The sequence below is a fragment of the Triturus cristatus genome, chromosome 4_1 (assembly GCF_964204655.1).
Source record: "Triturus cristatus chromosome 4_1, aTriCri1.1, whole genome shotgun sequence".
NCBI lineage: Eukaryota > Metazoa > Chordata > Amphibia > Caudata > Salamandridae > Triturus > Triturus cristatus.
In genome coordinates this window covers 1,178,589,732-1,178,661,820 of record NC_140585.1, presented here as the reverse complement: position 1 = coordinate 1,178,661,820, position 72,089 = coordinate 1,178,589,732, and positions in this window count along the sequence as shown.

Here is a 72,089-nt window from a genome sequence, read left to right as displayed (position 1 = left end):
AGTCTGCAAAGGTAGTTCACAAGCGGATGCCACAGTTTGGTGAATTTAGTGTCCTGTAGCTGCAATTACGCCATGAGTAGCTCCATGGCAATCGTGTGCCACAGGCGGATGAACCAAACGTTAATCGGGGGTGTTTCAGCTTTTTTCCAGTAAAGACCAATGATTTGCTTGGCAGCCCCAAGCTTGTGAAGGCTGAGATGCCAATCATGGCAGGTCATGGAACGCAAGTTCACCGGCCGGAGACCCAGGACAATCGCAAACGGGTTTTCAGGCAATGGGTAGCCTATTACCAGTCTATGACTGAGAACTTCCTTCCAGTAGATGGTCAAGAGTGTGCATGTCCACCAAATATGCAGAAAATACCCCGGTGCGGTAGTGCAGCACCAGCATAAAGGTGAGGAAGTGGGAAACATTTTATGTAACCTCTGAGGGGTATAGTACCATTGTGTCATAACCTTAGATGCTGATTCCCGCTGGGAAATGCTACAGAGGGCCTTCGGGATATCTCGCCACAAGTGTTCCCATTGGGTGGGAGTGACATCAGTGTCTGAGGCCGATTGCCACCGCAGTTGGTAGAAATAAGGAGTGGATCGCTGTGAGTTTTGGAGAACTTGGTATATGCGAGAAATTAGGCCTCTGGAGTTATCGAAGGAGCGCACCAGGCGCTTGAACGCGGTGAAGGGTCGAGCGGCCGCCCGTGTCAAAGAAGACGCCTGAACCCAATGTCGAAGTTGAATGTATTGAAATCTAACCCCCTCTGATAGCTGGAAATCCTGTTTACATTGCTCAAAAGTTTTGAAGGTGTCTCCCATGAAGAGGTTCCCGAATTGTCCTGCACCCCCCTCTGTCCAGTCTGCGAAGTAAAGTGAGTGAAGAGCAGGCGGGAAGTGAGAGTTGCGAGCGATGGGAGTATGGGGGGACGGGAATGGTGTGAGGCCTCCACATACTGCTAATTTGTCCCAAATCTCGAGTACTGTCTTAGTAGGAACCGCGATGTAGACACTGCGCAAGAGAGCTTCCCGTGAGAGCCAGGCAAGGTCCCATATGGGGTGACAAGTCACTGCCCTGTCCATATGAAACCAGACTTTTTTACTCTCCCATGCCATCCACTCCGAGATGAAGCAGAGGTGTGATGCCCAATAATATTCCAACAAGTTGGGGCAGGCCAGCCCTCCCTATCACGTGGAAGCATGAGTATTTTATTTGAAAAACACGGTCTACTCCCTCCACATATAAACGTGGTGAGCTTGCACTGAAGGCCCTGTATCTGATGTTCCAGGATGGGCGTGGGTAGGGTCTGGAAAAGGTAAAGTATCTGTGGGAGGATAGATATTTTGACCGTGTTCAAGCGCCCCAGTCAGGATAGTGGAAGGGATTTCCACATTCTCAGGTCTGCTATGACAGAGTTTTTACACTCCTGCCAGTTTGCTTGGGACCATGTGGCAAGGTTGGGAGTCAAATTGAGTCCCAGATACCGAATGAAGTGTGACGCCCATTGATAAGGGACAAGAGATTGGAGTGTGGCGTTCTCCTCCGTAGGAATTGTGAGGTTGAGAGCCCATGATTTCTCATGATTGATTTTAAGCCCCGAGACCTGCTTGAACGATTGAAGTAACTTATGTAGGGCAGGTAGGAACGTTCATGGGCGTGATAAAGTGAGAAGTAGGTCATGTGCAAACAAGGCTATTTTGTGGTCTAACCCCCCAAGTGTGATGCCATGTATGTCGGAAGACTGGCGGATCATGATGGCCAGCGGCTCCACTACAAGAGCAAATTAGAGGGGGGATTGGGGACACCCCTGTCGGGTGCCCCTGTGGATAGAGATGGGTTGTGTGAGCTGGCCATTTACCCGCACCCTACCCAGAGGGGAAAGATAGGGAGCCATAATTCTCGCAATCATCTGCGGGCTAAACCCTATTTTCTGTGGGACAGCTCGAAGGAAGACCCAATCTACTCGATCAAATGCTTTCTCAGCATCGAGCGATAGCAAGCAGGCGGGTATCTTCCAATGGCGCACCTTCCCGATTAGATGGGCAACTCGCCGCACATTGTCTGCCCCCTGTCGTTGATGGATAAAGCCCGCCTGCTCCGGTTCTATGAGTCCAGGGAGGTGCAAGGTAAGACGCTTAGCCAGTATTTTAGTATAGAGTTTGAGATCCGTGTTTAAGAGCGCGATGGGACGGAAGGTGGAGCAGAGTGTAAGGTCTTTCCCCGGTTTAGGGATTAAAGCAATTTCAGCCATGGCCATATCCGTGGAGGGCCCTATTGGGTCTGTATAAGAATTGAAGAGACGGAGCATATGTGATTTGAGTTGCGGGAAGAATGCGCAATAGAACGAGACTGGCAGACCGTCTGGCCCCGGGGTTTTTCCAAGAGGAAGATCCTTCAGAGAGCCCGCGAGGTCCTCCGGAGTGATAGGTTCTTCCAAATGTTGAGTGGTAGCTGCTAATTGGGGACCACTCGCAAGCTTCCATGGCAGTGAGAACCTGGTCTAAATCGGGCGACTCCCCGGCATAGAGGGATGAGTAGTAATTCTAGAATGCTTGTATCTTGGCGGCTTCGGTGGTGGCCCAGGTACCATCTCCCAATTTGAGTTTAGCGATGTGCGCTTTGTTGGCCCGCATTCAAAGGCGGCGTGCCATAACCGTGCCCACCTTGTCACCCCCCATCGTAGTATCGTTGGCGCAGAGCCAAAAGAGCGTGTTCCGCCTTGTTGGTCCTGTGCGCCCGGAGCTGGCCCCGGAGCATAGCGAGGCATCTCTTGTGCAGCGCCAAAGGGCGCTCCTGGTCCAGCCGCTCAAGTGCCTTTTTGTCCCGGGAGAGTTTGTCTTCAAACAAACGAGCTTCCCGAGGTATAGCAATGGATGTGATGTTGCCACAAATCGTGGCCTTAAACGCATCCCAAACTACTGGAAGTGGAAGCTCTGGGAGGTCGTTGGTCTCTAAGTAAGACGTGATAGCTTCCCGGATCCCCGCCGCATCTAGGGGATCCCTGAGGGTATGAAGGGGAAAGCGCCACCGAGAGGGACGGTTGGGATGAGAAAAGTGGTCCTGAATGAGAAGTTCCGCATGAGCATCGACAGAAACAGAGATGTCAGACATGGACGCCAAGAGGGTGTCTTTGACAAGGGAGTGTGAGATGAAGAGGTAGTCTATGTGCGAGTAGGAGCGATGTACATGAGAGTAATAGGAGTAGTCTCGGACGTCTGGGGAGTAGTATCATCAAATATCTATGAGACCAAGGGTGGTTAGCTGCTTCTTTAAAGGCCGAGGACATAGCCCCGATCCCATGGAAAAAGCTTTCGATACGGTCGAGTCCCGCATCATATACCAGATTAAAGTCTCCCCCCAGGATGAAACCTGGATCATCGTGTGTTATGTATTCCCGCAACATACCCCGCAAAAAGGAGTCTTGAGCTTGGTTCGGTGTGTAAGTGTTGCATAAAATAAGGGTACGATGCCCATTCTTGATCACCACCTTGAGGAATCTGCCATCCTTACTACGTACTACCCTGGAGTCCCCCTGGTGGATGCCTGCTCGACAGAGAATTGCCACCCCAGCTGATTTAGTGAGTGCAGATGCCCAACGTTGAAGAGGGTATCATGGATGAGCCATGCAAGAGACATCCTCTCTCAGAAGATGGGTTTCCTGCAAAAAAATGATGTCCGGATTTTGCAGCAGGAGGTATCGCCAGATCAGGCGGCGCTTGTTGGGGGAGTTAAGTCCCTTCAACTTAAGGGAGAGGAGTTTCAGACAGGGTACAGAAGTCATGATTTCAGTGCACCATGCTCGAGCGCCATCCTGGGCAGGGGCATAGGGGCAGGACTCAGGGTATCTCCACCCCCCTATGCCTCGCTGATGAAGACAAAGCAGACAAAGGCCATGGTGATCACTGTAGGGCCTAGCGCAGTGTGTGGAGGGAAAGGGACGACCTGCACAGAGGGAACTCCCACCACGATCAGTACCGCCCCGCCGCCCGAGATAGGGATAGGAAGAGGGAAAAGAGAGAAGCAAGAGAGAAGAGAAATAGTACTCAAAAAAATAACAACGGCCAACGTAGCCAACAGTGTCTATTCCAGTCCGGGGAGAAGCCAGTTGCAGAGACACAAGCCATCCCAGAGATGTCACTCTCCAAGGAATAGGAGTGAAGGCGGGTCATAGGAGATTAGCATCACCCTCTAGGAGTACAGTCCAGTACCGCCGTCGGGTTGCAGTTCAGGCACGGGGCAGTCATGTCAGCAAGAAGGCGGCAAAGGAGTGGGGCGTCGGCCACACCCCCTCAAGGGGTCAGAACAGGAGGCGAGGAAAAGGCAGGTATTTGGCAGGTGTACTTTATTACTATTTTGCAGAGGACTGAGAGCCTGAGGGCGAGTGTCCACCTTCCAAGGAACGGATATGCTGTATAATGTCCTGTTTCTCCTAGGATGAAGTGCAGATTCCCCGGGGGGAAGGGTGCCCTGAGTGGTGTACCTTGGTCCATTTGTGTTTTGCAGGCTTTCGGTGCAGAGGGGGCATGCACAGGGGGCTAGCGGGTGGCGTGTCTGGGATCTGTAGCAGTTGGGCTCCCTCTCGGAAGGACCGCAGTACTCGGCGCTTTGACTCCAACTGGAAGATAAGTGCGAACTGGTGCCCCCATTGATAGCGGACTCCGAGCTCCCGTAGTTTATCTGTTATGGGTTGAAAGTCTCTGTGGTGGGGGAGCGTTGTGGGCTCAAGGTCCTGGAACAGTTGTATGGGGGTACCCTTGTACGTGAGTTCTGCTTTGTCTCGTGCTGTCTTGAGGATGGCCTCCTTGTCTGTGAAAAAATTGACCCGGGCCAAGATGTCAGGGACGAGGCCAGGGCATCCTGTTGGAGCAGACACTCGGTGGGTGCGGTCTAGGGCCGGTGGGGATGCGTCGTCATCTCCCCTGATGTCTTGAAACAGGTCCGCTACGAAAGTCATAATGTCTGAATCATCTGCCCCAACCGGAATCCCCCATAGGTGCAGGTTGGTGCGGCGCCCCCTGTTTTCCAAGTCCTCCTGCTTGATCTGCAACTCGATGTGTTGCTCCTCCAGGGTAGTCAAGCGCTGCCATAGGTGTTCCTGGTCTTTCGAGCGGGCATCGACTGTCTTTTCAAAGTCGTCCTCTCTCCCCCGAGCTCCACCACGTCCCTCCGGAGTTCCTTAACACAGGCCTGAATCTCCGTTCGAAGAGAGCCGATTTCAGAATTGAGCTCATGCATGAAGTTGGTCATGAAGGACTGTGTGACAGGTTCAGAAGGCCCCCCGGCTGATGATGCCATGTCCACTGCAGAAGTTGGTCCCGATTTATTCCACAGGGATGCTACCGGGTTGTCCTTAGGGGGTGCAGTGGGATCTCTCCCAGTCCGTGATCGAGTCATGGCCCCTCAGAGTATTATGTCGCAAGCAGGGGGCCCAGGTGAAGGGGCCCAGCACAATGTCAGACTGCTGCCCGGTCCAGTTGAAGAGGGTAGGCCAGCCAGCAGGATCCGGAGGTCGTCGAGAAGAAGGCCAACAAGGGCGGCGTGGCGTGAGGGCAGCCAAAGGACAATTCCACAGGGCCCCCGGTAGTTCCACTGGTCGAATGGGAGTGTGTGGGCCACGGGCAGTTGGGACCATTGAGGCAATAAGGTCCAGGCCAGGTAGGTGTGTAATATCACCACCCCTCCACCAGGGCGTCCAGGGGAGGGCCGCCCACGTATGCCAGGCGGCAGATGCATGGGGCGAGGTGGCACTCTGTGGTATTACCCCTTTCTAGGGCTCTCTAGGAGGGGCCGGCAGGGTCTACATAGGTACTCACAGTGTTAGGCAGTGGGGCATCCTCTTCCCCCGGGAGACAGCAGGCAGCAGCACGCAGCGTGGACCTACCGGGGTGCTCCAAAGAAGTTGCTGCCAGAGAAGCTACAAGTGAAGGCCTCAGGCCCTCGGGTCATCACTCCAGGCCTCTAACGTGGGGGCTCGGGCCCCAGTGCAGTGATAGAGAAGCATAGGGAGCTCAGATTAGCCAGGCGTCCCCCAGAGTCCAGGTATGCCCAGGATGGTTGGCGCCCCACCCCCGGCCGGGGCTTGATGCGATGGTGCTCAGCTCTCCACCACGCGCTGCCCGGTGCCTCCCGTCACATCAGGAGGATGTCCCCGGAGCCCAGCCGTGGCTAGAAAGATCCCACCAGGGTGGCAAAGATATATAGCAGGCCCTGTGCATCCGGGAGGGCCAAAGACGGCCTGCACCCCGCCTCCGGCCGAGGCACGATCAAATGGCCCCAAACTTTGCGCCACGCGGGGCCCAGTGGCCCAAGTAGTGACAACAGAGGGCCCCTGCAGCACAGCTAGGAACACCGAGACCCCGCCGGGGCGGTGGAGGTACAGGGCTGGCACCACGCGGTTCCAAGGCAGCGGGGCAGCAGGAGTAAAAAACGGCTGGCAGGTCAAACACCGAGAAGGAGCGCCTTTTATGGGGACTCCTTAGAGGGCAGTGCAGCACCTCTGGTGGCGTCAGCAAGGAGGTCTGGGGGCCCTGCCAGGTGCGAGGTGTTTCCGCTGGTCTGCAGATATCGCCAGTCGGACCCCGCGTGGGACTGACACAGCGTAGTCTCAAAATGGCAGCCGGGCGGGATGTCGGCAGAGAGGACCCAGGGATCCACTGCAGGTCTCGTTTTGGGCTGCCATCAGTCCCCGGGCAGAATGTGTGGGTCGATGTTGGTGTCTGCTCACCCCAGGGTATAGGGGACTGAGGACTCTAAAATGGTGGCTGTATCCTCGTAGGCCGGGTCGCTCTCCCACCAGTTCTGCTCTCGCCGCTGCCAGCTGGTTCCAAGGGAGGCTGGGCCTCCAGACTGTCGCCCAGGTGCTTCCGCTGTGCAGGTATCCTAGATTCAGGCACCCCTGCTACTGCTGTGCCGTTTAAAATGCTTATGATGCCGGCAGCGGCCCGGAGCTCCTATGGCGTGCGTCTCACTCCATCAGTAGCGAGACCACGCCCCCCGGTATTGCTGTTTTTGAGTACCAGCACCCTCACCTGCCATCATTAACTTTAGACCCCAGAGTGCAGTTATGCATTTGAGAGCAATATGGCATGCCTGGGCTACACTAATCTACATGTTTTTTTACATCTGACTTGGCAGCGCAGATTCAGTCTGATCCTATTGTACTGGGGAATAATTCCAAGTAGACTTTCTACAAAGTTGCGGAGATTTATTTAGATTTATAGAAATAACGGACCCGCAGGAGAGAGGCTGTTACTCCCTAGAAAGACAGGCAGGAAAGAAGAATAGTGGAAGCGTTCTAGAACATAGAGAGGGAGAAATAGTAAAGGAAAGAGAAAGAGGGCAAGGAAGAGAATAGGACAAAGAAGAGAACGTTACACATCTTCCCCTTAATGGAGAAACAAAAACTGGCAGAAATTTCCAAACTTAAAAACAAAGATTCAATAGAACATTCCACTTTAAACACTTAACGCATTTTCAAGGTAAATATGTCTTCAGATGTACATTAACAAAATAAAAATTAAGAGATAACAAAATCTATAAGGAGAAGTAAAAGAAGATTCTCCGTTTTTTGACACAAAAAGGATTTTTTTAAGGACCCATGAATCAGGAATAAAATCTTTAGTTGAGCATGTTTGCGAACTTCAAAAAGAAAAAGCAACAGATTGACGTAGGATATCATCTCTTTTTGAATTATTGAGATTGTATGAAATGGAGGAATGTTTCTCTAACCAGGAAGGCAAAAGTAAAGTGCAACATTTTCTGCCTCTCAGTAATTCAAAGGGAGTGAAACCAGTTGTTGAGTGAGTTGAAATGTGATAAGCATTGACTTTGTCTTTAAGAAAAAGGTTAAAATCTAAACCAGAATAAAGAGCAGTTTGAACTCCTTCTTTAAGAAAACGATTAGCTCTTTCAATGAGGCCATTTGCAGCAGGACTATATAAAGCTACTTGAATGTGTTTAACATCCATACATTTAAAAAAATCTTTCATGGCATTCAATACAAAATGAGTCCCATTATCCGTGACTAATTCTTTAGGAGGACCTTCAAGGGAAAAAAACGTTCTTGAGAAATTGCAAAACTGAATGAGTGGAGGCTGACTCAACAAAAGAAAAATAAATCCATTTGGAAAAATAGTCAATGAGTACTAACAAAAATATTGAAGAACTTGGCAATAGATTGAAGGGGCCAGCAAAATTCAAAGCAATTTTCGTCCAGGGACTGTCTGGAAGAGAAAATGGACGAAGGGGATTCTGAGTAGTCTCCCAATGTTTATCTGAGACTACACATTGGGGACAAACATCTACAAAAGAGGACACTTGAGCATTCAATGAGGGCCACCAATAATTTTCTCTGAGTTTTTTACAAGTGGCGGTAACTCCAAGGTGACCTGCATGTGCAATTGAAATGAGTTTATTTCTGAGAGAGGAAGGAGAAATAAAGCAACCATTTCTGGTACAAATGTCATTTTCTAAACATAATTCTGAAGCAACCTGAGCATAAGGTTTTAAGTCATGAGAAATGTTACGAATGGGAGGCCAAACTTTAATGATAAAATGTGAATTTTTTTTTAGAGCCTGATCAGTGGAAGAGGCTTCAATCCAATCCTTCTCTGATATGGCAACATTAAAGAGAGAAGAAGCATCAATGGATGCCACCACACAGTCAAATTCATCTATAGTGTCATCAACTAATGGCAAAGGGAGACGAGAAAGGCAATCGGCCCTGAAATTTTTATTGCCTTGTATGTATTTAATGGTGAAGTTGTACTCTTGTAATTTTGAAAGAATACGTACAAGACGAGCAGAAGCTTTGCCTAGTCCGTCCCCTTGTAAAAGATAAACAAGAGGTTTGTGATCGGTATATATTGTAAATGGACTGCCCCAAAGATAGGTTTTAAACTTGGAAACAGTCCAAACACAGGGTAATGCTTCCCTCTCTAATGTACTATATTTTGACTCTGCACTAGACAAAGATCTAGATGCAAAGGCAACTGTATGGTCTTTACCAGAACTTTGCTAACCAGAAACAGCACCAAGACCATTTATACTGGCATCAACTGTGACAGTACAATGATGACCATGAACAAATGGACTAAGAGCAGGAGCATTAACGACTAGATTTTTGATGTTAATAAAGGCTGTGTTAACATCATTGGACCAAACAAAAGCAGTACCTTTGTGAGAAGAGATCTCAAAAAGGTTGAACAAAAGAGGCGTGATCTGGTACAAAGCAAGCGTAATATTTGCAGAGACCTAAGAAGGATCTGAGAGCATCTTTGTCAGATGGAGGCGGAGCCTTAAGAATGGCTTCTACGTTACAACATTTTGGTTTGATACCTTCGGGTGTGATGGTGTGACCTAAATAGTCGATTTGTTCAGCTAAAAATTTGCATTTATCAGGTTGAACAATAATACCACTTGCATTTAAAATGGAAAAGACTTTATGTAGGGTATCCAAGTGTGTTTCTTTGCTCTCTGTAAAAACAAGAATATCATCCTGAAATGCTTGAACATTTTCAACATCTTTAAAGAGAACATCCATGACTTTTTTAAATACTGAGGCTGCTGAGGCTAAACCGAAAGGCAGCCTCAAATAATTGTATGCATCGAAAGAAGTGACAAAGGTGGTAAGTTCCTGAGAATCAGCATGCAAGGGTATTTGGTGATATGCCAAATGTAAATCAATTGTTGAAAAATATTTAGAGTGACCAATGTTTGAGAGCATTTGTTGGCTATGAGGGAGAGGATGGCAGTCAACAATAATGTTGTGAATTAAGGACCTGAGGTCTACACAGAGACGAAGATCCCCATTTGTTTTCTTAGCGAGAACAATGGGAGATACCCACTCGGAGGAATTAGTAGTCGTAATAATACCCTCTGCAGTGAGTTTCTCCAATTGTTTTTTAAGATCATTTCTGACACTGATTGGAACAGGTCTGACTTTGTGGGTAACCGGTGTGACATCCTTTGATGTTACCAATGTTATCACTAAACACCGAAGGAAATTCTTTTTTGAGTGTATCAATAGGACAAGATTTTTCAAAACAACTGTCAATGGCAAGAATAGGAAGATCTCCTAAAACAATAGGATTTTTATGACCAGGTTTAAGAATAATACCTAACTTGGCTAAATCTTTCCAACCCACCAAATTTCTGCCTCTGACTGCAACGTATATTTTAGTGTCAGTAAATCTGCCAAGAATTTGCAAGGAACCAATAAAGAAACCAAGCAGATCAATATCCTTTTCAGCAAAAGCTTTGGGAGAAATGTCTGGAGCTTGAAGGGTAATGGAATGACCCCAAATATTTAAGAAAGTGGTATCAGCTAACACAATGATAGGTGCTCCAGAATCAGCCATAACTTGTAAGGATTTGCCATTAATGTAAGCTTGGCAGAGGGGACGTTCATAATCTTTAGAATCAGAAGGTTCATCTATGGATAAAAGGAGATTAGAGAAGGTATTGGTGCAGTCAGAGACAGAAGAAACAGAGGATGAAGTGGAAGGATTTTGTATTTCAACATTGTGGATTTTAACAACTGGAAAGGAACGACGAGATTTATAAAATTCCTGAAAATGGCCTGTTTTCTTACATTTACCACATTTCCTTCCCAAGGCAGAACAAGAGGGAAAATTTGCAATATGGTTTTTGTTACCACAGCGAAAGCAAAAGGTGCGTTTAACTTCCTTGTTAATTTTGATGGCAGAAACAGTAGAAAATTCAGAAGTATCTGAAACATAAGAAATGGGAGAATGACCCTTTTGACCTGACAAAGCTTGAGAAGAAATAATGGAACGCTCAATACTTTTCCCTATGTCAATGACTTCTGACAGAGAAGGATTACGACAAGTTAAAAGGAGCTCTTGCATTTTAAAAAAAAAACAATTAAAAACAAATTGGTCTCTAATGGAAACATCTGTATAATTATCAAATTCACATGTAGAGGCGAGGACCCGAAGAGCAGCCACATATTCTTCGACAGATTCATCACTGGCTTGTTTTCTTTTAAAGAAACTATGTCTTTCCACGAGGACATTTGGTTCATCCGAAAATAGTTTTTTAAGTTTTCCTTTGGATTCAATGTAAATGTTCCAGGTACCATCACCAGAGGGTCTAGGAAAAGGAGGTAAATTATCGAAAAAAAATTGTGCAGCAACACACAAGTGATTATAAAGAAGAGCGTGTTTCCTTTCTGGAGTATATTCTGTTCCGTCAATGGCAACAAGATAATTTTCAAAAATATGGATCCATTGTCTCCATACAATTTCAGGTTTGCCTGGTTTTTGTAAAAATGGTGGAGGGTGTAAAGCGTTGTCCGAAGAAGATATAGTTCAAATAATACTTGAAGAATACCTCCTTGGTTTGAATAAAAGGACTGTCACAAACTGCAGTAGAACAATAGACAGTGGTGCCGATTACGATCCTGTAAAAAACTTCCCCGTACGACTCGTATCCGGTTTTTTTACCGTACGAATCGTACAAGTGCCGTACAAACTGCCAAGTACGATTCGCATGGGAAAAACTCCATACGAATCGCATTGGGAATTATTCCCCACACGTCCTCGGGTCAGAAAATGTGTCCGACACATCCTCGGACGATTTACCGTACAAATGTGAAAAGTGAAGTCCGACCGCGCAAGTACGATCCATCCCGTGCGTCCGATGTTACAACCGGATGGAAAAAACACCGTCCGCACCGAACTCCCATAGCAACCATGGAGACATGTGCCCGCATACGCGCCCAACACTCCCCCCAGCCCTCCTATGTACGAGTCGAATCCCCACCCGTGTATGTACACCCGTGTACGTACGAGTCGAACCCCCATCCGTGTATGTACACCCGTGTATGTACGAGACGTACCCCCACCCGTGAATGTACACCTGTGTATGTATGGAGCGTACCCCCACTCCAACAGTGTATGTACGGCCCGTACACCCACCCCAACCGTGCATGTCCGGCCCGTGCCCCCACCCCAAATGCATTGAGCGTACCCCCACCCCAACCGTGTATGCACGACCCGTACCCTCACCCGCAAATGTATGGAGCGTACCCCCACCCCAACAGTGTATGTACGGACCGAACCCTCACCCGCGTATGGATGGAGCGTACCCCCACCCCAACCGTGTATGTACGGACCGTACACCCACCCCTGTATGCATGGAGCGCACCCCCATCCCAACAGTGTATGTACGGACCATACCCCCACCCCCGTATGCATGGAGCGTACCCCCCATCCCAACGGTGTACGTACGGACCGTACCCCCACCCCCGTATGCATGGAGCGCACCCCCATCCCAACAATGTACGTACGGACCGTACCCCCACCCCCGTATGCATGGAGCGTACCCCCATCCCAACGGTGTACGTACGGACCGTACCCCCACCCCCGTATGCATGGAGCGTACCCCCCATCCCAACTGTGTACATACGGACCGTACCCCCACCCCCGTATGCATGGAGCGTACCCCCCATGCCAACAGTGTACGTACGAACTGTGCCCCCACCCCGTATGCATGGAGTGTACCCCCACCCCAACCGTGTATGTACGACCCGTACCCTCACCCGCGTATGTATGGAGCGTGCCCCCACCGTGTATGTACGACCCGTACCCCCACCCGCGTATGTATGGAGCGTACCCCCACCCCAACAGTGTATGTACGGCCCGTACCCCCACCCCAACCGTGCATGTCCAGCCCGTACCCACACCCGCGTATGTATGGAGCGTACCCCCACCCCAACAGTGTATGTACGGCCCGTACCCTCACCCGCGTATGTATGGAGCGTACCCCCACCCCCACCGTGTATGTACGGCCCGTACCCTCACCCGCGTATGTATGGAGCGTACCCCCACCCCAACAGTGTATGTACGGCCCGTACCCCCACCCCAACCGTGCATGTCCGGCCCGTACCCACACCCGCGTATGTACGGAGCGAAAACACACCCCACCAGTCTAAGTACGGAGCGCACCCCAGGCCCCAACACCAGCACCTTCACCCAACATCGCGCATGCACGAGTCGTACCAAGCCAGAGACAAGGACAGCACTGTACAACAAAATGGCCCATGTACACACCGTACACACGCTAAAAACACACGTACACAACCAGGACAAAGCAAAACAACACAAGAATACTCTATTCGAATCGCACAAAGCCACAAAACATGTCCAACAAGCACAAATACAACACATTCACTGACCTGCAACTGCCAAACTCCCAAACAGAGGCCCACAACACAACCACTCCTTATAACACACCCACCCAAAGTTCAAACACAGCCACACCCACCAATGGACCAATAAAAAGGGCCCACAGACACAAACCATGAGCCTTTGCAACAGACTCACTGCTGCCAGACCCCACAGACAACCCACAGCACCATACTTGAACCTTTACTACACCTTACACTTGCACACCTTCACACACCCACCTTCACAAACACCCCCTCATCACATTCACACACACACCTGCACAACCACACCCACACACCCACAACCATCCACACCCACACCCCCCACAACCATCCACACCCACACCCCTCACCATGCCCACTAACAAGAATCCAAAGTTCACTAGCCAAGAGTTGGAGGTCCTTGTCGACGAAATCCTCAGAGTCGAGCCACACCTCTTTGGAACATTGGTCAGACAGACCAGCATTTCCGAAAAAACAGCCATGTGGCAGACGATTGTCGATGCTGTGAATGCTGTTGCGTCCACCAGAAGGACCAGGCATGAATGCCAAGCCAGGTGGTACGATCTGCGGAGGAGGGTCCGAGCCAAAATGACCGACGACCACAACCAGGCCAACGTCACTGGAGGAGGGCTGCCCCGCAGACGCGTACAATACCATCCCTGGGAGGAGAGGGTGATGGCCATACTGCCGGTGGTGGCAGTGGACAGAGTAGAAGGACTCCGAGAGCCGGGTGAGTACACAAACAACTCACCTCACATGGGGGGAACGTCATCCACAACCAAACTCACAATCATGCACGCAACCACCCCAAGCTATCGCATGACTCAACCACACTCCATGAACACGCACATGCCACTAGCGCCACCATGCCCCATGCACCCAGCTGGACAATGCCAAGTCACAGGCCACAGAAAACACCAACACAAGACACGGTAAGCCGGATGGCGGGAGTGTGGGCCCCAAAAATCACATAGTGCAACTCAGAAGCAGACAACAATGCCCTCTGCCCATATGGCCTAGGTCACAGCCAGACAAACAGTGTGTCCCCACACAGGAAAGACTTGCCAGCAAATGGCGGACGCCTTGCATTAAGACATGGGGGTGAAGGCACTTTTTGCACATGACAGCAGCTAATGAACAGCCAACACTGTGAAAGAGTGGCAGCACACACCACCACAGCAGCAGCGCACACACAGACACTACACCCAATGGCTGCCTGGAGATCAGAAACAAATTCACATGAACAAGCCAAGGGCCATTCAAAGATCTGCAAAAAGTGTGTGCCTAGGAAGCTGGGCTAAGGTGACAGAGGGTGACACACAGAGGGAGAGAGAGGGGGAGAGAGAGGGAGGGAGACACAGGGAGACGGACAGAGGGAGGAGGCTGACACAGGGAGGGAGGGAGAGGGGGACAGAGAGGGAGTGAGAAAGGGAGACACAGGGAGACCAATTCAGCCTTGGGTGGTGTGGGAATGTCTGCTCGTCAGCAGGTGGACTGCGTGCATGTAGACAAGGGTGGCCAGTGCCTGAATCCCCCTCTCTTCTCCATGGCAAAACACTGGGCCATGTCTCAACCTGTGCACCAGCACAACGCCAGCTACCTGCATTATATAAGTGTGTGGAACAACTCCATGTGCCCACGTACAGTGCAACACGGAAGGCGCCAATGCATGGCTCGCCACACCTGCTCACTCCACTGCTGACTGCAGTCACAATTGACGCAGAAAGTAAGACTGTGTCACACATAGGTAAAGTCTCAAAAGCTGTGGCCAAGGGACATACCCATGCACAAGTGCACTGTGAGTGGAATGCAAGACATATCCAAATACCCAGAGGAAATTTGCCAACTTTGAAACGAATGAAACATGGATGTTGCATGGAACATAAATAACATTGTCTTCCCCCCCAACACTGGGGGGGAAGACTCACAGGACCCGGCTCTGTGGGATGACGATCCCACCGGCAGCGACGACTCTCACCACTCTGTGGACGACCCCGACCAACCTGGCCCCTCTGGTGTCCAACCACCTGCAGCACCTGCGTCAGGTACAACTGGGCCAACCACCACCTCCACTCCTGCCACATCCCAGGAGACACCCAGGATCCCTGCCCCACCACCACAATGCAGCCAGGCTCACCAGGAGGGACACGGTGTACCGGGCACCCAGGAGGAGGCAGGCGACAACGCTAATGCCACCCCTCAGGGGTCCCGGAGACCCGATGTGCCCACAAGGGCGGGCCAGGTGCAAGTGGGCAGGGGTGGTGGGAGTGGAGGACGGCGGAGGCGCGAGCCTGACCAGTCAGCTGCGGAACCGGTATATTCCCATGTCAGAAACATCCTGGACACATACCGGCAGGACACCACGGGCATGGGCCAGGTTGTGTCCACCCTCAACGAGATGAAGGGGACCCTCGAGGAGATCAAGACCCAGCAGGCCCAGCAACATGCGGAGCAACATGCCTGTCTACTGCGACACCAAGGGCGGATGGAGGACAGACAGGCTGAGCTTGTGACGGTGTTCACGGGAATTCACCGTACACTCCGTCGGATGGCCGACAACATGGGCAACTCTCCCTGTGCCACCAGGCCAAGAACATCACCACCCACAGGGAGGGATCAGGAGGAGGAGGAGACATCCGACGGAGCATCCCAAACATCGTCACGGCCTGCTTCTGAGGGTTCCCGCAGGAGGGCGGGTCGTCCACGGAAAAGACAGTGAGGGTCGGCGCAACAGCACCATCTCCCAGGACACCTGGCCTGGCACCTGGCCCACTGGACCAACAGCAGCACATCAGCAAAAGACATTCTCTGCCACATGGACTTGCTGGTCACTGTCTGACCAATGTTGACAAAGACTGTGGCATGGACTCTGATGATTTCCAATGGCAAGGACACCAACTCCCCCAGTGAACTTTGGATTCCACACACCCGGAAAGCCCCTCTTGTCATACCCCCCCCCACGTACCCCAACACAAATAAAAAGTTACACGATAAAGAGATGATGCCTACATTTTGCATTATTACCTTACATGTGTCTTGTAAAGTCTTACCATGCCTGAGTTCTCATATGACCTCAACCATCCATACCCTGGGGCCTGAGTCTGGCACAGAACACACATGGGTCACAATGTATTAGGCAAGACAGACATGGAGCACCAAACACACCCGTGATGGGCCCAACCAGCTGAGGGGGTGGCCGCACAACCGTGCCGACAGACATATTGAGTACAGCGACAGTCATGCGCAGAGGTCAGGGATCATGTGGAGTGTCCTGGGGGCACCCAGGTATGTGTAGACAGGTGGCAGAACCATGTCCTGCAAGCTTGAGTCAGGTGGATGCAGAGAATGGTGGCCTGGCCAATGTTGGATGCATGGGGATGGCACATGTCACAATACCCACACAGTCATGGACATCATGCACAATACAGAGTCTAATCCCAGACAAACAGCTTGCATCTTGCTACTTTACACATAGACACATAGGGCCCGATTCACAGAACTAACTTAAGACAAAATCCTAAACTTACTACCATTTTGGTATTCACAGAAGGCACTTACTCATTTCGGTATTCACAGAAGTTAGGAGTCCTAAGTTTAGGACTCCTAAATGCCTTCTGTGAATACCGAAAGTCTTAAAATTAGGATTTTTCTCAGTTTAGTAGTAGTTTAGTTAGGACTCCTAACTTTAGGACTCCTAAATGCCTTCTGTGAATACCGAAAGTCTTAAAATTAGGATTTTTCTCAATTTAGTAGTCCTAAGTTTAGGACTCCTAACTTTAGGACTCCTAAATGCCTTCTGTGAATACCAAAAGTCTTAAAATTAGGATTTTTCTCAGTTTAGTAGTAGTATAGTTAGGACTCCTAACTTTAGGACTCCTAAATGCCTTCTGTGAATACCGAAAGTCTTAAAATTAGGATTTTTCTCAATTTAGTAGTCCTAAATTTAGACTTAGGACTACTAAATTGAGGAAAATCCTAATTTTAAGACTTTCGGTATTCACAGAAGGCATTTAGGAGTCCTAAAGTTAGGACTCCTAACTTCTGTGAATACCGAAATGAGTAAGTGCCTTCTGTGAATACCAAAATGAGTAAGTGCCTTCTGTGAATACCAAAATGGTAGTAAGTTTAGGATTTTGCCTAAGTTAGTTCTGTGAATCGGGCCCATAGCCACTATAACGGAAAACCATGCCAGACATGCCGTATGCCCCGTGGCAACACACCAGCATTGACTGAGAAGAGGCACCTTGGAGGCATAGGGACACCTTTATTAGTCATGTATTCGGGAATGCAGAGGCAACTCGAAGTACACATACACAGGTCATGTGGAGTAACATGTGAATCCAACACTGGAACCCCCCCTTCTGCAGCACAAATGCGTGATAGCCATGGAACTGGCACACAAGTGTCGGGTAACAGCTAAACACCCCCTGCTGCTCACGGAGAGGCTGCCATACACCATTGATCCTCTGATGTGGAAGTCCCACACCATGTCAAGCCAATGCAAACCGTATGTGTCCGAGGGCAGTGTTACACACATTGATGCCATCATCACAATCCACTATCCCATCACAGATGACTGTCAACAAGTCTGACCATCTATTCAGGTGTACCCAGCTACATGTAATGTGTCCCATGGTGATGCGACATGTCTGCAGAGGAACCAAACATCGACAGGGGCAGTGAGCGCACATCGTAAACAACTGCCACACCCAATACACCCCTGATGCATCCCTTACCCTAAGGAGACTTCCAAACTTGTCCGTGCGTGTAACGCTGAGTCAGCACACGATGACGTGTCCATGAGGAATAGCAGTGCCACAACAATGCAACCAGCAGACGGCATGCGCAAGTACCTGGGGATGAGAGACACACAAGAAGTCAGCCACAAAAAGAACAGCCACTTGCATGTGTATGTACTCGACACATGTAAGGATGACAACATTCTAGGTCACAATTATGACTGGGGAAATACACTCATCACTGGCACCATCACTCGAGTGACACATCCACACACACCTCTGACTCACGTGGCATACATGCAGATGGACACACACATCGCAACACATGCCACACGGGGACCAATGCGTGCACACTCAGACACTGGTACTCACCACTAAGCAAAGAAGTCGCGTATGAGCCGACTCCGAATGTCCTCTTGTGGAACCACATCCTCCACATCACTAGCCCCATTGCCAAGCCCTTCGTCCTCCACGGGTGGATGGTCCTGATCATCTTGATCCAGGATGAGTGGCACAGCTTTCTCAACTGCCATGTTGTGCAGCATGCAGCAGACCATGAAGATTTTGCAGACCTTCGCCGGGGCATATGGGAGGGCGCCGCCGGTCTTGTGGAGGCATCTGAATCGGCTCTTCAGGAGGCCAAATGTCCTCTCTATCACTCGCCTTGTCCGGCCATGGGCGGTGTTGTAGCAGAGCTGGGCCGGCGTGCTGGGGTTGCGGAGAGGTGTGATCAGCCATGGCATGTTGGGATAGCCAGCGTCCCCTACATGGAAACCACATGGACATAAGTAGGACAGGAGAAGCGGTCGTGCTGGAAGTCTACGCAAAATACAGGACAGACAGAGTGTACCCACCAACAACACATGCTCGTTCGTTGCGCAGCTGCGTCATCATTTCAGGCACCCTGCTACGCCTCATGATGTAGGCATCGTGTGCTGATCCTGGAAAACGAGCACAGACATGTGAAATCACCATGTTGGACAGACACACCACAAGGGCATTGATGGAGTGGTAGTGTTTGCGATTCCTGTACGCTACCTCCTGTGCCTGTGGTGGTACCAAAGCCACATGTGTCCCATCTATGGACCCAATGACATGGGGCATCCCTCCCAGGGCATAGAATCCACGCTTGACCCCAGTCAACTGTTCAGGAGTTGGGAAATGGATGAACTCATCCAGGTGAAGCAACATGGCCTCTAAGAAATCATGCAGCACACGGCTGAACATGCTCTGGGACATGCCACCAACATGAGCTATGGTATATTGAAAGGTACCCGTGGCAAGAAAATGTAGGGCTGCCATTACCTTCAGCTTGGGTGTCAGTGCCGTAGGATACCTGTGCAGCGGTTGCAGGTGTGGTGCCAGCCTTGCCGTCAACTCCTCAATCAACAGTTGGGGGAAGCGGTAGCAGCATATACAGTCATTCTCCCGCATGTCAGCCAAGTCCGGAATTGGTCGGGGAAGAGGCGGTGCTCTGCAGTAATTTGGAAGTGACAAGGAAGAGTGAGTGCACTACAACAACAATTTATATGTACTGAGCACATGTTAATCTGTCAATACACATATGCTACATACGGAGTCAGGTATGTGCTACATGTCCTGGACACGTATGGCTGCCAGGTGACACTCCTACCAAGACCCAGCTACACACGGAGATTGTGAACCTCCACATGCCATGGCATGGGACTAGCTGTGTCCCAGTGTGAGTGAACAGCCAGACGCAACACAGGAGTGACATACATCAACACATCAGCAGAAGTAGGATGTCGATTGCAGAGACAGGTAGCGGAACACTAGAGCCACAGGTCACATGACATTACACTAGGACAGCCCACACACCTTGCCATTAAGGTATACATGTCATGACTCACCACACATACATTGAGAGGATGCAGACAGGTCCTTGTTACGCTACTCCATGTCCCATGCATACATACACACCTCACATCTGATACCACATGTGGCTTGGTGTGCGTAACAGTGTGCCATGTCCATCTACACACAGACACATGTTGGTTGCTGCAACAGCTGATGCTTTTGAGGGAACACCAACATCAAGCTAATGGGAACACACCACACATACATGACATAGACACATCGTGCACCGTGGGTAGTCACATGTCTGGTGTGGTAACCCCTGTAGTGGGCATCAGGGGACACTTGCGTGTGTTGTTGACTGTGCCATGCCAGTGACGCTCATCCCAAGTGTGCATTACGACATGCACACATGTCAAAGGAGTGAAGGGCATGCCTGGCACATATTGCACCGTCACACATAACATCTGTACACATCTCATCATACATCTATTGCCTTCTCGACTCAGGAGTAATGTGCCACATCACAGCCTTTCACACCTGTGCCCCACACATGTAGTACTGCCCAGACAATGCCTTGATGTCCATCCATGGACAAGTATGTCAGCTCTATTCCTTCCTGTGTGCTGCCTGTCACCACTGTGATGTGTGAAAGGCACTGTACATTCGCTCTGAGGGCCTGTGTACGTTCCCTATCACTATGGGAGTGCTGCCGTAGGCCTACCCATAGTGATAGTGAGCGTACAGGCGCATGTACGGTCCGTATCACTATGGGTATGCATTTGCCAGCACACCCATAGTGATAGTGAGCGTACAGGAGCGTGTACGGTCCGTATCACTATGGGTACGCATACGTGAGCACACCCATAGTGATAGTGAGCATACAGGCGCGTGTACGTCCGTATCACTATGGGTACGCATACGCGAGCACACCCATAGTGATAGGGAGCGTACAGGCGCGTGTACGGTCCGTATCACTATGGGTACGCATACACGAGCACACCCATAGTGATAGTGAGCGTACAGGCGCGTGTACGGTCCGTATCACTATGGGTACGCATACGCCAGCACACCCATAGTGATAGTGAGCGTACAGGCACGTGTACGGTCCGTATCACTATGGGTACGCATATGCCAGCACACCCATAGTGATAGTGAGCGTACAGGCGCGTGTACGGTCCGTATCACCATGGGTACGCATACGCGAGCACACCCATAGTGATAGTGAGCGTACAGGCGCGTGTACGGTCCATATCACTACGGGTACGCATACGCGAGCACACTCATAGTGATAGTGAGCGTACAGGCGCGTGTACGGTCCGTATCACTATGGGCACGCATACGCCAGCACACCCATAGTGATACGGACCGTACACACGCGCGTACGCTCACTATCACTATGGGTGTGCTCGCGTATGCGTACCCATAGTGATACGGACCGCACACATGCCTGTACAGGCCGTTGCTATGCATTTGGGGTGCCCTAGGGGCCCGGAACGCACCGTACCTGTGTGTGAATCTCCAAATTACATAGGGGACACATGAGGGACAAGTATAAAGGCCTACATGCATGCTGGTTGTCATGGAGACCAAGTTTAAAGTATGATTTTTTTTCTGTAGGTGCACTGCAAAAGTCAGTTTGAATGAATCTACTTTGTTGCAATGTGGTTCTGGAGTTGACATCATGCTCAAGAAAAAAAACAATAAAAACCCACTGACTGTGCTAGGTTTGAAGGGATTGGAGGAAACATAGGATGCAAATGTGAGTGACCAATCACTCTGTACTCCTGTGCATGAAACAGGCCAGCAAGGCAGATATGAGGCAGCCAGGTCCCATGAGAGAGCACTTGCCTGCACATCTTTGGATTCTACGACCCAGCTGCTGCTCGTGATTCCCTGGAACCATGTCAAGGTCTGTGGAGAGGGCCCAGCCTTTCACCCTGGAGGAGAACCTGGCATTGCTGGATGTGATCCTCCCACAGTACCCCCTGCTGTATGGGCGACCAGGGTATCAGGTGAGTGCAGAGTCCACTAGCACAGACTGTGTCCCTTTTTTGTGACTGTGACTTCTGCCATTGTGTCCAGGTGTGACACACATGCAATGTACTGTAGGGGGGGTCCCGAGGGGGGAATGCCTGATGTCTCCCAGCCAGAGCATGCTGTGATGCATGTCTGCCGTCCTCACTTGCATTGTGTTTACTGTGACAATCACTGCATGGTGCATGCCACATTCTGCCTGTCTTATCCTCCTGGGAATGTAGCCTCTACAGTCCTCATGTGATTATGTGGTCAGCCCAGTGTGACAGGTGACTGTACCCACAGATGTGTGTTAGTTCTGTGTACCTGTGCTAAGAGTGTCCACATGATGTGTTCGTACCCTGGACGTCGGTGTGTGTGTAAGTCCCCTGTCATGTGGGTGGGTGCATATGTGGAGTGTAGCACCCAAGCTGCATGAGGGATGGATATACCCTGCCCATGTGATGTGAGCAGGGAGCAGGGAGCAGTGCTGTGTGTCTGACGTGCAGAGCCAGCCCCACACCTGTGAGCCCCCCCGTCTAGTGGCACATGTGCAGAGTGAGGTTTGTAGCTGCATTTGGCAAAGGCAGGTGAATGTCCTGTGCCTGTGTGTGTCTGTGTACTCTGCTGAGGTAGCGTCAGTGGCCTGTGGCATGTGACTGCTTTGAGGTGCTGCACATAATCCTGGTGTAGCTTGTGATGCACAGTGTGAGCCTGGATCATTGATTGTGTTGTTGCCCTCATTCCACCTGTGTACTTTCAATGGCACGTACTGCTTTTGCCCTTCCCCAGAGGATCATGTCCCTATGACAAAGGTGCAATGCGTTGGATGCATACTATGCCTTGTTGTAAACAGCAAATTTGTTCTAATATGTGTCTCTGTGACATGTGCCAGGTGTATTGATGTAGTGTCACTTGTTCATCCTCACAGGTAGGCGCCTCTGCCAAGAAGCAGATCTGGATGAACGACGTCAGTGCCGTGAGGAGGACGGACGGTCGCAAGCGGCGCCTGGCCCAGGTGAGAAAACGCTGGCAGGATATCCGGTGCTGGACGCGGAGGATCGCACGGGTCCGGCTGGGGGACTCACCTGAGACCCATAAGAACCGCGGGCGCCGCCGTCTGACCCACATCCACAAGCGTGTGCTGGCGGTGGTCTTTCCAGACTTGGACAGGCGCTTACAGGAGAAGCAGCAGCAGGAAGGGGGTAGGTACATGTGTGTTTGTTTTGTGTCACCAGCATTTGTAAGTGCACAGTTGCATGGATACACTGCCAGGGTTTAAAGGTGCTGTGCAGATCCTGTTACCCACAGTATAGCGGTGCTCTCCTGCCTCCCTTCCCCTCCTTGCAATGTGTTCCCTGGTCTGTGTGTAGTCACTCCTTCACAAGGTTATCTAGGCTGGCACTTTATCCACGTGAACAATGCCTGTAGCATCATGTGTGGGGGGTGGTGTGTAACAGGTTTTGGGACCTTGCCTGTGCCCTGTCCAGTTCAGTACTTGTGGGTTCCATGTCAGTTGGCACCGATGCTGAGTCCAGACATGGGAGTTAGTCTCTCAAGTGTCATGCCTTACAGCACGCATGTCCTATGTTGTGGCCTGTGACATGATGTGCATGAGTGTGCGATACGCATAGTGCAGGGATGGTGGCGTGTGTTGCAGTCATTCCCATTCAGGACCAGGGAGTTGTGTGGCCACTACTGTCCCCTGGGGCATATTTTCCTAGGTGTCATGTGTGTCATCACAAAATGTGGACACCCTCAGTGTCTACAGCATAGGTTGTGCTCTGTGCCATTGTCCCCTGGCACCATGTATATTGACGTAAAATGTAGTACAAGTGTCCACTGTACAGCCTGACCTGATTTTCCTTGTTCATACTCACGGTGGCCAGTGCCTGTGTGTCTTGTTACAATCATCTGATGATGACCATTTGTACATGATTATTTGGACAAGCGCACCTTGGGTATTTTGTGTCCAATCTTGCATTTATCCTGCCCATGTGTATTTCACCCAGACTAAGAGATGTAAGTGCTTCCTGTGTCTCAACAAATTGTCTCATGTAGGGGGTGGTTGGTGCGTGCAAAGCCTACATGTCAAAACCTGATATCTCCTTGCTAGGTCTGGCCAGTGTGTGATGTTTGTCTGGACATACACTCAAGGTGCAGTGAGCCAGTCATGGTAGGCATGTTTTCAGTATTACCTATGCAGCATGTGCCTAAAGTTCATGGATATGGTCCCTGCTCATCCCTATTTTCGGCAACGCTGTGTGGTGCAGATGCAGTGCTGGATTGTCCCCAGAGCCTGGCTCCTCTGTCAAAATCCATTTCATGTCATTTGCTATTGTGTCATGCTCTCCATAGTTTTTCAGTGGCATGGTGGGTCAACCAACTGTGTGTTGCAGGGCCTACATATGTACCTAGTTTTGTAGATGTTACTCATCTTTCTTTTCAGGCTATGCACTGTAACCTATGTAGATTGGACTCATGTGACATATGTATACAGGTGTATGATTAATTGCTGTCTCTTCACCTTGCCCACAGCATCGTCGGGGGACACGGAGGGAGACATCAGCACAGACGGAGCGGAGGGACCGAGCACCAGTGCCAGCGGTGACATCTTGGCTGGCACATCGAGTGGAACTGAGGCGGAGGGGAGTGAGGCCGAGGACCTGTCCACTGCCACCACAGAATATGAAGCTGACGGGTCCGAGGATGAGCTCTCCGAGTGGGTGGAGGCTGCACCAGCAGCTGGCAGCGGCAGAACATCTCTCCCTGCCCCCTCCATTGCCATCAGCCGCCTCCCACTTGCTCGTGTCCCTTCCCAGCGTGCCCAGTCACCACATGTCTCCTTCCTGCCAGGCACCGCACCCCCTGCCCCTGTCTCCACTGCTGCCGCCAATGCCGAGTCTGTGGACATCCAGTGGCAGTTGCAGGTTGGTCAGGCTGCGATGCTTAATGTCCTCCATGGCCACAGCCAAGTGCTGAACAACATGGAGGCATACTTGGAGGGCATTTTCTCATCGCAGGCTGACCAACGCAACTTGCTGAGGTCCATTGACTCGACACTGACTGCAGCAGTGGGTCTCCTGCAGCGCTTCGTCCAACCCCCTACCCCTGACCCATCCACACTTCCCACTCCCATGCCTGTCCCACGTACACCCAGACGTCAGCATGCACCCACCACAACAGACACAGGCACCACACCAACAGGGAAGGTCAAACTCACACCTCCTGGCACGCACACACAGGGTGAAGTAGGCACACCCACTGGGTCGGGGGGCAAACGTAAGACACGCAGCCAGAGTGGGAGTCTGCATTCCACAAAATCCACTCCCTCCAAATCCCCTCCCCTCAGCTCTCCTGGCCACAAATCCAGCAAAGACTCCTTCATGGCCGCTCTGTCCCTGAGCCCCACAGTGACACCACCCCGCAAGCGGTCAAAGGAGTCCCCGGTAAGGGTGGTTGAGTCCCCCCCCTGTCCACACCCTCCCCCAGTGGCGCTGCGACCCATCCCTCCGACCCCCCCCTCCTTGGGGCCTGTGGTTCCTTCGGGTGCAGGGGAGTCGCTGGAGGACCTTGCTAAGGTGTGCAGCGCCAGCCTGACCTCCGCCTTTGGCGCTGCCCCACCCCCTGTGGTGGAGTCCTCCATCCCTGCACCCACGACGCCTACCCTTCGCCCTCATGTCCCTGCGGTGCCTGGTCCTCCCCCCACATGATGCCCCCCCCTCTAGAAGACAAAGGAGTCTGACTGTGCAGGCAAGCTAGGGGACACGCGTCCCACTGTGTCCCCCACCTGGATTTGAACTTTGGATTGCCCTATGGGCATTGTACATTTTGAACTTTCAAGGGACAAACAGATTTTTGGATGCTGAATAAAGCAATTTCTTTTTCCTTAGTACACTACTGTCTGTCTGGTATTGCTGTTGGTGGCCCTGCTCCATTATTTTGGGTGGTGATAATGTGTTGGGTGTGTGGGAAGTGTAGTCATGTGCTGGTCATAGGGTGGACCCTGGTATCTGTGTGCCATCACAAGCTGTTGGCTACATAACTTTGTTCATGTAAGCAGTTGCTGCATGGTGACATCGTCCCAAGGTGTGTTCCTTCCTCTGTGTGACCTGACATCTTCCCTGCAGGGTCATTCCAATATGTGGTGCTGAGCTGTGTCTACATTGGCTGGGTGTGTGACGGACTCGTTAGACTTGGGCCATGCATGCTGAGCGATGTCTCCACCTGCATAATTCGTGGCGTCCTTGGTGGTCACTGTACTTGTGTATGTAGACTGTTGTCATGACTTCATGTGGACATGTTTTCTTTTCGGCGCTATGCATGTGTATACTCCCAGCCTCGCACACATGTGGTACATGTACTGCAGGATCTTTGTGCACCTGACTGACATTTGTGGGCATTGGATCTGTGGGTACTCCACCCTTTTCTTTGCAGGGGCACTGCTGTGAGTGTTAGGCACCCACCCCTCCTGTGTCTGGGCACCGCTGGGAGGACTCTGCACACACCCCTCCTGTGTCTGGGCACTGCTGGGAGAACTCTGCACACACCCCTCTTATGACTGGGCACTGCTGGGAGGACTCTGCACACACCCCTCCTGTGTCTGGGCACTGCTGGGAGGACTCTGCACACACCCCTCTTATGACTGGGCACTGCTGGGAGGACTCTGCACACACCCCTCCTGTGTCTGGGCACTGCTGGGAGGACTCTGCACACACCCCTCTTATGACTGGGCACTGCTGGGAGGACTCTGCACACACCCCTCCTGTGTCTGGGCACTGCTGGGAGGACTCTGCACACACCCCTCCTGTGTCTGGGCACTGCTGGGAGGACTCTGCACACACCCCTCTTATGACTGGGCACTGCTGGGAGGACTCTGCACACACCCCTCCTGTGTCTGGGCACTGCTGGGAGGACTCTGCACACACCCCTCTTATGACTGGGCACTGCTGGGAGGACTCTGCACACACCCCTCCTGTGTCTGGGCACTGCTGGGAGGACTCTGCACACACCCCTCCTATTTCAGGATATGTACGCTTAGAACATACACGGGTGTGGGTTCGCTCCATGCATACGCGGGTGGGGGTGCGGTCTGTACGTACACTGTTGGGGTGGGGGTACGCTCCATACATACGCGGGTGAGGGTAAGGTCGTACATACACGGTTGGGTGGGGGTACGCTCCATACATACGCGGGTGAGGGTACGGGTCGTACATACACGGTGGGGGTACGCTCCATACATACGCGGGTGAGGGTACGGGTCGTACATACACGGTTGGGGTGGGGGTACGCTCCATACATACGCGGGTGATGGTACGGGTCGTACATACACGGGTGAGGTGGGGGTACGCTCCATACATACGCGGGTGAGGGTACGGTCGTACATACATGGTTGGGGTGGGGGTACGCTCCATACATACGCGGGTGAGGGTACGGGTCATACATACACGGTGGGGGTACGCTCCATACATACGCGGGTGAGGGTACGGGTCGTACATACACGGTTGGGGTGGGGGTACGCTCCATACATACACGGGTGAGGGTACGGGTCGTACATACACGGTTGGGGTGGGGGTACGCTCCATACATATGCGGGTGAGGGTACGGGTCGTACATACACGGTTGGGGTGGGGGTACGCTCCATACATACGCAGGTGAGGGTACGGGTCGTACATACACGGTTGGGGTGGGGGTATGCTCCATACATACGCGGGTGAGGGTACAGGTCGTACATACACAGTTGGGGTGGGGGTACGCTCCATACGTACGCGGGTGAGGGTACGGGTCATACGTACACTGTTGGCATGGGGGGTACGCTCCATGCATACGGGGGTGGGGGTACGGTCCGTACGTACAGTGTTGGGATGGGGGGTATGCTCCATGCATACGGGGGTGGGGGTACGGTCCATACGTACACTGTTGGGATGGGGGGTGCGCTCCATGCATACGGGGTGGGGGTACGGTCCGTACGTACATTGTTGGGATGGGGGGTACGCTCCATGCATACGGGGGTGGGGGTACGGTCCGTACGTACACTGTTGGGATGGGGGGTGCGCTCCATGCATACGGGGGTGGGGGTACGGTCCGTACGTACACTGTTGGGATGGGGGGTGCGCTCCATGCATACGGGGGTGGGGGTACGGTCCGTACGTACACTGTTGGGATGGGGGGTGCGCTCCATGCATACGGGGGTGGGGGTACGGTCCGTACATATTCGTACCCACACTGTGGAATGCTTGTGCGGGCCGTACCCAGGCCTTTGCCACGTGGGTACAGCCGTCCCGCCATTGTTGGGGTGACGTAAGTGTGGGCGTGGTACGACTCGTACCCACGCTCTTAAGGCGTGGGTACGGGACGTACCTGTATTGTTGTGTTACCGGTTCGCATCGTCAACCACTTCCGTTGTGGCGGACGCTGGCTTTGCTGGACACGCCCCCACCCCCTCGTAGTGACCAGGGCCTGGGGGTCAGGTATGTCCAGGGCATGTGTGCTGTGTGACTTGGGTGGGGGTTTTGTGGCCTGCCCCTGCTCCTGCCCCCCCCTTTCCCCCCTCCCTTTGTTGTTCTGACCTTCTGCGGCGTCTGCGTCCGAACCTGTAGAGGGGGTCGACTGCTATGAGGGCCGGTATGACACGTAGGTTCGGGTCTATGTCTGTCCGTCGCGTGCAGGTACTCCTTGTTCGCGTCGTCCTGATTTCCCGGCAGTTTTTGGCTGCCGGAAAATATTCTCCGTGCGGGATGACGTCGGTGCGAATCGTACTTCCTGGTTCGTGAATGGCAGGCTGCGTGCGTCCCGACGTCACGTCGGCGCTTTCCCGGATCACATTTGTATGTATATTTTCGTCGGTCGGTGTTTTGTACGATTCGTACGGAAATAGTATTTCCGTGCGAATCGTACTTCCATGTTTGTATCTTGTTCCGACCGGGTACGCGTCGGACGGAGAATATGCTCTGTCCGACGGTTCGTACCCGGTTTTTACAGGATCGTAATTGGCACCAAAGTGGTAAAAACCAGTGAGTTGAGTAAAATTGAAGTCAAAAGATATACTTCTTTTTAAAAGTAGAAGTTTTCAATAATGTGGTTGTAAAATGCTGAAGAAAGGACTTTAGTCTGCCAAAATGAAAAAAAAAAAAAGTATTCAGCCTTTGAAATAATACCCCTTTGTCTTTTTGCAGGAAATAACATTCCAGAATATTCAGCCTTTGTGTTAATGGCTTTTGTTTGTTGGAGGAAATGACATTCTATGCTGGAAGTATTAAGAAATTGCTTTGGAATGTTGGAATGCTTGTAGACAATCAGTTCCAATGAAATTCTGAATAGACAAACACAGTAGAAGCAACTCGTGAAGAACACTTCCGTTGCTAGGAAACGTTTGTTTGTCAGGGCATGCAGCTTTCCGAATGTTTGTTTGTCAGTGCGTGCAGCTTTCAGAGATTGCCAAACTTCAAGCTACAATTCCAACGTGAAGAGCGTGCAGGCACAGAGCGCGTGGACCAAGTGAATAGTTAGTAGAGATCAAACGTAAGCCAGCACGGAAAATAATAAAACACTTCAAACAGACCTGAATGCGTGTGATCCGTAAGAATCCCTGCGGGTCCGTAGAGGAAACAAAGTATCTCTTAACATGTGTCGACTCAGTGATACAAAGTTTCAGGAGTCTGTTGAGTAATTCCCGGATGCGGTTAAAATGTCCATAGATGGGGAATCGAAGACAAAGTCTTTTCTGACCCCACTCCTGGTACCAATTATGTACTGGGGAATAATTCCAAGTAGACTTTCTTCAAAGTTGAGGAGATTTATTTAGATTTATAGAAATAACGGACCTGCAGGAGAGAGGCCGTTACTCCCTAGAAAGACAGGCAGGAAAGAAGAATAGTGGAAACGTTCTAGAACATAGAGATGGAGAAATAGTAAAGGAAAGAGAAAAAGGGCAAGGAAGAGAATAGGGGTTTAGGGGTTTAGTTTATTGCACAGTTAATAAAAACTCACAACATTTAATAACATGATTTCATTGCTAAAAATTTAGATTTAAAACAACCAATTAAAAGGAAAATGTCAGCTTATTTAAGGTCTTTAAAAGATTTTTAAAAGTCTTAGTTGGAATCTATTAGTGTCCCGTTTTTTCTTTGAGTCTGGCCGCAACTATTTCAAAATATTTTGTTGTTCTGCAATTTAATTGAGTTTCCGTGGGGTTAAAACACAGCAACACGGCCTGTCTGCAGCTGGTTATCCTCCTCTGATTCCAAAGAATCCGGAGCAGGGAACGCCTTATATCCAAAAGGTTTTTACAAATGCAGATGATGTGTATTAGATCCTCCTTGCCGGAGAGGCATAATCTGCAAAGATTTTTTGTTTGATCCCTCTTCCCGGGTGCTAAATGTGGCATTATGGGTATGTTTCCTAGGCGGAGGTTAAGGAACTTGTTTTTTGTTTTATGTGTGAGACCCGTTGTTAGGTACTGTTGTGGTTTGAGAGTTGTGTAGTCTTTCAAAACTCCCCAACCATGCTCTCTCTTGGCTAAAGTTGCCTTGTCCTCTTTCAATGAGATCGCCTTGGTAACTTTTGTTACCACTCTTTTGAAGGTTCCTGCATCTGTTGGAGATTCCCACAGTTCTGTTAGGCCCAGGATGTCCAATGATTCCATTAAATAGGTCCTTGCTGGGGATTTGTCTCGTTTTATCAGTTCAATCCAGAGATGTGCGTTTAGTGTTCCTTGTTCAGCTTTTCTTATTTTCCACCAGCTTTTTATGTAGGCGCCTCTTCTCTCCACTGTTTGTTTTTGTAAGCCGAACTCTAGGCGAATTTGAGCTGGTGACGAGTAACTTGTAAGGTGGAATATTGCCCTGAATGCATGACTGATGGTGTTATCCAATGTTGTTGCGTCTTTGCCTTGCATAGATTCAAAGCCATAGGTAAGCATTGGTTGTAAGCGAGCTTTTATTACCTGCAAGAGAGGGCCAAGGGTCCGGTCTGGAAGGGCTTTCTGGAGTGGCTTTATCGACATGGAAAAGGTTGTGCCCTTCCGACGAATGGCTTCTAATTGTTGTTTAAAGGAGCCGTTGCAGTCTAATGTGATGCCTAAATATTTGTAGGATAGTACCTGCTCTAGTTTCTGACTATCCAAACGCCATTGACATTTCCTTTTTTTATGATAATTTATTGTCATTGTTTTGGTTTTGTTTAGGTTGATTGTTAATGAATTTACTTTAGAGAATTCGTTTGTTTTGTCTAAAAGATGTTGAAGGCCAACAGGGGATCGGCTGATGAGGACCAAATCGTCGGCGTAAAGGAGGTTAGACAATAATGTGTCGCCCAGCCGTGGTGCATGAGATGTAATTGTTATAAGCGCTCTTGGAAGATCTGCTAAAAAGAGGTTAAATAACATTGGGGCCAAGACGCAGCCTTGTTTCAGTCCCTTGTTGGTCTGTATTTTTCTAGAAAGAAACCTCCCGGAACCTAATTTGATCTTGACCCAGGTGTTGGTGTGGAGCGCTACCAGCTGCTGTAAAAGCGGTCCTGGAATTCCCCATTTGTCCAATTTCTGCCAAAGCTTGTGCCGGTCCACATTATCGAAGGCGGCGGAGTAATCGATGAAGCTTAGAAATAAGGAGGTTTTGGTGGTTTTCGCCGCTTCTATCAAAAGGGTTAGCGCCATGATATTTGTTGTAGTTCCATGGCCGCTTCGGAACCCGGTTTGGGTAACTGTGATGATGTTTTTTTCTGTTGCCCAAGCTGTTAAGTCCTCCAAAATTAGGCCCGCATAGTATTTTGCTTTGGTGTCGATTAGAGCTATGAGGCGATAGCTTCTAGGGTCATTCCTGGCCCCCTTTTTGTAGATCGGACTTATGATTGATCCTTTCCAGGATGGTGGAATTATAGTTGTTATTCTAATTTCACAGAAGACTGGTGCTAGAATTTTGCTCCAAAATGCTGCGTCACTTTTGTACAATATTGGCGGTATCCCGTTTGGACCGGGGGCTCCCTCTGTTTTACCTTTGGATATTTGGGATATAATTCTGTCCGCTATTTCTGAGTTATAGGATTCCTCCTTATACTCTGTTAGATCAGATGGTGATGGTTGTTCTCTGAACTCCTTTTGTACTTGGTGGTGAGTTGACTTATTCATGTAAGGTGAATTTCCTGCTTTATTGGTTGTGCTGACTTTTTCTAGGTTCAGATACGTGTCATCGGACCGATCATCGCCGATGGAGGTCTCCTCTTCCAATGCAACTGTATTGAAATGTGCTTCTAGAAAGTTGGCCCAGTCAGATTCTGATATGTTAGAGTCTATTCCTTTGTGGCCTGGATGCTGAAGGTTATGAATTATTTTCCAGAAGTTAGAGCTGTTCTTTTGTTTAGAACTGTGGGCGATTTTTACCCAGAGGTCCTCATTCAGTTGTCTTTTCCTTTCCCAGGTTTTCTTTTTTAATTGGGCTTTTTGAGTGCGAAGCTCCTGTTGTAGAGTATCGGTATTGGGGTCTTTCCGGAGCCGCTTGAGGATCTTTGTTATACCTCGTTTTATGTTTTTTATCTCTGGCGTTGTTATTTTACCGAAAATAGACCATGAGGTGTGTCCTTTGTGGGTTTTTAGTTCAGTCCCATGTTTAGCTCCCAGTGTCTGTGTGAAGTTTGCCCAGATGTTGGTCAAGGTAAGAAGTGGGCTGGGTGTTTGGTGTATGATGGCTTTTGCGCTGGCTGCTAACTTCTCAATATCTGACGTTTTACACCTTATTCGTCTGTAGTTTGCTGTGTAATCTAAGCCAGTTTGGCTTTTTTGCACCTCTGCTTTGTTTTCGCAAGTCAAGCTCAGATTGGCTTCCAAAGGTAAGTGGTCACTTTGAGAGCCTTCCCCTATCCTAAACTTGCTTATTTTCTCGTAGAGTGGAAGAGTCACCAACATATAGTCTAGATATGAGGTGGTTGTTGAAGAGAAGAATGTTGGTGCCGGTGGAGTGTCCTCTTCTTGGCGACCGTTGAGTACTCTCAAATTTAGCTGCTCTAGGTCTTTCAGCAGTTGGGAAGCTGTTTTTGTAGGTTTGCTTTGGGTCGGGAAAGATTGGCTTGGAATTTCCCAAACTTTATCCATTTCCTTGGTCATATCGTCTGTTGTTTTGTCGCCAAAGAGGTGAAGGTTAAAGTCGCCTGCTATAAACGTCTTTTCCATGTCCCTTTCTTCCATTAGTTTTGTTAGTACTTTGACGAGTTCCGTTGAACCGGATTGTCTGTGCTTTGGGTGTATATATAAATTGACGATGTATAGCTCTTTGATGGTTGTGTTGGATGTAAGTGTTAATGATAATACCTGTATCGCATTTGGTGGAGTTAGGTTTATTGTAAGTGTTTCTATTTCACCTATTGTTGTTATTGAAGCGAATATTGCCAGTCCTCCTGCCCTGTGTCCGAATGGGGAACTACTGATTGCCGGGTTTGATCGACTTGTGTAGCCTTGTAGTGATATTTCATTTGTCTCCCATGTTTCCTGTAGGAGTATCAGGTCGAAGGTATTAAAGTAATTTATTATTTCGGGGTCCTCTAGTTTATCCATGAGACCGTTTATGTTCCAGCTACAAATTTTGAGATTAGATCTTGGGGTGTCTCCTGAATTGGTAGTTGATGCTGGTGCTGTATGTCAATTTATGGTCCGTGTTATGGTTGTTCTGCGTAGAGCTAGTTGATTAGTGCTTAGTCGTTGAGGATTAGTTTGGTGGTTTCCCACTCCCGGCGATCGACTGAGGGCTCCTTTCAAAATCGATTTGACATTTTGATGGCGATCCCGGTAGTTTTCTTCAAGTAGCGGAGTAGGATACGCTGGCCTTTTTACTGCTTGGAGTTTAATTCCCCAGTGGGAGAATCTGCTTGTTTCCTGCATGATTTGGTTTGCAACATTGTTGGTTGTCCAGAAGGTCTTCGTTATTTCATTTCCATTGGGCGATTGGGCTGGATGGAATTCGATGGCGAGCAGGTCGAGGGTGTTTATTTTTTCTAATTTGTCGATTGAATTAATTAACTTCAGTATATTGCCCCTGTTTAGGGTGTCTGCTCTTCCTCTAGATTTAAATTCGGGTATGAAAAGTATTGTATCTGATTCGGATTCGCTTGGGAACCGCGATTCCTGGTGTAATTGTTGATTAGTTGTGTTGTTCTGTTGTAAGCTCTAGGTATTGGATAATGTTGAACTATGGATTATACTTGCGCTATGTTTTAATTCCTTGGTTTTACTGCTATCTTCTACTGTTGTAATGTCTGCTTGCAAGTTGCCTTTCGGTTCTATGGTTTTTGGCTGTATTGTGGGGTATGTACTATTTGTTGAATGGGCGGTTACTCTAGTCGATGTTCTAGAGATTTCAGATTCTTCTTGGGTATGTTTACCTGCTTCTGGGTCCGCTGGTGGTTCCTCTGCTTGACATGTGCTGTAGCCCCTTTTGGTCTTATGAGTTGGGGGTCGTAGATGACTCTGTAACTCCTGCCCTGATTGTTCCCTGGTTGTGTCGTTTGTAATGGTCAAGGTTCCTATTCTTGTTTTGAATGGGGTCTCTTTAACTAATTGATTTATGTGTTGAGGTGAAGGATTTTTGTATTCCATGGGTTGGGATGTGACTCCCGGCTGATCCTGCTCCTTTGGTGGAGTTGCCAGGCCGATCTCTTGTGTGGGCAATTGGCTAGCTGGTTTGTTATACCTGCCCTTCCTTATTTGTTTTCTTCGAGTGCGCGCGTTTTTTATATCCTGAACTAGGTCTACTTGACCTTTTGCTGAGTTGTTCTCTGAGGTCTCTTCTATTGTTTTTTCAAGGTTTGACTGCTGGAACCATTGCTGTGTGGCGCCGACTAGGTCGTTTTCTTGTACAGTTAAAATTGTGTCGCAAGATGGACTTTCCAACCTTGCTTTGTTTGTTAGTGGCATTGTTGTTGTTGATTTTATTTCCTCTAAGAGATTTCCTAGCATCGTTGGTAATGAAGATAGTTTGTCGATTATCGGTGAGCATACGCAATTAATTCTTTCAATTTGAGTCAGTTTTACTGACTCTTGTCCTCTTTTGATGAGGCCGTTAAGATCGGCGAGTTTTCTATCAATCCCCGTTGTAGCCTCTGCCAGCTTGTGTAAAACTATCAGTTGTAAATCTAATTTGTCTGATTGATACTGGAGGGCTGTGGATGATAGTTGAATTGTATTTAGTAAGGTTGTCCAGAAGATATCGGTGGGGTCTTTTGTCCCTTCTGGGGACTGGTGTATGCTCTCATTTCTTGGTCGGTTCGCAGGTTGTTTTGCGCTATAAGCGGCCACTAGATCATTCCATTCTTGTGTTACCAGGAAAGTCATATCTTTTTCCGAGGAAAATGAGTCCCTTGTTACTTTGATGGGGGAGGAATTTTTTGGGCGTGTTGCTTTTTCCTTTAGAGCTTGTCCCTTGTTGTCAAAGGGGTAGTTTAGTTCTGACTCGAAGCAAACTTCGTGACCGCTGGATGGATTGATTTCTGGCTCTTTTTTTGCATACATCTTAGCCGTTTTCTCTGTAGGCGCAGAGCAGGGAGTTGGAAGTTGAGTTGGGGAGATCTCTCTATTTGGGGTGCGGTTGCCAGGAGGACCTGGTGAGTCATCCAGCTCTGAAGCAAGTTTGCCCGGTGTGACGTCTTTTAGCATTATGTGGGATACAATTGGTTCCTGGATTAGACCTTCCGTTAGTGGGGCTGGATTAATGTCACCTAGTTTAGGTACGCCTTCGTTCGGAGTTAGGTTAATGTCGTCTAGTTCCAGTTCTTCTCTGGCCCCGGTTTTGTCTATGATTTGTTCTTTGTTCTCCCTTAGACTTGGATGCTTATGTAGTTCGACTACAGTTTGATTGTAAGTTTGGGGTAAAGGTTTGCTTGCGTCAGCGGGTTGCAGTGGGGTTTGCAAACCTGTTGCAGTATAGTTTGATGAATAAATCTCATTTCCCGGGTTCTTTAAAAAGGTGAATTTGGTATAAATTTTTGGTTGGAAGTCGTATTTAGTTGTTGGATGCTGACCTGCAAAGTTAATTAAGTCCTGTCTCTTTCTCGTTTTTTTGATAGGTGGTAAAACATAAGTTAAGGTCTTGGTTTGGTCTGTTTCTGTTAACTGTTTTTCGTCTGTGAAGTGGTCAATTACGGTGTTAAAACTCCCTTGTAAGTCTGTGTCGTTTGAACTATTGGATAATTGTTTGTTTTTTGTTAATGGCCCTGCGCTTGAGGTTATGGTATTCCTTTTGTTCTTCGCCGTTTGCTTTGTTGGAGGTTTTCTTTCTCTTCCTGACCTCATGTTGTCCTTGTATGTGCGTTGTCCTGTTCTGTCTGCTGATGGTCTGCTCCGGTGCTTCTGTAGTCCTTTACCCTTGCTTTTGTGCCTTGTTGGGTTCCTTTTCAACTCTGGGCGTTGCTTTCCTGTAGCTTGCTGTTACTATTGGTCGCTGCTAGTGCGCTAGTGCACTTTCCGCGTTTTTACTGCCGCTTATGCTTTCCTGCGCTCTTATTGCTTAGCGACTCAAAGCTTTCCGTTCCCTGTGGGGGCCTCTGTGGGCTGAATTACTCAACCTCTGCCCGGGTACTGGGTCCTGGTTCGGGGTCTGGTCCTCTCTCCCCCGATGCCCCCCCTCACAGCTCTCGGCTCGCGATTTACGGCTTACCTACTGTCCTGCTGCCCCTTTCACGGCTGTCCCAGTTGTTCCTGCTAGCTCGCTGGGTCGCTGCTGGCGGCTCTCTGTGGTTCTTCGATCCTGTGGGGCCTGGCGGGTGCAGGCGGGTGGGCAGGTAGCCACTGAGATTCTTCCGGTGGTGCGGCTGAACCGGGACCAAAGCTCCCGTGCACTGTCTCCACCCCTACGGCTCGTAGCTCTGTGAAGGTTGAGCTAGCTCACGTCTAGAGCCGCTCACATTCAGGTGTTGCGCCACCTCGGTGGGTGGTGGTCTCCGACGGGGGTCCGGGGGGATCAGGCACCTGGTCGGGGGTGGGTCCGTGACTCGACCGAGCTCAGCGATGCTGCTTCTGCTCTCTCGCCGCTTCCGCGTCTCTCTGGCGACTCTCTGGTGTTCGCTGCTCGCTCGAAGAGAATAGGACAAAGAAGAGAATGTTACACCTATATGATTAACAAAAAGAGCTTTCCGGATGATGGACTTTGGCTCCACTCACATGTTTGATGGGGCAGCATTGTATGCTTTTTGTAAAAAGAGTGCTATTGTACGTTTTGGCATGTGGCAAAGCTTTATCACTCAGTATTGCAAGATTGAGTCAGTTATTGTTTTTAAGAGGCGCAGACAGGTTATTGTAGGATAAACTTTATTACTAAGTTCACAGGAACAACCCCTAGACATGTCCTCTCTCAGCAACTGCCTGCTCTCCTCTTCCTGGTCCAGCTCCAGAACTCTAACATGCTGGTCACCATGGGAAGAATGCAAAGCATGTTGCTAAGACACCATCTCAAGATACAATACATCTTCCTTCCTTAATGACAAATGCGAAAACTAAAGTAATGAATATAGAATACAGCAATTAAGAAAAACAAAATAAAAAGAGGGAGGGTAATTGGTGATAAAATAACATCAATAAATTCAACGTCACTTTGTAATAATGCATATGGCATATCAATAAGTCACATAGTCACATAGTCAGTGTGCCATTTTGGAATCTTCCTGACACGTTTGTCGTTGTTTACATCATCGCACCTTTTTACCATGCTTTAATGTCCCCAGTGAATGCCACTTCTGGCCATTTAGAATGGTAATCAATTAACACTAATGCATATTTGTTGATTATTCCCTTGGCCAAAAATGGACCGCAGATGTCCATGGCCACCTTTTCCCATGGTCTACTAGGAAAATTAGTGGGGGTAACTGGTGATTCCTTTGCCCGATGGGTTTTGTCACTGCACATGCATTCCATACATTTATGTACATGCTCCTCTATGTTCTTGTTCATCCCTGGCCACCAAAATGTTTCTCTGGCTTTCCTCTTCATTCCGGACATACCACTGTGTCCTTCATGGAAGAATTTAGTAGTCTAGACTGCATGCTTGCCGGGACCACTAATCTACCATTTCTGTGTAACACACCATCCACCACCGAACGTTCTCTCCATACCGTCCAAACCTCTCTAAATTTTTTCTTGAGGATAAAATTGGGGCCAGATGGATTTGACAATTCAATTATTAGTTCCTTGAAAATAGGATCGTTTGTTACAGCTTCTTCCCACTCATCACTAGATATAGCAACCTCACACGACTCAACTACACTTGCTACCACACAATCATCATTGGAGTCAACGTCATCATCATCACATTCCAATGGTAAACGGGCTAGACAATCGGCGCTGACATTGCGAATACCTGGAACATATTGTAGAGAAAAGTCATACCCTTGGAGCCTGCCCAGCCATTTAGCAATCCTGGGGGTTGCTTTTGCCGCTCCTTTACTGGTGAACAATTCTATGAGCGGTTTATGGTCGAATCTTATTTCAAAATGTGTTCCCCAGATGTAAGTCTTCAAGTAGTTCACCCACCACCAGCACGCAATAGTTTATTTTTCAATGACTGAGTGTGTAGCCTCCGCACCCTTGAGAGTGCGGAATGCGAACGCTACTACTTGTTCATGTCCTAAATGTTTTTGCATCAGCACTGCTCCTAAGCCATAAGCACTGGCATTCACTACACTCATGCTATGATGTGAAGGGTTAAATGGTTTTAATGCAACAGTCTTTGCAATTTGTTCCTTGATGGAGATAAAAGCTTTTTGACATTCGTCCGAACACTCAAACTTAACGCCCTTTTTCATTAACGTTCTAAGCGTGTGGGCTTTGTCAGCAAAATGCTGAACAAACTTGGAATAAAATTCCGCAAGACCCAGGAACTAGCGCAATTGTTCCTTGTCATGGGCTGACGGAGCATTTGTAATTGCATCCAATAACTTCTTTTTTGGTTTGACTCCTTCTCTGGATAAGGTGTGCCACCATTAAACCTGCACTTTGCAACCTATCCAATGTTTTAGTAAGTGTACAAAAAAGGGGAAACAGCAAAACCATACAAACACTAAAGAGTGTATGTGATGCACCTACCTCAATTTAGAGGACACTATTCTCTAGTCTCATACCCTCACAAAGTTAAACAAAGATTGAGCACTATGCTCCAATGGTGTGCAGCACCATTGCCCCTGCCGTTTCCAAGGAGCAGTCTGAATGACCAACATATACTTTTTACAACTGTGGGCTGCACCACCAAACCAAATGTCCAAAAATAATGATTAAATGTCCTTCCAATGTTAGAAATATTTCGAAATTTCTTTATTCTTCCTTTTTTTTAATTCGAAATAGAGCACCAAGCAGCCAACGCGTTTCGTTCTTTTAGGCAAGAACTTCATCAGGGCTATCAAGCTGTTAATGGTTGTATTCGAAAAAGGAAGGAATGTCAGGCTGGCTCAAATAAGTTCTCCGACCCGGACGTCACCCTCCTTTTCCAAGAATCAAAAGAAATTAAATGGCTGCTGTGCCTATCAAACTGGTTGCTGGCTGAATTCTCAGACCCAATGACGAGAACTATTAAATGGCTGGGTTGCCAAAGCATGGCGTCTCAGACGGTAATATATCCGTAAGTTTGGGCGCTCCAGAAAAAATAAATAAATAAAAATAATTTTAAAAAATGTTTTAGTGAGTATTGAATTATGTTCAACCAGATTAGAGCCCCACACAGATTAGACCCAACAATTATGGCTATAGGCCTGATCAGTTTATTCTGAAATGTTACAAAAAAGACGTATCTATTGTGAAAAGTATAAGGTAACAGCAATAGGATTTTAAGGGTAGATTGTTATTACACTTTGCTATTGTCTGTTTGTGGGTATATTGTTACATAGAGTCTCACATATTACTATAGTAGGCATGGGATTTGGAGTTGATGAACCTCCCAAACAGGCCGTACGGATAGAAGATATGCATACAATAATCCGTATTAGGCTTCCGTAAGAGAGATAGTATCTTTCTTTGCCAACTGTAATTAAACATTTGCAATTTGATGACTGAATGCCTGGTTGATTTATGGGAAGGTTTCCACTTAGTACAGTAAGACTGAGTTGGTTATTCTGACAAACCAATGATAACAGCTATATGCCCGACTGGAGCTCTAGGGAAAGTTATGCCACATGCCATAGGTCTATTTATTATTACAAGTTATGGCAAAGGCAGTAGTGCAGGCTTTTTTGTGAAAAACATTTCTTAAAGCCAATGGGTCTATAACAGTAAATTTGCATTGCACAGTGTTTAAAGGCTATGAAGAGGTATTTGGTCACATGTAATGTCACAGATTACCACAGTAGGTAAATGCTTTGGTGTTGGTCACCCTCTCTAACAAACCCTGGGAGTAGAAGGTTTTCACTGTCATGATTCTTTTTAGGCCCTATTGAGAGCGGCTGTATACATTTCGCCAACTGCAATTTTGTAAATAATTGTCATTGTGTAATTGTATGCCTGGTGGTTTCCAGTTTATGCCCACTACAGTAGGCTTGTGCTGGATATAGTTGGGAGTAGGCGGAGCTCGCAGAGTTTCACTCCGCAAAATTCCACGGAGTTACAGTAAAACTCCGGTAACTCCGTGGAATTCTGCGGAGTACCGCCTACGCCTTATTTTTATATTAGCCCTTCTCCCCGGGGCCCATGTGGCGTGCTGGCTGATGTGCTATGTCCTAGCCTCTTAAGCTGAGGCTGAGTGAAGTGACGTGGCTGTTGTCTCTAGCTCGCTGGCTGCTAGAGGACTTACTGATGACGTGATCAGAGGCCTTTACAGATGCTGCAGTTCACAGCACAGTGGCGCTGGTGGTTCGGCAAGGAGTCTATTCCGCGGCACCCCTCATTTTAGTGCAACGGGCAGTGCTGTAAATAAGGACTAGAGGGTGTGTCTATATTGTTTGGGAGCTGCACGTGGACGTTAATATATGCTTATAAGTTCTATTTATACCCCTGTGCAGTATTGATCTCACAGCCGGAGGGGGCCTCGGCAATGCCATGACAACAACACCATAGAAGCCACGGGCCATGTTTGTTAGGCTTCTCAGTTCTGAGCATGGCTGTCAGGCTCATATGTTCCCAAACATACACTGATACACATTGTGAGTGAAATTGACTTTTAGGTATGCCCCAGAAGTGTTGGAGGACACACACACACATACTATTTGACAGCATTCTGTGTACATGCTCTAGCTTTATGATATGTGAACAACACACCTCTTGCCTCCCTTGATCCCCACCTAACACTCCACACAAAGCATCTCGGATTGCCAGAAAGCTGGTACAGGGAGTTTGATATAACACAACAGATATGCACCATCAAAGAAAAAGAAAAACAACACATGGACGCATCAGCAAGGCTGATTGCACAAAGGCACGTATACCACACTCAGGTGTAATCGAGCAAAGTAGCGTTGCTTACCCTTGCAAGCATCTTTCTCTTCCTTGGGCTTCACCACCTTTCCTCTCATGGACCCCAGTTTGCTTGTAAAAATTCCAAGTGAGTGTGAAGCCTTTTCGAATCAGGTTAATCAGCACATGTTGAGCATCTGCGGTACCCATAATTAGTTTTCTTTTAACAACAGATTTTCAAATCGCTTGGCAAGACCCTTTTCTATGTCTAGGAGGGCTCGGGGAATATAAAGATATTAGTGCTGCCAGAAACAGCACCCCTCTCCTGTCATCCCCCTGACCGGAGGGTCTGCGCAAGTTCGAAGAGGTACACGTTTCATTATTTGCATTGCCTGTCTTGCACCCATTGGTCCGCAGTTTCAGAGTAGCCAATCATTGCTGACATGACACTTATGTGTGTGCCCTTAGTTTGCCTACTAACCAGAATAAGCCCCGGTTGTGGGAAGATTGGAGGAGAGGAGGAAGGCGTGCTGTTGGACAGAAAAACAATAGTAGGTGGGCCATGAGATGGTTGTTTTTGAATACCGGTGGGTGGCAAACTCCGCTAGGCGGTGGAGCAGAGATTTTTGAAGAACTCCGTATTCCAAGCAGGGTGCAGAGTGTGTAAATCTCCAAGAAGTCCGCAGGTGGAGCAGAGTATACCCCCCACCCTTAGATATAGCGTGAAACCAGTGGTAAAGACTTCAGGCCTTATCGGTTCACTGGGAAAGGTTATGTCAGATTCCTTATCTATGACCTGTTTATAATGAAATGTTATGACAAAGCCAGAAGGCCTTACTCACTTTATGTGAAAACATGCTTTAAAGGCAATAGGCTTTTAAGGGTGGATTGTTACACAATGCTAAAGCCTGTAGGCAATTATTTTGTTACAAGGAATCTTGCAGATTACTGTAGTAGGCAAGGACATTTGTGTTGGTGGGGCACCCAAACAAGCTTTTCTGATGAGAATCCCCAAGTTTAGGCTTTTCACACGTGGAAGCGATCATTCACTTGCCTTGTCACTAAAGCATGGAACGAACTTCCCCTAACAATGTGTTGCCCTACAGAGGATAACCAATTCAGATCGCTATTTAAAACCTGGTTATTTACTGATTAATGCAATTTCTTTAGTGCTTTACTTCTGCTTCTAGCATCAAGATGCCCTGTAGGGCAGCTGGGCATTGTATACGTTTGATTTGATTGTTTGACAAAGCATGAGGTTAGAAGCTTTGCACTGTAGCGTAGTAGTTATTAGACTCTACTAGAAGGGTTTTGTGTTGTTTTGATAACTGTAATTGTGTACATCTATGTAATTTCATTACACTGTTCCTGGTGGAAGCTTTGTGGGAAAGCTTAAGCTCAATACAGAAAACCTGAATAGTTTATCGTGACAAGCCGATGATGATAGCTTGAGGCACGATTGTTTCACTAGGAAAATATATTTCAGATGCCATAGGTCTGATCTGTTTATTATGAAAAGATATTTTAAAGGAAGCGTATCTGACCTAACGACTGTGAATGGACATTTAAGAGTGGATTGTTATTTCTCTGTATTAAAACCTGCAAATAGTAATGTTGTTATGTGAAAAGGCCACTGATTACCTTTGTAGGGAAGGAGTTTGATGTTGGTTGCCACCTCTCACAATGCCTGTGGGGTAGAAGACTTGCACTCTAATAATTCTTGCTAGAATCTGTTCAGAAGGCTTGACAGGGTAAGTGGTCTGCCAGGATCTTGTAATAAAAAAATCATTGACTAATACATACCTCTATATGTATAAATATATATCTATGTAGAGATGTAGAAGGCCTTTGGGTGAGTTCTCTTCTGCCATTGGTTTATTTGAGTGTTATTTACATTCTGCTTCCATTCATCATCAATTTTATTTATTTTCATCATAGTGGTGCAATACAATATATTTCAACCTGTTGAACTCCTCTCAGGTTCTGTACAGATATGGCAGAGTAAGCATTTTGGCAGGAGTAATTGGTTCATAACATGAATGCAGAAACGGTAACAAACTTTAGGTCATAACAGTGTGAGTCCTGCTCATAGATCCTTGACGCCGTGTTGATGACATCACCTATCTTGGTGCCCTACCAACTTACATAAATATTCTGAAATGGGGATGTTGCCTGTGCAACCTCACCCCGTGTCCTAGGGGCTCGACCAAATGGGAAAGAGAATGGGGAACATATGTGGAAGAGAGGGGCTGACTGGTGGGTGAGTGTTAGACTTGGCATTTTGGTGTGGTTTCCCCTGACTTTTTGCCTCTACCTCCTGTATTTTTTTATGCTGGGCTGGAATTAATGTTTGCTGGCTTAGATGCTTTGGGCACTTTGTCACTGCTGATCAGTGTCAAAGTGCAAGTGCTCCCTGTGTAAATTATGATTACAATTAGTTCTCCCTGATTGGCATATTTGATTTACTGGTAAGTCCCTATTTAAGTGCACTGAAGTGTGCCAGGGCCTGTAAATCAAATGCTACTAGTGGGCCTGCAGCACTGATTGTGCCACCCACATGAGTAGCCCTGAAAAGGTATCTCAGACCTGCCACTTCAGTGTCTGTGTGCAGTTGTTAACTGCCATGTCTACTTGGCAAGTGCACCCACTTGCCAGGCCCTAACCTTCCCTTTTCTTACATGTAAGGCACCCCTATGGGAGACTTAAGGTACCCCCCTGGGCAGGGTGTAGTGTAGGTGAAAGGTAGGACATGTACTGGTGTGTGTGACATGTTCTGATAGTGAAATACTGCCAATTTTGTTTTTCACTATTGAAAGGCTATCTTGCCCTTAGGATAGAATGAGAAATGTTTTGTGACATTTTACAAGTTTAACTTCCCATTGGGACAAGATAGAGAAAAAACGTTTAAGCTCTCTGAACTCAGAATTTAATAACACATCTTTTAGTAGAGATGGTTTTTAAATTGTGTGTTTGAAAATGCCACTTTTAGAAAGTAGGCATTTTCTTGTTTAACCAGTTTTTGTGCCTTTACGTGATTGTGTATTGACTGTCTGGTTTTGGAGTGACAGGGGCTGGGGATGTGCATTCACTGTGTACAGCAACTGGGGGGGTTGAGCTGTGACTGGCTCTTCCTGGATGACTCAGAGATTACCTGAATGGGGCTTGGCTGCATATAGGGTAGTGGGAGGAGATTTACTTGAACCTGAATAGGGCCTGTCTCCCTTGCACAATGCTGTCTCCACCCCCAGTGGTCATACTGCACCAGTGAGGACAGAACTGGTTTGGACTGGGCTCAGAGACTCTTGCACAAAGAGATCAAAGACAGTTTGGGGTATAAGTATTAGACCTAAAATCCCAGAACTTTAGATTTCTTCTGGTCTCAAGAGGAACCTTTGCCAAGGAGAAGAGCTGAAGAGCTGTTAGGAGGAGTACTGCCCCTTTGCTGTGTGCTGTGTGGGGTAGGCCTGCAGTTGCTGTTTCTGCCAAGGAAAGGACAAAGACTGGATCTTTGTTTGAAACTGCTTGAAGAAGATCTGCAAGGGCCTATGTGTGCTAAGCTCCTGTTCTGAAGTCTTAGGGACACAAAGACTTTTCCCCTAGCTCCCCTTGACTCTGCTGCCGAGAGCTCTGACCTGCCAGGAGATGTCTGTTCCAGTTCTGGGCCTCTGGAGGATGTGCTTGCTGCTCAGAGCTGGAAGAAACCCAAAGAACTGAAGAAATCAATGCATCGCTCTTCTTGCGGCTGTTTTTCTGACGAAGCACCACTGTACGAGAAGAATCTCCACGTTGCTGCTGAAACCAACGCAGCGCCTGTCGCCACTGCAGAAACCGACACACTAAGGGATCACGGCTGAAGAAACCGACGCAGCGCCGCTTGAGGCCAACGCATCGATCGCTGATGCATCCCAGATTTCCACACATTGTACCTGTGCGGCAAGCTTTCCCGACGCATCACCTGTGGATCAGAACCTTTTCGTAATAGACGCATCACTTTCCGCTACAGACCGTATTGGACCGATCACTTATCTTGCGTGCGGCATAACTGTGGCATCGCCTCCCCATGGTCTCAGGAACTGATGCATCCGTTTGTTTTTCAACACTTCCCATCTCTGCGGTTGGTTTGCCTTGTGAATTTTGATGCACCTACAAGTGCTTTGTGAGAAATCGCGCATCCATAGTTTCTATAGACCCAGTTGTGTGAAATCTTTGAAAAGCCATATTTTTATTACTTGTATGTTGCATATTTGTCGTTTTGGTCTTGTTAAGTTTAGAGAAAGATACTTTATTTTGATAAAACTGGTGTGGTGTCCATTTGTGGTGTTGTCACTGTATTACTGTGTGTTTTGAGTACAAATACTTTACACATTGCCTTTGGTATAAGTCTCTTCGCTCATGCCAAGCTACCCAGGGGGTGAGCAGGGGTTATCTAAAGTGTGTATCCCCCTTACCCTGACTAGAAGCAAGGGTCCCTGTTTGGACAAAGGTACCTACCTCTACCAAATAGAGACCCCCATTTCTAACAGTGAGAGTGGAGTGGTAAACGCTGCACTTCTGTTTTCAAGCTAGCCAGTGAGGGTCTCTACGAATGTTTGCAAATCCTGCAACAGGACATCCCATGATGCTGCTGTGGGGACCCTATGTTGACTGCCGATCTTCTCCTACCCAAGTGCCACTGCTTTGGCCTTACCCCGTTTAAGTGTCGCAGCACACCAGTGTGCACAACCGTAAGTGAAGTTGCTTTCTAATGCACTGCTATGGTCCGACGGGCAATGAGCAGTGCCAGGTCTATGAAGCGTTTAGTCACTCATTGAGCTTAAACAGGCCTCGCAGCGTCCTCTCCATAGTAAGCAGGACTTCACGTCCTGTGACCACCGACATTGCTTCTTTAACCTCCCCCCATAGGATTCCAGTGGCTAGGCAATTCCAGAACATGTATGCTGTGTTGGCGTTCAGCACACGGCCTCTCACACAGAGAAAGGCGGACCCAAACATTTTATATAAGCATGCTGGTGTCAGCTATGCCCTATGAAGAATGTCATGTTGTATGTATTGAAACTTAGCATTTTGTGATAACTTCCATGGATGGTGGTGAGCACTTACCCATTTCTATGATGTCAGGTAGCTGCCTATGTCTCTTTCCCAGCACCTGTGGGTCAGTAATAAGATGCCCTGAGTGGTGTGTGCGAATGCCCTGGTGAGCCAAGTGATACGCGTATGACCACAACCATGATGCAGAGTGTGTGCATTAATGGATGATACTCCAGCTCCGTATCGGTGATATGCCATAATCAGCCCAGTTCAACCACCACTTTACAGTGAGCCAAGAAATGGCCCACTGGCAACTCACACTCTGCAGCTGATCAAAGGGTATGAGTGTGCCATCACTGAACAGAGCACCCAGAGTTCCTGCCCTGGCCTCTTCCCAGGCCGCCAGTCCCTCCCTTTCGACTAAGTTACAGAATGGTTCAATAGTGCTTACCCTGGTCTAAGAGGAGTATGGTGTGATAGGCGGCATGCAGTGCCGGCTTCTGTGGTAGCTTTTGTACGCTATGCGCAATAAATCGTTAGCATCCTGGGAGAGTTTCACCTGCGGATGTAGTACTTCCCTAAATGCTCTATGCGCTCTTACCACCAATGGCAAACAATTTGTCTGTTTGTCACCCTGCCAACCAATGAGCAGGCCACTTTAACTCTGCTGCTAGACAATAATTATCAAAGTTGGGGGACTCTAAGTTCCACTTGTCAACCGGTAATTGCAGCTTGCGCACTGCCTTTATTCCACATAAAGCTCCCTTATTTAGGGTGCAGAGCCTGGAAGGTGGAGTGCGGTATGCGCACAGGTAGGTTGTGAAAAAAAATACAGGAGACGAGGGAGCATCACCATTTTTGACAGAGACATTTTCTCTTGAACTGTAAGTGGGAGGGTGATCCAAAATTACAATTGGGTGCGGAGGGAGGAGATGGCTCTGGTGAGGTTACCGTCTACGAGGTCCTGTGTCTCGTGGTATATTGGAATGCCTAAGTAGTAGAATGTCTGCGGTTCCCAGAGCAGGAGGTGTGTGGGTTACCATCAGATGTTGCAGGGGGCAGTTCACAAGAAGCTGGAATACACAGGACTTGGCCCAGTTGACGCCCAGCCCAGAGGCCTGCTGAAACTCCGATAGGATCTCTGCTATCCCCTGATTGTCGTGGGCATAAATGAGTACATCATCAGCATACAGGGAGACTACAGGTGTATCCCCTTTCAGAGACACCTATAGTGTCCCTGTTGATCAAGCCACTGTTCCAACGGCTCCATTGCCAGAGCAAAGAGGAGCGGGGACAAGGGACACCCTTGGCAGGTCACTCTGCTAACTGGGAAAGGGGTAGAGATGCATTGGCCTATTTTTACTCGAGCTGTGGCTCTTAGTAAAAGAGTCTGATGAGTCTTTGGAGCCTACCAGTTATGTCCAATGAGGACAGAATGGAGAACAGGCAGTCCCAGTTCACTGTATCAAATGCCTTTTCGAAGTCTAACACTAAGCAGGCTGCATGTGGCCACTGGTCTGTGGTCAACTCCATTACTCTGTGTAGTCTATGGATAATAAGGTGGTTGATCTACCCGGGATAAAGCCATTCTGGTCCGGGTGTACCTGACAGGGCATGTGCTCCAGCAGACGACCACAATCATTTTACTGAGAATCTTATAGTCTGTTCCGAGGATTGATAGGGGACGGTATGAGGTCCCCACCAATATATATTTTTTGGGCTTGAGAAGGACTACTCGTGATTCATAGAGTGAAGGTGGGAGCTGGCCCTCCGTAAGAGCAGCCTGTTATAATTCCAGAAGCTTAAGGGCTAAAAGGGGTTTGTAGGCTTTGTAGAACCCGACGGGTAGCCTGTCAAGGCATGGATTTTTATGCATGGTTGCTCCTCAGATTTCCTGGAGTGTGACAGGTGCGTTGATCTCCTCTCTGTCCAGGGGATCTAGGGAGGGTAATGTAATCCTTTGAAGGAAATCGTGGATGCTTGCCTGACGGTCTATGGGGGAGTGTCATATACCGTCCGGTAAAATGTGGTAAATGTAGAGTGTTTCCACTTGGCCTGCAATTATGGGCGTCGAGGTCACTCTGATCATAGTGATAGGAGAGACAGATGTCATGCTGCGCAAGAACCAAGCCAGTAGGTGGCCCGATTTTTCCCCTTCAGCATGCATATTCTCCTGGTAAGCTCTGAAGTCCAATGAAAGTGCTTTATCAATTGGGTGTGGTTTCTAAGGTCCTTGTCATGGCCAGCTGCTCCACAGGGTCTGATCTGGCTCTCACCGCTAAAGTCTCCAGCAAAGCTTCAGTCTGCACCAAATTCCTATGCAGGCCTGCCCTGCCACCTACTACTGCGTGAGTGTTTTGACCTCTGACCACTACCTTCAACGTTTCCCATTCAATTTGCCTGGAGGTGGCCGAGCCCCAAATATCTGCGAAGTAATGGGACATGACCTCGTGTGTCTCTTCTCTGAAGGCTTGGTCCTCTAAAATGGCAGGCTGCAAATGCCACGTAGGGATTGGTGGTCATGGCGTCCCCCAACCTAGATGGAGTTGAAGCGGATTATGACTGCTTCCATCCATGTTACCATACTCCATGGTGTAATGGTTCAGTCCACATCAGTCATTGTCTCTCTCATATTATTATTCCTTTAAAGCGGACAAAACAGTTTTAAATAAGCCCAACTATTTAGGCAGTCCTGCCTTCCCATCTGTAAGCTACAGATAAAGGTGTCTGGTGGCTATGACTAATCATTAGCAGGCAGGCAGGGAGGAACACATAGGTGCACACACATTGATATTCATCTCACGACGTCGGTCAAATATTCGCATGAGGGTCCCTTCAGCTGATTGAGGCAGGCAGCTGCAGTGGGCGAGATAACAATGGCGGGTTTTGAGTTTCCCACGTGCGAGTCCATACTTATAATGTGTGTGCAGATGTTTCTGCTGTAATGTGTATTTGCCATGAACGTTTTAATGCAGGTCAAGACATACTATACCTAAATATCAGTCAAATGCGTGCGTGCATGCGTACATGCATGCTCATACCCACGCAGACACGCATGCACAAAACGCATCTTCCTGTACATCTCAACACCTAACATATCTGCACAGAACTTGCCTTCAGAAACAAACATCAGCCCCCAAACCCAAATCAAACACTAGTCGCTAATCTGAACGCACACAAATATTCACATGCATGATGCATGTATCTATTTACACCCGTAGGTACAAATCCTCATGTACATATCAACACCTAATGTAAGGGCACAGAACATTCCTTCAGAAACAAACAGCAGCCCGCAAATCTAAGCCTAGCACTAATCTACACACACAGGTACCGCGTCTCACACACAAAAAAATGATCTTGTATATTTTACAACTCAGCTTTCGTTTTCAGAACCAAACATTTGTACACAAACCTAATTCATATACTAATTTACGTACATACACTCATATGCATGCATATATATGAACACAAACAAAAGAGGTGCCTTCTCACACACAAATAGTTCCTCCTGGGTAACTTACTATCCAGTGACCCAATGTATACTTATTGAACTTTCCCTCTTAAACAAACATCCGCATACATACCTAACCAATACACTAATCTACACTGGAGGTGGGCAAGCCACTGAGCCTGAGTGTAAAGAACCTGACTCTGGCTCAGCTCGAGGTCGTCCTGGACCCATGAGGCCAAAGCGAGCTAAGTTTTCAAGTGGCTTCTGCCTCCCGCTGCTGCTCTTTTCTCATTGTGAAATCCTCTGTTTCCCTCCCCTGCCCCTTCTGCTGCAGAAGTGCTGCCCAGCACAGACATTACACAGAGTGGAAACAGTGAAGAGCAGTATAGCCCATCAGCACACAGCCCCAGCCCCAGGGGGTAAATACAAATGAAACAAGCATTGGAAAAGCCAATAGGTCTCGCCTATGCAAGAGCAATTGCAAAGCCAATGTGTTTTACCCATGTTGTACACCAGCGTGGCTGCTGGTCAGCATGGCTAAAGTTCGTGGCACAGAGGAGAGTGTTGTAGAGTGTCATAGAGTGGAATGACAAAGAGTGAGGTAGAGTGCAGTGGCAGAGAGTGGTGTGCATTGGCGAGGCATCGCTTACAGTGGCATAGAGTAGAATGGGCTGGTGTAGAGTGTATTGTCATGGAGAGTTACAGAGTGTAGTGGCATAGAGTGCAGTGGCAATGAGTGTAATGGCATTGAATTCAGTGGTGTACAATGCAGGTTTGTGGAATGCAGTGGTGTAGATTAGAGTAATTCATAGTAGGGTGCAGTGATGTAGAGTAAAGTGGCACAGAATGGAGTGGCGCTCAGTAGAGTGGCACAGAGTAAAGTAGTGTAGACTGCAGTGGTGTAGAGTGAAATGGTGTAGAGTATAGGGGCATAGAGTGGCACAGAGCGGTTCAGAGCGGAGAGGCATGGAGTTGAGTAAAGCAGAGGGCAGTGACACAGAGTAGTGTCAAATGGCATAGAGTGGAGTGGTGTAGAGTGCAGAAAGAGTCAAGTGGCATAGAGTACAGTGGTGTAGAGTGGTGCAGAGTAGAGTATAGTGCTGTAGAGTGCAGTGGCATAAAGTGCAATGGCGTAGAGTGGAGTAGTGCAGGGTAGAGTGGCCTCGAGTTCAGTGGCAGAGAGGCCAGTGTTGCAGAGTGAAGTGTTAGAGTGCAGTGGTGTAGAGTGGAGTAGATTGTCAAAGAGAGCAGTGGCGTAGAGAACAGTGATGCCGAGTAGAGTAAAGTGGTGTAGAGTGCAGTGACAAAATGCAGATGTGTAGAGTGCATTGGCGTAGAGTGAAGTGGTTAAGAGTGGAGCGGCATAGAGTGCAGTGGCATAGAGTGGAGTGGTGCAGAGTGGAGTAGAGTTGCATAGAGTGCAGTGGCATAGAATAGATTGTTTCAGAGTAGAGTGGCGTAGAGTGGAGTAGAGTGACCAAGATATCATTGGCGTAGAGTACAGTGATGCAGAGTAGAGTAGAGTAGAGTACAGTACAGTGACAAAGTGCAGTTGTGTAGAGTGCATTGGCGTAGAGTGCAGTGGTGAAGAGTAGAGTGGTGTAGAGTGCAGTGGCACAGATTGGAGTGGCACAGAGTGGAGCAGAGTGGCGTAGAGTAAAGTGGTGTACAGTTGATTGTTTCAGAGTAGAGTAAAGTGGTGTAGAGTGGAGTGGTGCAGGGCAAAGTGCCTTTCTGTAGAGTGGCATAGAGTGTAATGGCGTAGAGTAAAGTAGTCTAGAGTGCAGTGGTGCAGATTAGATTACAGTGGTGTACAGTCAATTGGCATAGAGTGCAGGGGCATAGAGTTGAGTGTGACAATAAAGTGCATTGGCATAAAGTCTATATGCATGGAGTTCAGTGGCATAGAATGCAGTATTGCAGAGTTGCATAGAGTATAGTGGCATAGAGTGCAGTGGTGTAGAGCAGAGTGGCGAAGAGTGCATTGACATAGAGTAGAGTGGTACAGGGTAGAGTTGAGAGACTTAGAGTGCAGTGGTGTAGAGTGGAGTTGTACAGAGTGCAGTGGCGTGGAGTGGTGTGAAGTGGACTTGTACAGAGTAGAGTGCAGTTGTGTGGAGTGGTGCAGAGTAGAGTGGAGTGGCGTAGAGTGGAGTATTTATAGTGTGGTAGCACATTACTATTATAAACAACACATTTTCAAGTGAAATGACCATTACATTTGCACAAGCATACATGTTTAATAATAAAACTATACAGTGCACAGATGAAAATGTGTAGAAATTGCATTACCTAGTGCGATGAATGATTTTGATCACATTAAAGTATTTTTTTCCAACACACTTCAGAAATAACAAAAAATGTGCTTCATTTGTGTTCCTAATTCTGATATACTCTGAAATACTTACACAGTTCATTTAAATGTTTTTATGGGCTAGAAGAAAAACTCTTTCCTACCCCCAATATCCAGCAGGATTGTCAAATAAATCCTCTCACTTTGAAGTCAGAGAACGAAAAATAAACAAGTGTCCTCAGAAGACTGCGATTGACATTTGACCTTGATCTTTGCATGCACAGCAAATGTGACGAGATAAGAACTAGATTTACAGGACTGTTTACAGAAAGGGAGCAAGGGAGCACTCAGAAGAATATTGTAAACAAGGTTTGGGCAAAGAAGGGTACGAACTCAAGCTGGACAGCCTAAAACAAATAAAGCCAGCAAATGGAAAGCAAGAAACTTGAGTTACAAACCACAAAGCCAATGGCAAGCAACAGGCAGAATGCATTCCTAGGTCAACTTTCTGAATTTCCCCAAGATAACTTTAGCAAACCAGACAGATGCGCTGTCTGGTGTGCTGCGACCTAAAAAGGATTCACAGTGGGTGCTCTGCCACTGCACTTCACTTTTATTGATGTGAAGAGGTGTTATGGTGTTGGACATCCCACATTGTTTGTTTTGCTAAACATGTAATTGGCTGTGTTGAAGAGTTGAGCCTCTCCTAAAGTTGGCCCCTTGGTGTGTCAGGAGCAGCTGGTGACATCATTAGGAGTGACCAGCCGTCCCTTAACTTTGTCAGGTTATGCAGAAAGGTTACTTTAGGCAACTTGATTGAAGATGCACTATGGTTGGAATTTTTTTTTAAGGGTGTACTGGCTTAGCTCCTCAAAGAATTAAACATGAAGCACTAACTTTTGAAGTAAAATGGGAAATGGATACCCATCCTGCGGTTGAATGGCACAATTCAGAACCAGGAAAAGTGTGATCAATCCAGGCATCCTCGCTTGATCAAATTGTGTGATCCTAGCTATTTACATGAAATACTACAGTTTAGGTTATACGCTTTACCAAATACATTCTTGTATGTGATTTAATAAATGAAAATGTTGCACCATTTTTAAGAACCCTGGCCAAATTTAGGGCCTCATTTATGAGGCCCCTTGCGCCATCAGGATGTCACTTGTGATGTTCCGAGGAGCTGGAGCCTGCTCCATATTTACGAGACGGCAGTGAGCCACTTTTTATTGGCTTATTGCTGCCTCGTAAATATTGTTCCCTTTAACACAGTTTTCTGCGTTAAAGGGGTGTGCAATGGGTGTTGCTGGGGGCGTTCCCAGCAACGTCCATGGCTTTTTGACACTGCCCCAGATTTACGAGAAATGGTCAATCGAAAGCAGCGCCAAAATCTCACGCTTCCCCAGGGGAGGCATAAAGGAGCCACAAGGAGGAGAAATATCTTCATTTCTCCTTATTTTTCCTTTTTCTATGTGTGATGCAGTCTGCAGCACACATAGAAAGAAGAAAAAGCCTCTTATGATTGTTTTTGTGCACAAAGGTTTCCCTTCCTGAACAAAAATAATCATCCCCGCAACGCAGGCACCCTTGCACCATGTCCCAAAACGCAACATGGACACATCCCATTTTTTCACTGAAAACGACCCTTTTTAATCAATTTTGGAATCAATTCTCCCTCACTTGCATGCGCGCGTCTGCATGGACAAAGATGGCTGCTCTCGCCATCTGTCTAATGCAGACAACATGCGCTTTTACTTTCGCGCGGCCGCACTTGTTCTCATCTTCCTCCTCTTGTCTCTCACCCCCGATTCACTCTCTTCTGCAGCCTCCTCCGGATTCAATAGCTTCTGCGCTTCGCGGTCGACCGCCGCAGCGTCATTGGCTGCTAGCATCACTGACGTCACACTTCGAAAGGCTGGGCTCAATTTATTTTAATAGCGGCTTGAGCGGCAGATGCTGCACACGCCTGAGCCTCGCGCCAGCCCGGCTGCACCGTTGGACGCACTCCTTAAACACCAGCCATGGATCCCCACATGTTTGCGCTACTGCTCTGCCTGCTCACTCCCGCCCTGGGACCGGGTCTGCCAGAGCCCCTGCTACTGCGAGTGGGACGGGTCGCTGCTCAGGGTGGACTGTTCGGACCTCACAGGTGCCTGTTATAAATGCTCTGCCAAAACAATGTTTACATCGTTGATGACGGTTTTAGGAGCACGTGTGCCCCCTTACACCGCTCCCTAGCTCTGCGAGCACAGGTGCACATTGGCACAGAGGGCAGGGTGTAATACTAAGAAATTAGACAGGGTAATGCCGTAAACACAGCAGAGGACTTTATGCCACCCTTCCTGCCAATGTGTGTAAAGCAGTGTGCATGGGAAACTTAAGATGGGTGCTCTGTTGTGATGTTCATATCCGTCACCACTGGAGCAATGGCGGGGGTGCCCCATCTCCCACTGATGCGTTTTTACGAAAGATGGTGCTCTGTCTTTATAAGGTTTGGGTTGTCCTCTGGGCTCCAAAGAGGTCTGTTTACTTTAGAGCAGTTTTCGTTGGTTCGATGCCTGTTCCATGAGTCAAACTCTCCTCTTGAAATGAAAAACTTATACCCTGGAGATTCTGCAGTAAGTGTACCGACTAGCGTAATGGCATCTGAATGGAAGATTTACTGTGTGGGGTTATATACAGGGTCTGTGTTTTATGTCTTTTATACTAACAGCTTCGGACTATGCACACTCTGGCTATTTATGTCACGCCAGCATCAGCTAACGATTAATCAGCACATACAAGTCATCAAGAGGTATTATGAAAAGTCCCCCAGGGTTTAGTCCAGGAGTAACGCTGCCACAATTCATACTTTACAAAAGATCGGGGGATGCTGATGATTAGCGTGCATAAAGAACAATGGTTCCCTTGTGTAGAAACAATGCGTATTGTAGTTAGCCGTAGTTACTTCAGCATAACATATAATACATTTCTGAAAGCAAAAACATTTCTTGAACAAAAGGGAAAGAGGAACAAGAACACAGAGAAAAGGATTTTCATTGATTTCTGTATCAGAATTGATAACATTCAATAAACAAAAATACATTGCAGAATTGTATACTTCCAAATTCATATAGTGATACAATGGTGCTCAGTGGTGATATAAATACATAGTGCAGTGAAGTGAGGGTGAGAGGATGTGGTTTGTTTTTTAAAAGGCCAGATTCAAAATGCAGTAACAAGTAAGTTAAACAAATTAAATAGTTGGTAACAACTATGTCCTGCAATCTGTGCCACAATAGATCGTCGACGTTTCAACCCTATGGGCGATTAGTGGAGTGTCACAAGCGGGTCTTCATCAGGACTGTAGAGGAAGAGGCCTATGGGAAGGAGTATTACAATAAAGAGTGTTCAAGTTCCTAATATTTGACAGTAATTAAATTAAGAATTGAATTTGAATTACATACACTCACCCTAAAATTTCAAGGGCGGTCAAGGCAAATTGATTGGAGGGGTATGGTTTATTCTAACAGGATGTCTGTGAAATAAAAAAGGTATTATAAGTGCTGACTCAGATGTGAGTGAAACACAATTGTATGGAATAAATCTAAAATCTTACCAACTGTGATATGAATTGCACAGAGGATCTAAAGGAAAACAAAATGAGGGGAAATTAATCACTAAACCAGAAGAGTTATTTTGAAAAAGGTATAGTCAGGGGGCAATGGTAAAACTCACCAAAGAATGATTGTTTTCTTGAGCTGGTAACATGGAGTCCTCACGAAACACTGCTTCCTGGTTGTGGAACAAGTGAGAAATGAGCTCTTAAATACTCTAGGCCAAGGCTCCAGCTGGGAGCTTAATGATGATTGACAAGTGTGTTCAAAGGAAGCATCACAGGGCCTCACTGGTAAGTCAAAAGGCTGCAGCTGAACTGTAGCTAAAAAACAATCAATTATGTGCTGCCATGTAAATGCGTGCAAAAGCAGCAAAGGACAAAATTACGAATTATGTAGTCAAACCCGAAATTCGCTGGCGCAAATAATGGGTTGGGTAAAGTATTCATAGTAATACAACATTGCTTAGAAACAATTGATTCTAAAGGAGGGGCCTCCGCAGGCAAGCTGGGTTGGGCTCCCACCGTGAGCTTCATGATGATTAACAGGTGTGTTCAAAGGAAGCAACCAGCGAGGTTTCACTGGCGCTAGGCAAGTTTTCAGCTGAAAACAGCTGAAAGGAATCAATTAAGCTCTGCAAAGCAGATGCATGTATTCAGGAAAAAAAACGCTTTTTGTAAAAACATACTTCATCGATTCTAAATGAGGGTGCGGATCACACAATCATGCCTGATTTATAGAGGCTTGGGAAAAGTATTTACTCTCAGTGGTGCCGTTTGACTGATGCAATGAAAGACACAGTGATGCATGCAGGAATAACAAGACTATCATGAAAAAGCACAATAAATGGTAGAGGCAAAGGTTTCGAAATTACAATGGTATTAATAGTAATTAAATAATAAGCAACACTGTGGTTTTTTGGACATACAAAAAGAAACATTTGACGCTAAAACAAGTTTAACATAACAAAGACATGTTTTTTGAAAGACATTGGTACTATTGGGGGTTACTGAATGTAGGTGGTTACAAACATAAAGTAAGGGTCCCCTTACGTAATGTATCCAGTTATCCTTAAAAAAGGGGGGGGGGACTGGGGAGAGCCAACTAAAGTTGGCCCATCTGTCTCGAAGTCTCCTCCTGTTCATTGAGCCCCTCGGTTACTGAATTAAGTAAATGTATCCATTTGCACTCTTTGTACCTGAGAGCTTGAACAATGGAACCACCCCTGGGACTGGGCAGTATCCTGTCAAGTACAAGCCATTTAAGACTAGTAGCTGTGTGTAATTTGTTTGAAAAATGTTCAACTAGGGGTGCTCCTGGGACATTGCATCTCACCCTGCTCATATGTTGCAGTATCCTCGTTTTTACCTTCTGGGTTGTTTGACCCACGTAAACTTTTTCACAAGGACATAAAATGGCATATACAACATTCATGCTGTTACAATTGGTGAGTGCTGGAAGTTTGTGGGTTTTGTGGTTATGTGTAAAAGACAAGCCTTCGATGGTAAGGGGGCAGGCTTTGCAACTCGCACATTTGTGATGTCCGATCAGTGGCGGTAGTCCCAGCTGGTCCCTGATGTCTGGCGCTTTTGGAGTTTACCAGATTGTCTTTCAAGTTTCTGCCTCTTTTAAAACTAAACACTGGTTCAGAATTGGTAGGTAGATCACTGGCAACCAAATTCCAATACTTCTTTACAATTTTCTTGATAGCATTGCTTTTGGAATTGAAAGTGGTAACGCACACCAAGCTCTTTGACGTCTTCTCCTTAACACCAGGTCTTAGCAACTCATCTCGCGGACTGTACCAGGCTCGTTTCCATGCTCTTCTGAGTAGTCCAAGAGGGTAACCTCTTTCTTTTAGTCGTGTGGTCAGGATGTCCGTTTCCCTGAAGAAGTCCACCCTGCGTGTGCAGTTCCTCCTGAGTCTCAGGTATTGCCCAAAGGGGAGGTTGTCCCTTAAATTCCGGGGGTGATGAGACTGGTATTTGAGGAGCGTATTTCTTTCAGCTGGTTTCCGGTATAAGTCACAAAAGATAAGGTCATCCTCGACTTTCAGAGTAAGGTCTAGAAAATCAATGCTGGCATTGTTTTTAGTCATGGTAAATTGAATATCCATAGTCCTCTGATTGAGCCAAGCCAGAAACTCATCTAGTGCGGTTGTTGATCCAGTCCAGACCATGATGACATCGTCGATATATCGCTTCCAGACCTCAATGTTCTCCAGAAAAGGGTTGGTCAAGCTATATAAATGTTCTTCTTCATAGGAGTCCATGAATATATGCGCCAGACTCGGTGCATATGTAGCACCCATGGCTACTCCTTTGCATTGATAGTAGAATTGTTTAAGGAAAACAAAATAGTGCTTCTGCATGGCTATTTCCAACATGGTTGTCAAGAATTCTGTAGGGATCCAATGTGGTCTAGGGCGCCTGTCGAGCGAGTCCCTTACAACCCTTAATGCAGCTTGTTGTGGTATAGATGTATAAAGTGAGGCTACGTCCAACGTGACCAGCCACTGGGTGTTGGCATCAAATGGCTGTCCCTCCAAGAGTTGGATCACGTGGGTCGTGTCACGTACATATGACTTAGTATCTAGTACAAAAGGCTGAAGAAAGTGATCCAGAAATTGATTCAGGGGTTCCAGGATTGAGCCGCAGCCAGAAGCGTGCGTCACCACCCCTCCTCGAAGAAGGCCCCTATCCCTACTCGATTTGTTTCCTACAACCAGGAGGACACATTTGTTATAATCGGTACAGTCACTCCTGTGTAATCTTTGATCTCCCCCAGCGCGGAGAGCTGTCAGGGCCGTGGGCAGGCAGAGCTCTGGCTGCTCCCGTGCTCCTGAACGCAGGGCCGCCAAGCCATTTCGCATTTCATAAGCAATCTGTTCCACCTGGCTGGAGAGAGTCAACTGTGTACAGGGGAATTTGACATTAACCCCTGACTAGAGGCGGCGCCGTCAATAGAAGTAGGAACTTGCCAGCAACCGAAATGTGGCTCTGCAATGTGAAGAATGAACACCATGGAGGACGCTGGCGACCATGGAAAGCAAAGAGCAAATGTAGCAAAGGCACAGCCTATGGCAAGCCGAGCAATCAACGAGGTTCAACACATCCTTTGCCCGGACCTTCTAGCTGCGCCGCACTGCTTTGAGCTCTGAGGTCTAGGTGAGCTGTGCTCCACTCTGCTCTGCTGGCACAAGGCTCCGTTACTGCAGCACACCGCATAATTATATACTATTGCGCCGTGTAGCATTTTTTCATCTATGTACCCTAGGTTTCGTGCTTTAATCATCACACCCTGAATGTGTACAGGCTGTTGTCAGTGCTTAATTTGAGCCAGTGGTTGCAGGTAGGGCACACCACAGTCATTTTTGTTGGACTGTAATAATGTTTCCTCATCAGACTCTGACCAAGATCAAAACAGTGAAAAACACACAAGGGAGGGAAAGAAAGAAGAGAAACGAGCATTAAAAATGCAATAGGTCCCGCCTTTAATTAAGTTAAAGCCATTTGCTTTGCTATACAATACCATTAGCAAAGCAAATGGCTTTAACTTAATAAAAGGCGAGACCTATTACATTTTCAATGCTTGTTTTGCAATGTGCCTAGCTGTGCATTTTGGGACTTAGCTCAGCCAGCACCTAGGGAAACCTAGCAAACCTGTATATTTGTGAAAACTAGACATAGTATGGGGTGACCCAGAATCTCTTGCAAACCTCAACATCTGTCTAAAAAACACATTTTCCTCACATTTCTGTGATGGAAATTTCTGGAATCTGTGGGAAGCAACACATTTCCATACACCTGGCATTCCCCCAAATCTCTCTATAAAAATGGTACCTCACTTGTGTGGGTAGACCAAGTGCCCGCTACAGGAAACGGCCCAAAACGCTTTGTGGAGACATCAAAATTATCTATTGCAAAAAGACCTGGTTGTGCAAGGGGGTAATCTGCGTTTTTAGTTCCGGGCTGGGCGGCTATCTAGGGAAACCTGCCAAACCCAGGCATTTCTGAAAACTAGACACCCAGGGGAGTCCAGGGAGGTGTGGCTTGCTTGGATCCCCCAACATTTTCTTACCAAGAATCCCCTGCTAACTTCAAATGTAGCTAAAAAGATCACATTTTCCTCACATTTCTAAGTGGGATCACTGGGCTGGCACACATTACCTACCACCCGGCTTTCCCCTCATTCTCCTGAGTAAAATGATACCTCACTTGTGTGGGTGGGCCAAGTGACTGCGAGAGGGAAGTGCCTAAAATGTGTAGAGACTGAGGGGGTATTGCAGCGTGTTGATATGTGCAATTTTCTTTTTTATTAATTTTTAGGCTGACTCTGCTATGGGCACCCATACACGTGAGGTATAATTTTTATTGCGAAACCAAGGGGAATGCTGGGTGGTAAGAAATCTGTACCAGCGCCGTGATCCTAGACAGAAATATGAGGAAAATGGACCCCGAGCCCAGGACCAAAAATGCAGGTGAACCCCTTGCAAAACCAGGTTGTTTCTGATGGATAATTTTGATGCCTCCACAACACATTTTGGTTCCTGCCCTGTTGAGGTAGCATTTTTATTTGGAGATCTGGGGAAATGCTGTTTGGTAGGAAAATCTTGCCAACCCGGTGATCCAACAGTTTTCGCACACAGTAATATGAGGAAAATTTGATTTTTTAAATTAAATTTGAGGTTTGCAGGGGATTCTGGGTAAGAAAACATTGGGGGATCCACACAAGCCACACCTCCGTGGACTCTCCTGAGTGTCTAGTTTTAAAAACTGTCTGGGTATGGTAGGTTTCCTTAGATGGCCGCTGAGCCCGGGACTAAAAACGCAGGTGACCCCCTTGCAAAATCAGGCCATTTTTTGATAGATAATTATGAAGTCTCCACAATACGTTCCTGTCATGGGCATTTGGCCTACCCACACAAGTGAGGAAGCATTTCTATCGGGAGACCTATGGGAACACTGGGTAGTAGGAAAGTTGTCGTTTCTTTCTGATTCTGGAAGAATATGGCACAGTAATGCAAGGAAAATGTGTGACATTAGTCACATTTTGAGGTTCGCAGGGTATTTTGGGTAAGAAAACTTATTGGGATGTACAAGAGCCACACCACCCTATACACCCCAGGGTGTTTAGTTTATGAAAATATCTAGAGTTGGTAGATTTTCCCTAGAGACAAGGTACACCTTGGCAGAGAAAGAGAAAAGACAAATATTACTGCACAACCATTGATTCCTAAAGGGCACACACATACTGATTGTATTTAGCACGAGAGTGAGTGAAACGTTCAAAATTTATATTTTATTTACAGGAGATTTCACAAAAATGAAATACACTGTTAATAATTGATAGGTCTGAAAACTGAATCAATGACTCACAGCTTGTGAGCTATAAAGCCGCGAAGAGGCACCAACCGCTTTATAGGCCATTTACATACCTTTCATACGTGACACACACAAGACCATTCATACCACCAGCTATGGGCCCAGCTCATTACAACACTCACATCAACAGACAGTGTAGAGACAATGTGCACCCTGTTCGAGCATGACAGAAAAGGCAAATATTACTTCATAGCCATCTATTCCTCAAGTACTCACACACACACACACACATATTGGTTGGATTTGGCATGAGACTGAGTGAAGGTTCAGAACGTAAAAATGTATATTTTATTAACAGGAGATTTCACAAAAATGAAATGCACTGTTAATAATTAAACGGTCAAAAAACTGAACCAAAGACTCATAGCTCATGAGCTGTAAAGTCACAAGGCACCAACCGCTTTACAGGCCATTCACACACCTTTCATTCGTGACAAACACAAGACCATTTGCACCGCCAACCGCTGGCCCAGCACATTACAACACTCACATCAACAGACAGCACCATTCAAGGGCCCATCACTTTTATACACCCACATGACTGACAAAGCAATAACGCCGTCTGGCGGCTGACAGAGTATGTGCACCTGCGTTTGGCTAGCAGTGTGTGTAGTGACTGGCAGCAGGTCACTACTCACACACCGCCAGCCACATGCCAGCTCACACACACTGCCAGCCAAGCGCCATTCCACGCACACTGCCAGCCAAATGCCTGTCCACGCACACCGCCAGCCAAACACCTTCCCAAGCACACCACCAGCCAAATGCCATTCCACGCACACCACCAGTCAAGAGCCAGTCCACTCATACCGCTAGCCAAGCATCAGTCCACGCACATCACCATCACATTTATTCTAACAAAAATAAACACAATGTTTTGGAAGTAGATACAAAATGTTACCTACAAACACAAAAGCTCTAACTAAATATGTCACACAAATGCCAATTGTGAAATCTGAACAAATAATATAAAATGATACAGACCAGTCAGTTTACTTTTACGCTCACGGTTGCAACCAAAAACTCTGTTGCATGTAGTTCAATTTAAAACATGTCGGCACACACAGCCCTGGATTGGAAGGACTATCAGGGCAGTACATACGACTCTCCTTTCGAAAACCACTTCAGGCACATAATCTACATTTCTTAATGGGAAAGTCTTTTTTGGCAGTGGGAGGATTGTGATTAGGAAAGTGGTGATCTTTTAATCAAGCCGCATCCTCTAGCGCTACAACTCTTAGAACGCTTGCCTGCTCCACTGCAACAAGGCTGCCTATCACAGACAGCTGAAACTGAAGAAATATAATCTTTGACTCTGGAGAACAATCCTTGAATATAACAAAAGCATTGATGGGTGCTAAATGGAATAAATGGATAACTTCTTATACCAAACATTGGCCTTAAGAACAGCAGTGTAAGGTTCCAACCTCTGATCTACTCTATTGACACCTCCAATGTGCTTATTGTAGTCTAAAATGCACACAGGTTTGCGCACTTCAGCAACCTGACCCCAAACAGTCACAAGTGAAATACTTTCATCATAGATTGTAGTCAGCATATGACATCTCTCCTGTCAGAAAAGTTCACAGCTAGAAGTTCATCACTATGCAAGCCACTGCACTGGCCCTTCTCAAGTTTTTTACAAACAAGCTTTTTTGGGTAACCTTTACGGTAAGAGCGGATGGTGCCATGAGCAACAGTGTCCACTTTCAACTATTCCCTGAACAATTATACACTAGTAAGTCGCGGCTCGCATTGGTAAGCGCGGTGGGACGGGGTGAGCGGTAGTGAAATTTGACATATTAGGGGATAGTGAGAAGTATATAAATAAATAAATAAATGAAACCACCTACCTTGCGCTCACCGCATCGCCGTCTAGGCGATGCGGCGAGCTCAAGGGAAGTGGTTTTATTTATTTATTTACTTCTCACTATCCCATCGTATGTCGAATTCCACTAATCGCCACCCTGCCCCACCCCCGCCCCACCACGCTTACCTGCGCGAGCCGCAACTGGTACCAGTGTAGAAGTTATCCACGTATCCCTACCGGCGTACACCCTGAAATTATAGACATATCCGGTACTACTCTCAGACAGCATATAAATCTTAATTTCATAATGAGCCTTCTTGCTAGGAATGAACTGCCTAAAAACCAAACGGCCCTTGAACAAGACCAAAGACTCATCCAAAGCTATTTCTTTCCCTGGAACATAGATCTCTGTAAATCGATCTACAAAGTGATCAAGGACAGGGTGAATCTTAAATAGCTGGTCACAATCAGGTTGATCTTGTGATGATGCTAAAGCATTATCAACAAAATGCAGCATTCGAAGAAGAAGCAAATACAGATCACGACTCATGGTTGCACAAAATATAGCCGGTACCATCAAGGGACTGGTAACCCATATATTAAGACAGTGACAGATTCCTTATCAACCCCATTAAAAAAGTTAAACCCAAGAACTTCTTCAACTCATCCAGATTTATGGAAGTTCACCAGGTGGCTTTAAAGTGGGGCTTAAGTCTGGCACTGGTGTTCCTCAAATAGTGTTCAGCATACAAATTAGTCTGGTCAATAATCTCTTACAAAAATACATCGTCCATAAACACCTGAAAGAAATTTATAGGCAAAAAGTTTTGAGTATTCACTCTACATCTTGCAACACCACTAATGGCAGGCAAAACCAGCTGCACCATGTTTGGCGGCAACCCAGAGTCCAGGAATTCCAATTGGAAGCCTTTCGGCCCCGGGCTACAATCAAGATACCTCTTGCTACACTGTTGGCACATCAGGGTCCTCCTCCAAAAGCGGCACTTCCTCTGCACTGAGAGTGACTTTGTCATCAGATGATTGCCCTCGGATAGACAATTCACTGCCAGAATCCTGGACTTCCTAGTCTGCCTCAAATACAGAGTCAGTCTGATAATCATGGTCAGAGGAAGACTCGAAAAGCATATTAACAACCTGAAGAGTGGTACTCCTGCGCCAAGCCATAATACTTACTAAGAAAAGTATTTTGACAAATAAGTCAACAATACCCAACACTGTGTAAAATATGTAATAACCAAAGTGTGGCTTTATCAAATAGAAAGTAAAAGTACAGGTAGTCTGAAAGGAAATTTCAATCAATACAAACCACACAAGGACATATAGTTTGAAAAAACAATACCACTCACTTGCCAGAGACAGCTAGACTCACCAGCACCTACTCTACACAGTCACAGCAAGCGCCAACGATATCCCACTAGAAAGGAAAAATAAAAGATAATTATGCACAAGACAACACAATACACACCGTGCACAAATACAAGGAGAATTTCACACACAATAAAATAGATGCTAAATTTGCTGCTATTATTACACCATTTACAAACAATGCATTCATGCAGGCCAATGATACTCATTTGGAGTAAACAGTACAAAAAAGTGTTCTTACCAAACAGATGCAACTACAGAAACTGCAGATCAACCAGTGACAAAACCGCTAGCAGGAGACTCAAAGGAAAGCAAAAGTTTTGCACTATAATACAAGCCGGTCATCTGGTCGGACCATTTCCTGATCCCTTTTCATGTACACCTGACTGGTGAATTAAGGGTCACGTCCAGGCCAAAGGAACGAAGAAGGAATTGGAGTAGGGTATCCTTAGAGCCCATGACCCCACTCTTGATAGACTCAGAGCCTTCCTTATCTACTAATCTCGAGAACAGCATCATGAACCTTAATGCATGGGCTAGTGACGCCCTCAATATAATTGCACCCCGGAGACCGGTTACCTTCGCAAGAGCCTCCCCTTCCGCGCCTTGGTTCTCAGCAAATGTTAGAGTCAAGAAAAGTGAATGTAAATGGTTGGAGTGCAAATGGAGATTACTGTACTCTCTGGAGGACAAAATCTGTTATCGAGCAGCACTTAAAGAATATCACAAACTACCCTGCGGAGCTAAAAGAGATTTCTTTACTGAATGCATTGCCAGTGCCAAGAACTCTTCCACAGAGGTTTTTAAGGTTGTGAAGTCTTTCACTAACCCGATACCTCTTACCTACTCTATCGCCCCATCACGTGAGTTTTGTAATAAGCTATCGGATTTCTTTGAAGAGAAAATATCCCAGATCTATACAACTTTCCCAGCAGCACATCCTCATTCTGGAGAGGGCACTTTTAGTAGCCCCAGCGACACTCAGCCAGTGTTCTCGGAATTTGCTACTATCTCATTAGAAGCCTCTTTGGGGGAGCTCCAGAAACACAAATCCGGATCACCTGGCAATCCCTGGCTGGCGAAACAATATCGTGCCTTGGCTGAGCTGCTCAATCCCCCCCCTGAATGCCATCTGGAATTCTTCGCTGAGACAGGGGTCTTTCCAGCGGCCTGGAAACATGCATTTCTTTTTCCTATTTTAAAGAAAGTTGATGCTGACCCTACAGTCACTAGTAATTATAGGCCCATTTCCCTGTTGCCTGCCCCTGCTAAAATTATTGAAGAGCTAGCTCACCAGCAGTTGGCGGTTTTATTGAGTCAAACAGCATACTCCATGATTCCCAGTCTGGATTTCGCCCTGGTTTTAGCACAGAAACAGCGCTGATTGAGATGGCAGATGCCATCCGATGGGCGGTGAATGGGGGCTCGGCGGTCATGCTGGTACTACTCGACCTGTCAGCAACATTTGACATGGTGTCCCATTCCATCTTACTGGATCGCCTAAAGCAAATTGGCATCCAGGGGACATCGTTTGACTGGATCGCGACTTACCTACATGGCCAAGTACAACAGGTTTCGATCCCCCCTTATACCTCCACCGCAAAACGACTAAAGTGGGGGGTACCACAGGGGTCGGCTTTGAGCCCGCTACTTTTCAACATCTATTTGAATCCGCTCGCGGAGCTTATTGCCGACACTGAGATCAAGGTGACATCTTATGCCGACGACACACAACTGATGTTTACTTTCAGTGGAGTGTCCGCACCTTCCTTTGACTCTCTGAAACTATGCCTAAAAACATTTCTGCCTGGATGAGCACTAACTTTCTTAAACCTAATGCTGACAAGATGGAGGTCTTGTTTTTTAATCAAACTGTAACACCCTCCTCAGCATTATGGTGGCCAGCTGATTTAGGAACCCCCCCCCCACTCCTAAGGACTCAGTTAAGAATCTAGGAGTTAGGTGGGACAAAGATCTGTCCCTTGCCAACAGGTATCTGCGGCCTGCTTCGGCAAGATAAAAATCATTAGGAAATTCATTGATTACTTGCCTGAGTCAGCACGTAAACCTGTTGTGCATGCCCTAATCACTTCCCATCTTGATTATGCTAACGGTCTCTATATGGGTCTGCCAACTGGTCTGATCCGTAGGCTTTAGATAACGCAGAATTCAGCGGCCAGACTGGTCTGCAAGGTCCCTCTTCGGAAACGTATTTCTCCTTACCTGAGACAACTGCATTGGCTATCTGTGGCCAAGTGCATTGAATTTAAGGTTCTTATGTTTGCTTTTCGGGCACTTCAAGGAAGGGGGCCCAACTATTTGAGGAAGAGACTTCGTCCTTACCAGCAGAACAGATCTCTTAGGTCTAACCACAAACGATACCTTACCACCCCTCGTTTGGCGAAAGCCAGAAAAGGGGGAAGGGCTTTCGAGGTGGGGACCTCTAAATGCTGGAATAACCTTCCTCTTCAACTGAGCACATTGCAGTCTGAACAAGAATTTAGAAAGGCCCTGATAACTTGGCTCTTTAGTCGTAATGACTAAGGTATACTGACCACTATCTCTATCAATGTCTGTGTTGGTGCCGGGACACCCCATCCGGGGTAGCTGTGCGCTTTACAAGTTTCTTTATTATTATTATTATTATTATTATTATTATTGTTATTATAATAAAAAAGAGAAATAAAACATTACAATCACAAATGCAAATGTTGACAAGAAATAAAACAGTTAACATTATAAAGCACTACGAAGTCCGCCCATCACCATCTAATTACCAGCCACACACACCACGAGCCAAGCGCCAGTCCACACACAGCCAGCTAAATGCCAAAACACGCAGACCATCAGCCAAACTACAATTGACAAACAAACTTTACCTGGTGTCTAGTGGCTTCTGCCCCCCCTTGGGGGCAGATGGGGCATAAAAGTGGCATCGCCAGAACCTGACATCAGAACACTCCTGGTACTGAGAAGATTCAGAAGAAATACTGCCCTGCTGTCTGAAGAAGGTAGAGTGGACCTACTTGCCTTGAACCCAGGACCCCAGAAATGGATCCAAGGGTTGGTTAGCTGACCTCCTTTTTGAACTTCCGGAACACAACAACAAGCCTCCAGAGGCCTTTCCTGCTTTCCAGCGACCAAACCCAAATATACCTGACCTATTTCCCTCTGCTGACCTCTGTGGAAGTGAGTCCTGACCCCCAAGTGCCGTCCTAAAGGTCCTAGACCCTTTGTGGCAGTCGGAGTGTACTTCTCCCTGCTAACTGAAGGTCCGACGCAGTGCGACCCAGGAACTCTAATCGCAGCACTGCAAAGCTCTTGATTGGCGGCTTCACCAAACCTGAGTACAGAAAAATATCCACAAGGAACTCACTTATGAATCATAATACATAGTTTGTGACTAAATATGTCACTCTGATTTAATCACAGCCTAATATAACCTTTCTTTTTTAGAAAGCCTATCAAATTAATTATACATCCATTTTCATAATAAGCCCACACAGAAGGCCTATTTCTTTTTTTATGTAAGACCTAACCTCAGCCGAGGTAGGTATTCTTATTTTATACCAAGGTTCATTAGTTTCATAGGAATTATATCAAAAATACATTTCTAAAGTTGAAAATATATACAATTCAATATTTACAGTGATATGTGACCCCAAGTGAAAAACCATAACCTTTTACAGTACATGTGTGTAAAGAGGAGAAGGAAAGAGAATTAAAAAGGTTATTGGTAATTTATATAAGGACAGATTTTGCAATTTGTAATGATTTAACCCACAACTGTCTCTTCTATATGAGTTGTCGACGGCGTTTCGACCCACTCTAGATACCGGGTCTCTTCAGGACTGTATTTCTGGGGACAAAATATGTACACTTGTGTCCATTGGATCCAATATGCAGCGGTAAGGAAAGGACACTTCCAACTTCAATTTGCTGTCTCATTCAGTGACGACCAAGACACGGGTCATAATATTCCAGTGTTGTATCGTCGAGAAATTACCTCTCAACCGATAATATTTATTTTTCTTGTCCTCGTATGAAAGGAAAGAGAGGATGATGAGGTCACTGCTGAGGTGAATAACTCCCGTAATGACTTTAACGTCTATCAATTAATGAGGACGACAACAGCAATCAATGATGTAGCTACGCGAGACGCAATCCGTCGGATACCCGCGATTCACCAAACCTGAAGCAGCTTGACCCAGAAAGCCGCAGTGCCGCACAGGTCCCGACTGAAAGTCTCACTTGATCCACCACAACAAAATGCAGGGTGTTGCAGAGCCCTTCAGAGTCACGTTGTACCATCTTCAAATCAAAGTCAGAAGGTAAAACTTACAGCAGGATGAACCTGGTCCTATATCAAGCCTAACCTTGTGACTTTATCCCAGTCTGGCGCAACCAGACACTCACAATTGGTGCTTTGTGCCTTGTGGAGCTACTTTTTACCTAATATTTTGAAAACTCAAGATTTTTGGTACCATTTCATTTATTACATTTTACTCTATTTTTCTACATTGGTTTCGGAGTTTTGTTGTGTTGTGTTTTTCACTTTATTACTGGTTGAGGGCTGCATTCATATTTTACACATTGCCTCTAAGTTAAGCCTGTCTGCTTTTGTGCAAGTCACCAGACAGTTAAGGTTGGGTTTATTTAGTGACTTCTACGTGCTTCATCTTGACAAGGATTATGTTAATTGTTATAGGAGGTGGGTTTTCACTAAGGGTGGGCGTAGTGGGCGTAGTGGGCGTAGTGGGGCTACGTGAAGCAGCACGTAGTGTGCCCAAATCTACGCACACTACGCGCTTCGCGTAGCCCCACTACGCGCCACCCGCCACCCACCGACCCTACTTTTAAAAGATAAAATGAATTTGTAATAAAGCAAATTAAAGGCACTTACCTGACGCGCGGCATCTCCTGGGGCTCCCGCTTCCTGTTTTTCAATTTTCCTGACAAATGCGCATGCGCGGACGCCCGCGAAGGCGCATTTCTTGCGAGAAATGCGCATGCGCGGGCGTCCGCGCATGCGCATTTGTCAGGAAAATTGAAAAACAGGAAGAGGGAGCCCCGGGAGACGCCGCGCGTCAGGTAAGTGCCTAATTTGCTTTATTACAAATTTATTTGAGCTTTTAAAAGTACGGCGGGCGGGAGGCGGGTGGTGGGCGGCAGGCAGCTACGCTTCGCCCACGTAGTGTACGTAGGCGCTGCCTGCTTCGCCTACTTCGAAAACTGCGAAGCAGGCAGCGCTACGTACACTACGTGGGCGAAGCGTAGTGTCGCGCCCAGGGTTAGTTTTCACCCTCCTCTACTAATAGCCCAATTTCTTACACCAGTGTTGTCCGCTTACATGATACAAGACCTGACCTCAACTCCCACTAATGCAAAATAGTCTGACCGTGCCTGGTTGTGGGTCTGCTGTCTATTGCACCACCGGGGACCTTTGGAACCCTCCACTTTCCCCGGAGAAGCCCCCAAGCCTCACTGGGTCTTCCGCTGCTGCTGTTGGTGCAGGTGTCCTGACAGTTACATTCTGGTGGGTCTCGGTGTCCCAGAGTGCAACGCCTGTAACTACCCGCAGCTGCTGAGGGTGGAAGCGTTCCCATCGCGCTACAAAGTGCTGGCTCGCGTCCCGCAGTGCGGGGTCTGTCTGACTGTGCCTGGTTGTGGGTCCGCTGTCTATAGCACCACCGGCGACCTTTGGAACCCTCCACTTTCACCGGAGAAGCCCCCGAGCCTCACTGGGTCTTCTGCTGCTGCTGTTGGTGCAGGTGTCCTGACAGCTACACTCTGGTGGGACTCGGTGTCCCAGAGTGCAACGCCTGTAACTACCCGCAGCTAATGAGGGCGGAGGCGTTCCCATTGCGCTACAAAGCGCTGCCTCGCACCCTGCCGCGTGGGACGCGCCGGCGCGAAGCCCGGGCCAAAGGCGGGCCCGTCTGTGCCCATCCGAGAACGACCGAGGCTGGGCTGGGCCATCTCCCTTGGTTCCTCTTTCCACTTGTCTACTTGTTCATACTCAGATAATTTTCAATGAGAAAGTGAGATGGAGAGTCCCAAGTAGTAAATCTCAAGGCTGGTGGAGCTTCAAGTGTTTAGTATTTGCCGTACCTCGGAAGTCAATAACACTTCAAAACCATTGGTGAGGATTGGAGAGGTTTGCATCTTAAATAGCCATTGGCAAATGTTCTTCCCTGGCGACAAGGCCTACCACCAGGCAGAAAGCCCATCTGCCAACCTCCGCTGCCCAACCGACCGCAATTGACAAAATGCTTCAGCGGGCCATAGGAGCAGTGTCTAGCGAAATTGAGCGCACCGAGAGACGTCTCTCTCTAACACCAATCCGTACCCTCAGCCGTACATCTATGGAGCTAGAGACTTCGCATTTACTCTCAACACTTAATGCGATCTCAAACCCGGAAACCCCAGTGCACAAGAATATATAGCCTCTGGTCATATCACTCAGATCCCTGCGAGAGGCCGTGCGAAAAAGAAAGGGGGGAAACGAAAACAATCTACACACAAGTGAGGAAGGCAGGCATGTTACCCAACCAGCCTCCAGGGGGACAAGGCATTGACGAGTGCTGGCAGAAAACACCGGAGCACCCGTCGTGGGCATCTAATTTGATAATGGAACTTAAAGCACATTTCGCTTTGGCTATAAAATCCGAACTTGATGCTGTAATGAGACGCATTGGCAATCTTTCAACACTGATGGACACTTGGGGGAGCAAAGTAGATGCTATTTTAAATACAATTAAGTCAATTAAATCCTCATTCCCAAAGTTGGCTTTGCATCAAAATCAGGTAACCCACCTGTCCCCAATAAACCACCCCCTTCTGTAGGATCTAATCCAATCGTGTAAAAGAACGCACCTCCCACATTTATACCACCTGCCCCACAAAACCAGGACCCAGTTGATCGTCAACAGAGGCCTCTACATGGCCCCAACACTGCACATGACAGTAGGCACACAGCAACATCATTAGGCCCATCTAATAAACATCAAACACAAGGTAATCACGATCTTTACACTAGGACCATTTCACACTCCAAATCAAGGGAAACAAAATCCCTACTTCCTTGTATAGATTTGCCCCCAGCATCCATTCCCTATGTTGTCATTTTAGCTGGTGTACCAGAACTGGATATAGGCCAAGCGGAGACACACTCAGAACTCAAAAACAAAACCACTTTTTGGTTAAATAAATATAGGCCTCTTCCCTACCAAGAACAAAGCGAAATTTTATTCACACGTAGGGTCAGCTAGCTGGGACGGAGACGAAAGGACATATCCGGGGATTGTGTGGTGATCAACTTTAGAGATATCCGGACGGTCCAACATATCTTGGATTGGGGCCACTCAAGGGAGTTAGGGGGTATTCTCTCTCTGCCTTTGGGATATTTCTACCCCTCTAGGCCTATGTCTGACAAAGAGGGAACTTTGCATAAGAACTGGGGAACAAGTGACCAGAATGGTGCCACGTCAAACATGAGCTGTGAATGCCAAAAAACAATGGCGTATAATATTCCTGTCAATAAATGATTCAGTTCTCTGGATCTGGTAGATTGACTAAACTCCACCAATAAAAGGCCCATTGAGAACAATGAGGATAAACGGGGAAACATACAGTCAGCTGATTCCCTTACGAATGGAGGGACGAAGGAGGGAACACATGTTATAGAGAAGACCTGTGAGGCTGTTGCCACAACCCATGCCCTTAACCCCCTGGGTAATATAAACTGGGCTTATGAATGTAGTCTAGGGGGAGAGCCAGGAAACAATGATAAGGAGATACAGCCAGTCCCACTACAGGAAAGTTGCAACCCCCAGGCCTTGTTAGTTAATACAGATAAACTACACAACACCCAGATCTTATTTTGGAATATAGCAGGCCTCAGCTCGAAATTGGACCTCCCAAATTGGGGAGATTTTGTAGATAAACATGATGATAAGCATGTTCCAGGAGACATGGTCAAGGACAGAATCATATAGCGTAGATTATGTTACATATTGTATTCCAGGCGTCCAG